At 53.9% G+C, this 71,279-nt stretch overlaps 3 protein-coding genes across 6 annotated transcripts in view; 1 reads left to right on the top strand and 2 right to left on the bottom strand.

Moving 5' to 3' along the window:
• SLC10A7 (solute carrier family 10 member 7) overlaps nt 1-6,737 on the top strand; it is a 34,869-nt gene extending 28,132 nt beyond the window's left edge. The window contains exon 12 of the mRNA XM_061563818.1: nt 5,253-6,737. Within this exon, the coding sequence (XP_061419802.1) occupies nt 5,253-5,288 (36 nt within the window). The 3' untranslated portion in view covers nt 5,289-6,737. The remainder of the gene's footprint in view (nt 1-5,252) is intronic.
• A 141-nt stretch (nt 6,738-6,878) lies between these two features.
• Nucleotides 6,879-32,011, bottom strand: LOC133349932 (RNA-binding protein 26-like). 3 transcript variants are annotated; one of them, XM_061563815.1, is made up of 22 exons: nt 31,539-32,011; nt 30,149-30,267; nt 27,897-28,069; nt 27,006-27,109; nt 23,057-23,340; nt 20,712-20,981; nt 19,639-19,902; nt 18,115-18,258; nt 17,404-17,553; nt 16,903-17,035; nt 16,032-16,188; nt 15,317-15,517; nt 15,087-15,218; nt 14,544-14,621; nt 12,976-13,107; nt 12,584-12,661; nt 11,677-11,853; nt 10,891-10,995; nt 9,550-9,780; nt 8,984-9,070; nt 8,177-8,290; nt 6,879-7,744 (listed from the first exon to the last, which is right to left on the bottom strand). In XM_061563815.1, exons 1-22 carry the CDS (start codon nt 31,595-31,597, stop codon nt 7,661-7,663), a joined length of 3,276 nt encoding a protein of 1,091 aa, XP_061419799.1. In that variant the 5' UTR covers nt 31,598-32,011; the 3' UTR covers nt 6,879-7,660. The 3 variants fall into 3 exon arrangements, with proteins under 3 accessions (XP_061419799.1, XP_061419800.1, XP_061419801.1); XM_061563816.1 differs by having other exon boundaries at nt 10,891-10,989; XM_061563817.1 differs by lacking the exon at nt 14,544-14,621.
• Nucleotides 32,012-39,462: 7,451 nt separating this feature from the next.
• On the bottom strand, nt 39,463-69,984 carry LOC133349931 (protein sprouty homolog 4-like). Of its 2 annotated transcripts, none has more exons than XM_061563813.1 (2): nt 69,899-69,984; nt 39,463-41,568 (listed from the first exon to the last, which is right to left on the bottom strand). In XM_061563813.1, exon 2 carries the CDS (start codon nt 41,537-41,539, stop codon nt 40,364-40,366), a length of 1,176 nt encoding a protein of 391 aa, XP_061419797.1. In that variant the 5' UTR covers nt 41,540-41,568; nt 69,899-69,984; the 3' UTR covers nt 39,463-40,363. The 2 variants fall into 2 exon arrangements, with proteins under 2 accessions (XP_061419797.1, XP_061419798.1); XM_061563814.1 differs by lacking the exon at nt 69,899-69,984 and adding an exon at nt 44,212-44,921.
• Between the last annotated feature and the right edge of the window lie 1,295 nt (nt 69,985-71,279).

The raw sequence follows: 71,279 nt of genomic DNA, 5'->3' as shown, positions 1-71,279 counted from the left end.
GTGTAAACATCACCACTGGGGAGACAAAGGGGGCTGGGGGTGATGATGGCCACCCATCACCCCCTCGTGTGCCATGCCACCTTCATAGGTGCTCGCTAACAGCACTTGCCTCAACAGTCTGTTCAGGCTCTCACACACACACAGACTCCCACACTCGCTCACACACAGACACTCACACTCGCACACACACACACAGACACTCACACTCGCTCACACACACACAGACTCTCACACTCGCTCACACACACACAGACTCAAACACTCGCTCACACACACACAGACACTCACACTCACTCACTCACACACAGACTCCCACACTCGTTCACACCCACACAGACTCACACACTCGCTCACACACACACAGACACTCACACTCGCTCACACACACACGGACCCTCACACTTGCTCATACACACACAGACTCACACACACAGACTCACACATTCGCTCACACTCACACAGACTCTCACACTCGCTCACACTTACACACTCGCTCATACACTCGCTCACACACACACAGACTCTCACACTCGCTCGCACTCACACAGACTCACACACTCGCTCACACACACACAGACACTCACACTCGCTCACACACACACAGACTCACACATTCGCTCACACTCACACAGACACTCACACTCGCTCACACTCACACACTCGCTCACACACACACAGACTCTCACACTCGCTCACACTCACACAGACTCACACACTCGCTCACACACACACTCGCTCACACACACACAGACACTCACACTCGCTCACACACACACATACAGACTCACACATTCGCTCACACTCACACAGACTCTCACACTCGCTCACACTCACACACTCGCTCACACACACACAGACTCTCACACTCGCTCACACACACACGGGCACTCATACTCGCTCACACACACACAGACTCTCACACTCACACACACACACAGACTCTCACACTCGCTCACACACACACGGACACTCACACTCGCTCACACACACACAGACTCTCACACTATCACACAGACACTCACACTCGCTCACACACACACACACACAGACTCACACATTCTCTCACACTCACGCAGACTCTCACACTCGCCCACACACACACAGACTCTCACACTCTCACACAGACTCTCACACTCGCTCACACACACAGACACTCACACTCGCTCACACACACACACACAGACTCACACAATCTCTCACACTCACGCAGACTCTCACACTCGCTCACACTCACACACTCGCTCACACACACACAGACCCTCACACTCGCTCACACACACACAGACTCTCACACTCACACACACACACACGGACTTTCACACTCTCACACACACACGGACACTCACACTCGCCCACACACACACAGACTCTCAGACTCTCACACTCTCACACACACACGGACACTCACAGTCGCCCACACACACACAGACTCTCACACTCTCACATAGACTCTCACACGCTCACACACACACACGGACCCTCACACTCGCTCCGCTCGCCCACGGCGGAGGAAACTGAATGGCCCTCCAGACGGGGTGGCAGCGTGAGAGCGTCTCCCGCGCGGAGCCTCGTCCCTCGCCGGTGAGCGCGGGCGGCGTTGCCCCCCGGCGCCCGATACAAATCAAGTTTCCCCGCACTGACTCTCACTCTCTCACTCACTCACTCTCTCGCGAGTGCCGGGCGGGGGGCGGGGGGTGGGGGTAGGTGGGCGTTGGGGGGGGGGTCACGGGCACTATCGTACGGGGCCCCCCCCCACCGCCTCTGGCCGCGCTCCAGCCCCCCCCCCCCCCCCCCCATGCATTAATGATGACGCCGGCAAATATATTAACGGCGTCTCGGGTAATTTGACATTCCGTTTGGAGTGCCCCGCGTCGGCGCGCGAGCACACGCGCTGACCGGTGTTAAACGAGGGAGGCGGGGGCACGGCGGCACCCACGCCTCCCCTGTAGGGGGCAGGCTGCCCTCTCTCCCTCCCGCCTAGGGGTAGCTGCCCCTCCTGCCCCTGTGCCCCCCTTCCTTCGACTCGCTCGGGGCGGCCACCGGTTCCGCCGCGGACAGACGTGGGAACGCCGGCGTGGCGATCGCGCGTCCTGATCTCTGAAGTGGGGATCGCTTTACGGTCCCTTTTCGGCTCAACGGATGACGGAATTCGTCGGCCGACGTTTACGTTGGAAACCCGTCACGGGTTTGGGCTCCCCGCGCTCATCGGCGTGCCGGGGCCGGTTGCGCTGCCGCCAGCTTTTCAAGGGGTTCAGGTCGGTTCCGTGCGACCAGGTGGGGACTCGCGAGAGAGACCGCGAGTGTCACTTGCGAGAGCGACCTGTTGTCACAGAGTGAAAGCAAAACAAATAATTACATTTGAGAGCGGCGAAGCAAATCGAAATCGGAAACGAGAACAAGCCGTCACTCGAGATACCAAAAATATCGGCAAAGTGTGACCGACATTGGCGATAGCTGTGTGTACGGCGCGAAAGCAGTTCAACACACATACACACGATAGCTTGTGCAACAGCTGTGTACAATAGCTGTGAACGCGCACACGCTACTGCATATGCGTACACGCACGATTGTGTGTGTGCGTGGGGAGCGGTAGTGTAGATTTTAGTGCACTGCGCCATGAACCTGACGAATATCTGACCAGTCAAAGGCCACCCCTAAGTTGCATCAGGCTCAAATGAGAAACTAGTACGATGTGTAAACATCGCCACTAGGGAGACAAAGGCAGCCAGGCGTGGTGCTTGCCACCCACCCCCTCGTGTGCCATGCCGGCCTTCATAGGTGCTCGCTAACGGCACTTACCCTAACAGTGTTAAGGCTATACGGGTGACCTTTGGTGTCTCTGTGTGTGCTGCGGTGGATGTGTGCATGCGAGTGTATGCATGGTGTATGTGAGCGTGCGGTTGATGTGCGTGTGTGCGCGTCCCCCACCCCACCCCTCTCTTTATCGCACGCGCGCCGCCGGACAGGAGAAAGTTTACTTTCCGCGCATCCCATGGGCGCGACCCGGGGAGCGTGCGTGGGACGGACCGAGACCCCCCCCCCCCCCCCTTGGGGAAATCCGGAAACCCACTTTAGACGACAGAAATCTCCAGGCCGCGAAGGAGCCGCGTGTTTGGCCGCGACTCGGGGCTGTGTTTGTAGAAGCGCGATGTATAATTCAGCGTTTTCATTTGCTCCGCGTCGCGGCCGCGGTCTCCGCGTCTGGTCGCATCTCATCACTCGCCATTCACGACTAATGCCTCGCGAGGCCTGAATCTTTTATGGACGCCACCAAATTCCCACGGCTGAGCAGGGAGGAGGAGGCGGACCGAGTGCGCACGCGCTCCCTGTCTGGTCCCCCCTTACCGCTTGCCGCGCGGAAAGGGATCCCAGATGCAGAAAAGGGGTCGGCGGGGGAATTCTAATCACGAATCCAAGAGGGGGGGGGAGTGGGGTCACCTTGGGGCAGGGGTGAGGGGGGCGGCTTTGATAACGGCGCGCGCTGCGGCCTCCGTAAAATCTCGGGACGGTGACGTGGGTCAGGTGGTCTTGGGTTTGGTAGTGAGGTCATGGGGGGGGGGCGGGGGGGGGGGAGCGCCACGGTGGCGAGATGTTGACGACCTCGTCCGGTATGCAGCAAGTTCGTGGGTTCGATCCCAACCCTGACGCCTTCTATTGTGTGGAGTTTGCGTGTTCTCCCCGTGGTCGCGTGGATTTTTCTCCGGTTCCTCAGCTTTTATCCATCCACATTTAGAGTATTTGGCTGCTGTACATTTCCACGCGAGAATCCACTTGGTTGAGCTATCATTTGTGGCCCTGGTCGCTTCCGAAAAAGAGTTACATAGCTCAGTGGGCCTTACATGGTCCAGCAACAACAAAAAGTTTACTTTAATGTGAATGGTGGTGGGGTCGTGGCTTCGGTCGTGAGATCGCATCTCAAATACGGAGGACACACACGAGTGTCACTGTACTGTTGGTGTCGTGTTTTTTTACGAAACTGTGTCCTCCACTTTCCGTTCATCACCATGAATGCGTACGATGCCTCCTCGCTCATTAGCATAACGAGGCACTTTCCTGCGTACACAACGAGCAGCACACGCGGCCTTCTGGGACGATGTGCAGTGGGACGACTCCACGCTCACCACTCAACCCACACCACACTCGTCACCGCACACTCACCAACCACTCGCGCGACACTCCCAATCACCACCTCGCACCCTTCGCCCCGCACTCAACACTCACCCAACACTCACCATTCACACCACACCGCTCACCAACCACTCACCCTACACCACTCACCACTCGCCCTTTACACTCCTCACCACACACCTGATACAACACTCGCCACTCGCCCTCTTCCTGCGCTCAATCTACCCCCTTCAACTCACGCGCCACGCACTCTCCACGCGCCTCCTCACCCCACACTCGCCCGCACTCTTCACCACTCCTAACTGCTCCTTACCACTCCTCACCCCACACTCGCCCGCACTCCTCACCACTCCTCGCCCCGCAGCTGCCGCCGCCGCTGCCCCGGGGCCGTGCGGCTGCGCTAGCGTCTCGTAGCCCGAGGCGGCCGCATGCCTCCGCTTTGTGATTGTAATGAGCGCGGCGGTGACGACGGCGGCCGCCGTTGCCGCCGCCGTCGTCGCAACGGTCGTCTCGACGAGCATCAAAGGCGAAGCCGTGTTTGTGTGTTTGTATGTTGGTATGTTGTGTTTGTCTCGGGTGAAGTTTCACGCCGGGAACACAGAATCGCGCGCATCAATATGCAGCAGCCGCGCGGCGGTGCTGCGTGCCGGCTGTGGGTCGTTCTTCACGATGGATCCTCTGATCACAGTCATTAAGGACCTTCATGATGGTGGGCAGGCTTGGGAAAAAGCCACGCGGCCGGGAGACGGAGCCATTTCCTATTCACCTTGGGGGTGTGCGTGACAGGGATGTCCTCTGGCCCATTTAACTTCACAGGCGCTCCGCAGGGAGCACCTCCACGAAGTCACTGTTGTGGCTTTATTATTTACGATGCTTGTTCACGCGGGAAGCCCCACCGAGTCTCATGAATCTTCTTCAGGAGGATCCTGTCAAGTTTAACCAGGCTGGATTAGTGTGAGCTCGCAGATCTTTGAAAGATCTGGACACGCTCCCATTGGGTGAGCTCCTCCGGCAGGCGAGGCCACGTTGCCTGCGTGCCCAGCATTTGCTGCCAACAGTCGGAATTGTCGACAGAGGGGGTTGTCGTTCTCATGAGTGACCACCGTGTCTGCATCTTCCCGCAGGGCCAGTCTCTGCGGCTACCCAGGCTGCTCCCGTGACGGTGCCACGGAGGCTCCGGTAGTGCCAGGCCGCGTTTTGGCCTGCGCCCGTTGCCATCTCCGCTTGCCGGTGGCGCAAACACACGAGAGGGACTCGTGGGCGATGCCACTGCGGCTCCTCCCGTCCTCCAATGTGACTTTGGCACCAGCTCTGCTCTCCTGCTGAGCGGGTGGCACGGAGTTTGGGGGCAGGGCCCCGTGACCAGGGCCCCGTGACCAGGGCCCCGTGACCAGGGCCCCGTGACCAGGGCCTGGTGACCCACGCCTCACAAACACCGCACGCACGTGAGGGCGAGAGCAACCCCATTGTGGTGAAGGTGTGGACTTTTGGTGGTGTTGGTGGTCTGGGTTTCGTAGCTGTACCTTGGCCGTTATGGGTGTTATTTGAAGGTTGTTTTACCCGTGGTCGTTATGCAGGGAGGTGGATGACTCGGAGACGAGAATGCGATTAAACCGACACGGAGAGAGGTTTCCTTGACCCTGCGAATCACTCATTACCAGGGTCTTGTCATCCGGGGTGGGCCGGGAAGGGAATAGATACGTGGTTAGAGCGTTTTTCGTGTTGGAGTGGTTTAGCCTTCAGAGCCATCTCTCATCCCAAAAATCACTCCCACCACCACACCCCCCAACTTCACCACCACTCGCATCACTCCAAATCCATGGCTCCCCCCAACTTCACCACCACTCGCATCACTCCCCCCAACTGCACCACCACTCACACCCATCACTTCCCTGACTGCACCACAGCGGCGCGGCTCCAAGACGCGTCTCCCGTTACCACCCTGAGAGCTGTAAATGTGGTAATGGGGGCGACGTCCGCTGCCCTGCGCTTGCGAGGGGGGCCCCGGCGACCCCGCAAATCAGGTTACCGTGGGGTAACCACATTACTCCCGGGCGCGACAATTGACACCACTCACACCCTGCCCATGTGTTACGCATACAGAAGACCGTATAGCCTTAGCAGACTTGGGGCAAGTGCTGTTAGCAAGCACCAAGGCCGGAAGAAGAGTTGGGTGGTCAGCACCACACCCGGCCAGCATATACTCGTGATAAATTCGGACAAACTCGGGTTTGTTTCGCAGTCCGCCAGCAACGACACCAACACCCACCCACTTTGTCTTAGCACAAATATCCCGTCTCGCCATTACAGACTGAAGAAAGTGCTTTTAGCGAGCACCTTAAAGGCCGGCATGGCACACGAGGTGGTGGGTGGCCAGCCTTTTGTCTCCCCAATGGCAATGTTTACACACCGCACCAGGTACTCATTTTAGGCAGAGTCAACCTAGGGGAGGCCAATGACCGGTTCAGATAATCGTCACCGGTGTTGAGCGGGAAACGAACTCTGGTCGCCGGGTTTGTAGCACACTTGTACACACACTCATACACATGTACACAGAGCCCATGTGAAAAATGCCTTGACACTTGGTAAAAGTTCTTTTGGAAAAACTTGGGGGAGTTCAATCGGAATGGTTTCATTTGCTTTGTCCAATTTCACTTCCAATCGAAGGTGTTTACATTTTAGTTTTTTTTTTAATTCCAGCTCATTTAGGATTTCACTTGATATTCTTTTTTTTTCTTTTTCCCCCCAAAACCATTCCACATTTTATTTCCTTTCAATGCCAAAAACAAAATCAACGAGAGTAAAAATTCACAACGATGCCGCCGCCACCGTGCGGACGCAGGGCGGCGAGCGAAGGGGAAGGTGGGCCGGGGGTGGGTGGGGGGGGTGGAATCCGACGCAAGTTTCGGCTCGAGCCGGTCGACTTCACCGGCCGTCCACAGCGAGCGCGCAGTACACGGGGAGGGCAGCCACCCGGATACGGGGGCACGGGGGGCAGGGGGGGGGTTGTGAGCGCGGGCATTTCGGCCGTGTCGCGTGACGGCGCTGCTGGAGCTGCCGCTGCCGCCACCCCCCCCCCCTCGTGGCGCCGCATCCGTCCCGCGTGTAAAGCAATTGAGACAATCAAAACGACACAAAAAAATATACGCCACCATGTCCTAGTCATAAAATACTAAGCATAAAAACTATGACCTGTCCAAATGCATACCGTGACTATAACACAGCGCGCAAGATTCATATTTTTTACAAACTAAGAGTTATATTACAAGTTGTTTAAATCCAATTTTAGAGATCTGTGTACAGCTCGTAACATCTTATCTAACCCGAGCGAACATCCCTCCGCTCTGCTCGCTGCCAAATTACCGTAAATATAGCAATATCAAAACAACAACGCGGCCGCCTGACAATCCCGATCGCTTCCAAGCCACGGGTCAAATTGAACGCAGGCAGACGGCCGTCGGCGGGGTGGGGGTCCCCAGCCAGAGGGGGCGGGCCGTGGTGACGAGGTCGTGACGAGGTCGTGACGAGGTCGCTATCGCCTCCAGGAGCGCGACTCGTCCTCTTCCTCCTCCTCGTCATCGTCCTGCAGCAGCGTGTCGTCGGTGGCCTCACCCTCCTGGCGCACACGCACGGTCACACGCACCGTCACACGCAAGGTCAAGGTCACACGCAAGGTCAAGGTCACAGTGACACACACGGTCAGTCACAGTCACAGTCACACATACGGTTACACGTATGCAGATACACACACGGGGTTACACACACCATACACGATTCCACAGATGTTTACGCTCATACGTGCACACGCAGTTACGCACGCACGTACAGACGCTAAAGCAGACGGTTACACACTCAATAGGCTCATGGTTGTGCCGAGCCAGGCGCCTGGCACGAGAGCCCACGATGCGTCCCTAACCGCGTCGCTCGCAGCAGCGCCACCACACGCTCCGCCACGACCGCCTCTCATCGCAGCAGCGCCACCATACGCTCCGTGACGACTGCCTCTAGCAGCAGCGCCACCACACGCTCCGCCACGACCGTCTCGTACCTCCTCCTCCTCCACGTCCTCGTCCTCGGGTTCCGCCGACGTGGACGCCATCTTTGGCTTGTGCCAGGAGAGCACGAGGTCTCGGCCTTTAAAGCGCGCGCCCTGTGTCGCGGCCTGAGACAGCACGCGCACAGCGGGAGACGCGGACGGGGAGACACGGAGAGAAGGACACGGGGGGTCATCGACTTGCAGGGAATTCGCGAGTGGAAACGCGGACTTGACGATCAGTGCGAGACCCAAGAGAGAGCCCTCTCGGACACTGGGCAAGCGACGTCAGACTCGCTTCTGGAATGCCACGATGTAAGACTCTCTAACGTGCTTTGCTCATGTTGCATCGAGGATAACGACAGACAAAAGACAAACGATACTCTTTGCTTCTTTCGGTAAAGTCACGTAGGTATAAAATAAATCACGACGTTTCGATCGCAACACAAGCGGTCATCCTCAGGCGAAAAAAATATAATCCAGCAGTTAAACTGCTACGCGACTTTACCTTAACCAAAGAGTATGGATTCCTGCAGTCACGAAAGCTTCAAATGAAGATTAAAAGACCAACGAGACAAAAAAACGAGGCGAGAAATAATTGATTGCTAAATTGAAACGTGACACCTGAATCGCGACACTTGGAATCGCCAAGTGAATCGATCCAGGCCTCGTACAACGCGTGCCCCGTGTGGCCAACACCGGCCTTCCCGTTTACCGATGAAAACGGATGCGCGAGCGAGCGACCGGCGCCGGCAGCACGGGGAAGCGCCGGGGCCTTGCAGGCAACGCTGGAGTCTCGCGCGGGGAGAGGGCGACACTCACGTGCTCAGCCTCCAGTCGCGTCTTGAAGGTGACGACGGCCGACGAGGACCCCTCTTCGCTGCGGAAATCCTCCACCTCCCCTAGACTCTACTCACGCCCACACGACCAAAGCACCATGTCACTGTTGCTCTTGCACGCAGATTGCACACGCACGCACATATACACACGCACGTGCTAAAATCGCCGATGCATAAAAGGTGGTCGGGCGTGGTGCTGGCCATCCACCGCCTCGTGTGCCATGCCAGCCTGCATGGGTGCTCGCGAACAGCACTTGCTGCGAGAGTCTTAAGGCTGTACACCTGCAATGCACCTCGTCTCATCAGGTCTCGTGACCCAAACAGGTTTGAGCCTCGACAAATGGCTGTGCAGTGCGTGGCAGAGGGCAGTGCAGCAAAATCCAGTTGTACTCTACTTTGAACTCCCACATCTATGCTCCCCACCGCTTTTTATCAACCTGAAGGGTGGAGTGAAGCCATCATTCAGCAGCAAAGGGGCTGTGCGTGAACACGCAGATGTACGCACAAGCACGCGTACACAACACACCCATGAGTAAACACGCGACGCACCTTGAAGTGCAGCAGGACGTCGTCCTTGTCCTCGGCGGCGAGGCCGCACACCTGCAGCGCACGCGGCCGGTAATCCAGCGCCGTGTGCGACATCAGCGGGTGACGGCCGCCCCGTGAGCCCCGGTAACCACCCCGGCCGCCCCGACCCCGCGACCCCCGCCCCCTCCCGGAGGAGCCTGGACCCCCCCGCCCGCCGCGGCCTCCGGCTCCCAGGATGCCCAAGTGAGCGGCCTGCACACGCGAACACAGGGGCGCACCGCTTAAGACGTCGGCGCTGAAACGTGCGATGACCGACGTTACGGTGCCTGTGCCAGGCTAGGTGCACGCACGCACACAGCCAAGCTCCGTAGCGTTGGACGCAAACTGCGGGAAAACAAACCGGAAAAGTCGCGACACAGGAAAACGCGAGCGAAGGCTGTAAACGGAGAGGAACGGCACGGCGACTCTCATGGAGCCGGCGTCCAGCAGCGTGACGAGCGGTGGTGATGGGAAGGGGGTGGTGGCGATGGGAAGGCGGTGGTGGCGATGGGAAGGCGGTGGTGGCGATGGGAAGGGGGTGGTGGTGATGGGAAGGCGGTGGTGGCGATGGGAAGGCGGTGGTGGCGATGGGAAGGGGGTGGTGGTGATGGGAAGGCGGTGGTGGCGATGGGAAGGCGGTGGTGGCGATGGGAAGGCGGTGGTGGCGATGGGAAGGCGATGGTGGCGATGGGAAGGCGGTGGTGGCGATGGGAAGGGGGTGGTGGCGATGGGAAGGCGGTGGTGGCGATGGGAAGGCGGTGGTGGCGATGGGAAGGGGGTGGTGGTGATGGGAAGGCGGTGGTGGCGATGGGAAGGCGGTGGTGGCGATGGGAAGGCGGTGGTGGCGATGGGAAGGGGGTGGTGGTGATGGGAAGGCGGTGGTGGCGATGGGAAGGCGGTGGTGGCGATGGGAAGGCGGTGGTGGCGATGGGAAGGGGGTGGTGGTGATGGGAAGGCGGTGGTGGCGATGGGAAGGCGGTGGTGGCGATGGGAAGGCGGTGGTGGCGATGGGAAGGCGATGGTGGCGATGGGAAGGCGGTGGTGGTGCTGGGAGGGGGGGGGTGGCGATGGGAAGGCGGTGGTGGCGATGGGAAGGCGGTGGTGGCGATGGGAAGGGGGTGGTGGTGATGGGAAGGCGGTGGTGGCGATGGGAAGGCGGTGGTGGCGATGGGAAGGCGGTGGTGGCGATGGGAAGGCGGTGGTGGCGATGGGAAGGCGGTGGTGGTGATGGGAAGGCGGTGGTGGCGATGGGAATGCGGTGGTGGCGATGGGAAGGCGGTGGGTGGTCAGGGGACGGCGGTTTGGGCCGGGGAGGGGCGGCACCTCAAACTGCAGCGTGTAGAGCCTCTTGCGCAGGTCGGACACGTCCTCGCCCGCCTGCATCTTGTTGTGCAGGTCCAGCTCCATGTCGAGCAGCTCCTTCTGGGCCTGGCAGCACAGAGAGCGGCCGCCTTAACCGACCCGTAAAACTAAGAGCTCCATGAACTTAAGAGGCAGGGGGAGGGCCCTCATCCAGCAGCGGAGAGACAAGTACCGTCAATGTGAACACTCAGCGATGACCTCCAAGCCACATCGGGCGCAAAGGGCGGCGCAGTTTCCCTCCCCTCAGCCATCCGTGCTGTAGGCTCCCTGCCAAGTCGAGGCTCAAGTCCTTTGTTTTTACTGATCGTGTGTCTGCCTCTGCAATAAATAACTACGCCAAACCGCTTCTTCCACACAGCATCTCGAGATGTGGTCACGTTGAGACGATCTAATTCTGCATTTGCCTTGCATAGACTTGGACAGAGATACAGACTGGCATAAATGCCCAAAGGCTCAGAGACCCAGAGAGTCCCCTAACACGTATGTACTCTATGTTGAACTTCTTACACTGTCCATTGCCAACCGTGCTAATCGGTTGACTACAACGGAACCATCAGCCTCACAGAGACACCCGAGGAATCGCAGAGACATTTGACCATCTCTCTCTCTCTCCAAATAAACTCCCGTTTCTTCTCAACAGCACCCGCGAGACTCCGCCACACCTCCCGGACGCGAACCCACGACGCGTTGCTACCGCGTCGACGGCACGCAAGCCCGGGGGGGCAGCGGCGCCGCCGCTCTCCGCACCTCGGACTTGGAGCGGCGGCGCGTGGCGACCGGCGCGGGGGCCCCGGCGGGGGCGGCGGTCTTCAGCTCGTCCTGCAGGCGCGAGATGTTCTGCGACAGTTCCTTGAGCGTGCGCATGATCTCGGTGTCCTCCTCCCCCTTGGAGGCCTTGCTCTTCTCCAGCTTGGAGATCAGCATCTGCGGGACACCGCCAATGGACACGAGCGTCACGAGCGGCGACGGCGGCACCAACATCCGCATCCGCGCGCGCGTGGCCGTAGCGTCGGGAAAGCACAAACACGCTGGTTAAAAATGTTCCCAGGAAATCCCCACCGAGTCTCAAGGCTGTTGCTCAGGAGGGCATTGACAAGTTATTTTCAGAATGGGGCGATGGTGCTGCTGCTGTGTGAACCCAGTTGAGTAATTTTCAGGTCGTTTTTGAGCATTGGGATGTTTGGCCAATACGGTGTGTGTGTGTTATAGCTTTGGGAGGAAACCAGAGAAACCCAGAGGGAACCCATGCAGAACAGGGGGAGAGAACACACCAACTCCACACAGAGGGGTTACCCAAGTCGGGAATCAAACCAAGGTCCTGAACCGCGGTTAACGCTCAGGTCGTCTAAGTGTTTGACTAAACCCCCCACCCTGGCTGAGAACAATAAATGTATAAATCACCTGGATAATTTCTCGGGATGAAACTTCTAATTTGCAAGGGTGCCCAAGTGACACAAGAGTCAGGCCGTCTTTCCCAGGGTTTATTGCGACCTCGTTCAAATGGCACTCACCGCTAACGGACACCTCCAACCACTATGATGGCTTGGAGTTTGGAACAATGACCCCAACTGAATGGGGGGGGGGGGGGGGGGGTCGATCAACGGATAGCATCCTGACCCCGGCGTCACAGTTCGACAGCAGTCCTGCACCGCACCTTCTGTGTCTCGATCTGCTTCTCCAGGATCTCTTGCTTCATCTTCCTCATGTCCTGCTGCATCTTTATCGCCTCCTGCTGCGAGACGCGACAAACGGCACAATCACTCCGCGGTTTCCACCCAACGAGGGCTCCGTGCCGAACCGCACCGGAGCATTGCACGGCAGATGCGGCCGTCCCCTCCGCCGCCGCCGGGGGACCATTCGGAATCACAACAGCGCGACTGCGTTCACCAAACCGCGGACCACACAGCAACACCGTTGCCCACTTTCATTGTGCTCCGCCGGCGTTTCAGGCGTTCGCCCGCCAACGTCGGCATCAACGCATCGACAGATAAACGGCGCTTGCCGGTTCCCCGGGTATTGGCGGCACCACCACGGGCGTGAGCCCACCTGCTTCTTGCGCATCGCCTCCTTGTTCTCCAGCGCCTTCTGGGCCGAGTGCGAGGAGGAGGAGCGCTGGGCGGCGCGCAGGACGGCCACGTTGTACACCGTCTTGGTGAGTCCCACCGTGGTGGAGAGGACCTGCACGGGGTGGGCGGGGGGGAGACGGGGAGGACGGGCACACGGACCGTCAGGGCCACGACCGCCGCGACCGTCACGACCGCCGTGACCGCTCACCTCCAGCTGCACGTGCGACGCAAACATGCGGAGACACGGCCGGACCATCGGTGGCCTCCCGGTTCGTGGCGTGCGGCCTCCCCCTCGCCTACGCATGTCAGCTGCACGTTTAAGAATCAAAGCGCTTTCATCAATACCAAAGCAGAGCCCAAGGCCGACAGCTGTGGATGCTGGTTTTATGATTCGTCCACGGCACAGCTCCCACCGATAGCGACCAGCGCGAGCACCGCGAAAGGCGACGGGGCCCCAACTGATCACACAGGCTCCACGTCAACGCTGCACAAGCCAGGATCACTCCGCAGTCAATATCACCCAGGCCCCAGAGTGCTCCGATTCTCACGATTCGGGGTCACGAGTTTGTCTGGTTTGCACAAGTGCTATTGTCTTGTTCTTATGGGTGAGCTGACTCTGTTACCCCGAGCAGAAGATTGGCGCCATCATTTGTTGAATTTTCATGAATAGTCAATAATCGATGCGCGCGTGCACAATTTGACGCGGGTGTCACGAGCATCAGAATGAATTTCATCGGCGAGTCGACAAATCGTCACACGCCCGATCGACTGTCATTCGCACGTGTGCTCTTGGATGACAGGCCATGGGCCAGAGCACACATCAGCGCCACCAAAGGTAGCAAAACCGTGTAGCACCGATTTATTTACACGACCAACGAGAGTGGATTTCTTGGTAACCCCACTAATTTCATCTGGCAATCAAATAATTCACAGCTACTGGTCATACAAAGAAACTGAAAGCACTCAAGTGCCACCGCCTAAAGTAGAAGTGACGAGTAATAGGTTTTTACCCTTTCAACTGGTACAAAAACTGACACCCTTATACAAGGGATCATGTACGCCTTTTGGCGTCATCTGGTCCAACACCAATGGAGACTAGGCTCTAAGAAAAGGTGTCTCGGGTATGGACCAATCAACTTCAATGACAGTGCATATTATTATCAGAGTTGTTTCTTTTTGTTTGCATTTTGACTGCTTGTGTTGTGGTTATTACAAATATGATCCCTTGTATAAAGGTGTCAGTTTTTGTACCAGTTGAAAGGGTAAAAACCTATTACTATATTTTGTCACTGGTAAAGGAGGTCTCATAGTGGAAGTGACGAGTTAAATGTCTGGTCCAAGCTCGCCCCGAGGCCGCAACGGATCACATTAGCAGCACCAGCACTAGCAGCACTGTGCTCCCAGCAAACACGGACTCCAACCCCTCCTCCACTTCCCCGTCACCTCAAACTATAGGAGCGTCACGTCGAGGGAAGCAGGGGCGGAAGGTGGGGGGGGGGTATCGCGGTATGGAGCTGGAGGAGGAAGAGGAGGGAGCCGACCCCTTACCTTCCCGGCTGTGAGGGGCGGCTCATTCCGCGCGGGGGGAAATCCCAGCCGCTCCCGCACGGGAGGCTTAGCTCCAGCCTTGCGTGGCCACGACAGACGCACACACAGCGGAGAGCAGATTCACTACGTGGCTCGCGGCCTCCCAACGAGTCACCCACACAGTCGCCCAGTCACTCGCAGTCATTCACACGCAGCAAGAGTTGCACTCACAGCGTCGCCTGGTCACCCCCATACCGTCACTTACCGAGTCGCTCACGCACAGTCGCTCACAAGTCTACGCCGGAGGCACAGCGTTCACACGGCTGGCAGTGGCCGTGCCACGCCGGCGCCCCCCTCTGGCAGCGTGCGGGGAGGGATCGCAAACCCCACCACTAACTCCTGCTCACTCCACGAAGGACCTCAACGGGCGTGGAGGGACTGGAGCCCTCATCGCGAGCGCAGGCCGCACGGGGTCACAGCGCTGCCCTCACCTTCTCACAAACCCTGGCGGCCGCCTGCACTTAACGCGGAATCGGCACGCGGGCGCCGGTGCGCGGGCCGTACCTGCGCGCTGCCGTCGGGAGACTCGCTGGGCTGCGGCTGCGGCGGCGGCGGCTCCCCGCCCGCCACTGGGCCCAGCCGCTCCTTCACCGACGGCTTTCCCGGCACAAAGCCACACGCCTGCCCCATCGGAACCTGCGGGGCAAGGGGGAAGACGCGCTCGGGTCAGCGGCGACGTCCCAGGGACGGGAGGAACGCACGGCGGGGGGAACGCGACTGGTGGGCGCGCTCACCTGTGTCGGGATTCCGCCGCCCATCGGCGGGAGTTGCGGTGGCGGGGCGCCGGGGCCCATCTGGCCGTTGGCGTCGCGGTGCCAGTAGACGCGGATGAAGCGGTTGTTGAGCACGGCCTCGGTGCTGGAGATGGCGCGGCGCGCCTGGTCGTGGTTTGAGAACTGCACCAGCGCCCCCTCGGGGTCGCCGCCAAACGCCACCTGAGACGGCCAAAGTGTCAGGACCCTCGCGCAGGCCGCAAGCGGCGCCGCCCGGTGCCGCTCGGTGCCGCGCCGCCACGATACCGCACCGCAACACCACACCGCCACTCCACGACAATGCCCGGTCGCAACCCGGTGGTAGCGCGTTCGCCGCTCGGCATCATTCAAAACGACCGGACGGTCACGGTGCGCTGGGGTCATCGTCCAAATTTTTTTAAATGACACTGCAAATTACTCAATTGGGATTACACGCGGCAACATCACCCCTACCGCTGTGCGTCTACGAAACAAAACAGCGCCTCCCCCCGTAACAGTCGCCGACACCAAACGTACTCAATTGTCACTATCACTCCGGCGCAGGAGAATGTGTTCGGCAGACGTCGTCCCCATCTCCCTCCTCTCTCCAAAAACCCCTCCTCCCTGTGCCAAACAAAAGCACGGGGAAATCGTACGACCGTCGGCAAAGCCTTGGCGACAATCCCCACGCTGGCCGAAGCCCCCCCCCTCTCCCCACCTGGATATTGACGATGGTCCCAAACTTGCAGAAATGGTCGTTGAGCTTGGTGATGTTGTTGAGCTCCTTGGGCACCTTGCGGATCTCCAGCCGCGTGCTGTCGTACTGCTTCCGAGCAAACGGCGGCTTGCCCTGGCTGTTGTACGGCGGTCTGTTACTGCGCACACACAGATCCCCCCCCCCATGTAGCTTTAACAAGACTGTTGGGACAAGTGCTGTTCGCAAGCACCTATGAAGGCCGGCATAGCACACAAGGTCGATGGGTGGTCGGCACCACGCCCGGCCGCCTTTGTCTCCCCGAGTGCAGATGTTTACACACCATACTAGGAACTCATTTGAGGCTAAGTCAACCGAGGGGAAGGCCCAGGACCGGTTCATATTAATCGTCACCGGTGTTGGCCATGAGCAGAAATCAAACAAACACATCACACATATACAGACGCACGTGCACACGCACAAACACAATAGATGTGTACACTCAAGTAAACATATGCACACACACACAAAGACATGTAAATACAAGTGCCAGTGCACAAATATAAGCACAAAGGCACATGCATGAACGCACACACGCAGCAGCAGGTGCATGTCAACCCATGTGCTCATGCACGCAAACACAACAGATGCATGCACAATCACACACACGACCATGTAGACACACACTCAAGACACACGGGGCGACGTCACGGTGCATCACGAGTCAGAGAGTCCAGCAGTACTGGCGAGAGGAACTCCGATGCCAGGTACGGTGCATGCAAGGACCACTGCTGCAGCTGCCACTGCCTGGTGCCGCTGGGGCTTTGGCTCACTTTTATTTTATTATTTCCATTCTACGTGACTTTACCGAAAGAACCAAGAAGATTTTGCTCACTTTTCGAACCAGGGCTTCTTGACGAGCGGCCCGTCCAGGAGGCCGCCCGGCCGCTTGCGAGGGTCCGGCTCCACCACGATGCGCGCAGCGCCAGGGCCCGGCCCGTCGCGCACACCCGGGGGTGGCGGCCCTCCTGCGCCGCACACCACACAAGGCTCTGGGGTCAGCTCGTACGGTGGAGGCTATCGGGTCGAAGCTCAGCAGCAAGGATAGGACATCAGGCGGGCAAACACGCACCGCGAACGCACCACACTCGCACGGGGCTGGGCGAGTGAAGCCAGCAGGGCTCAGGAAGCTCACGATTAAGGAGTTGGCTGAGCAACAGGGCACGTGGGAGTCGGGCCTAACTTCTCACCGAATATTTGCTCGGTCACTGGTAAACTGGAGTAGCTGGCACGTGGCTGGCAGTAGCCACAACCATGGCAAGATGTATACTGGGTGTGGTGTGCTGGGTGCAGATAGAGCGTGCCAGATGGCGGAGCGGGAATAGAGTGCGGGTACCTCTGGGGCCGCTGTGGGGCTCTCCGGACGTGAGGCCTATGAGGTTGGGCCGCAGGTTCTGGTGTCTCGGGGGGAACGGCCGGAAGGAGGAGCGAGCGGGGCCCGTGAGGCTCGGAGACTCGGGGTTGTAGCCGTCCGGTTCATAGGGGTCTGGCATGCCACACCGTCACACACACAACCCACATGGGATACCCCACAAGCCACAACACACACTGTTATACAACACATGCAACAACCGCCATGCCCCACCATGTCATACGACATCACACACCACACCGTCGCAACACACCATACACCGTCAGACCACACCATACACCGCAAAACAAACCACCCTAGGTATGCAAAGACACCCCGTGATGCTATCACGGGGCGTGTGGGTGCTGTGTGTGCAGTACGCGCAGTAAGTGTTTTGTGTGCCGTGTGTGTTGTAAGTGGTGTGTGTGCTGTATGTGCAGTGAGTGTCGTGTGTGTGCTGTATGTGCAGTAAGTTTTTGTGTGCTGTATGTGCAGTAAGTGCTGTGCGTGCAGTATGCGCAGTAAGTGTTTTGTGTGCCGTGTGTGTTGTAAGTGGTGTGTGTGCTGTATGTGCAGTGAGTGTCGTGTGTGTGCTGTATGTGCAGTAAGTTTTGTGTGTGCTGTATGTGCAGTAAGTGCTGTGCGTGCTGCCCATGTTTCTGTGTGCGCTGCCCACATGCTGCCCTACGCACGCACCCATGTTGTACTGAGATGCCTGGGGCAGCAGTGGAGGCGGTGGGATGTGGATGCCGGGTGGAGGAGGAGGGGGGATGGTGGGCACCGGTTTGGACACGGGCGGGGGAGGCCCGTCGATGCGGGACCCCGGTAGGGGCGGGGGTCCTGGGCACAGCAAAGGGGCACACAGCAAGGTTAGTGGTGGGGGGGGGGGCGACACACTCGGGGACAATGCACTGCTGTCACGCCGCACAAGGTGTGTTTGAGGTAACGGTGCGTATGGAGCAGAAGCTTGTGGTTAGCGCAGCACGCCATGATTCCAGCGACTCAAGGTCAATTCCTGCTCGCGGCCAACATTACTGACAAATATCTGAACCAGTCCCGTCCCTTCTTTAGGTCAACTCGGCCTTACAGGACTAGTCGGTGCGATGTATATATATATATATATCACCATCCGGGAAGACAAAGGCGACGTGGCGTGTTGCTAGGCACACCACCCCCTCGTGTGCCGTGTCGGCTTTCACAGGTCCTTGCTAACAGCACTTGCCCCAACAGCCTATAAGACTTTACACCATTGGAACCTCATTTGCCAGTAAAAAATATGATAATTGGTTTTTTACCCTTCTATCTGGCAACAAAACTGACACCTTTTTTACAAGGAGTCATGTTTGCATAGACCACAATACCTCCAGTCATAATGCAAACAAAAAACATAACTCTGTATGCACTGTCCTTGAAGTTGATTGGTCCACACCCGAGACAGCTTTCCATGTGAGACTAGGCTCTAAGGAAAGCTGTCTCGGGTGTGGACCAATCAACTTCAAGGACAATGCATACAGAGTTATGTTTTTTGTTTGCATTATGGCTGCAGGTATTGTGGTCTATGCAAACATGACTCCTTGTAAAAAAGGTGTCAGTTTTGTTGCCAGATAGAAGGGTAAAAAAACAATTATCAACCTATAAGACTGTTGAGGAATCTTTGCCTTTAGTGTACGCGTTCGCGCGAGTAATAGAACATGCGTGTGTGCATGCTGATGCGTGTCTGCATGCAGATGCGTGTGTGCATGCAGATGCGTGTGTGCATGCACATGCGTGTGTGCATGCACATGCGTGTGTGGATGCAGATGCGTGTGTGCATGCAGATGCGTGCGTGCATGCAGATGCGTGCATGCAGATGCGTGCGTGCATGCAGATGCGTGCGTGCATGCAGATGCGTGCGTGCATGCAGATGCGTGCGTGCATGCAGATGCGTGCGTGCATGCAGATACGTGTGTGCATGCAGATGCGTGTGTGCATGCAGATGCGTGCATGCAGATGCGTGTGTGCATGCAGATGCGTGTGTGCATGCAGATGCGTGTGTGCATGCAGATGCGTGTGTGCATGCAGATGCGTGTGTGCATGCACGTGCGTGCGTGAATCAGATGCGTGTGTGCATGCAGATGCGTGTGTGCATGCACATGCGTGTGTGAATACAGATGCGTGTGTGCATGCACATGCGTGTGTGCATGCAGATGTGTGTGTGCATGCACGTGCGTGCGTGCCCACCAGACACGGGTGGCAGAACGGGGGGCATCGAGCCTGGCCGTGGAGGAAGAGGAGGTGGAGGCCCCAGGAGCGATGGTGGGGGTCCGAGGAGGGAGGGTGGTGGGGGCAGGTTGGGAGGGGGCCCCCCCTGGGGTGGGGGGTCCAGCAAGGGCGTGGGGGGCGGGGGAAAGGGGATGATCCCCGGCAGATTCACGTCCTCCACCACCAGCGGGTCGGCGCCGTGGTCAAAGGGACACATGTCCCCTCGCATGCAGAACCCCTTCTCTGCATCGCGCACACAGATACACACACACACCATTAACACACCTACACAACAACACACGCACCCGTATACACACACACTTTGTTATACATGAACAACAACACCAACACAAGCACACAAAAACAAGACAAACCAAGCGATACACGCTGCTACTCACGCTATTGGTACAGCTGACGCTGCTTCTGCAACTCCGAATAGGACTACTGCTGCGGCTACAACTGCTGCTGTGACTATTGCTACTGTTACGACTGTTTGTGCCTCACGTGTGAGGGGGAAACACTACCCCATACAGACAGAACAGGTAGACTTTACATTTTTGCTGTACCGTCTTCTCCTGGCGAGCTATGTCCCCTGCTCGACGCCCACGGCAAGGGAGTTTCACAACATTTGTGCGATGAGCCACTAACCCTCGAGTCCACTGCTGGACTACAGACGTGGATAGTCATCTCCATCCGGCTACTAATGCGGATGCTACTAATGCTGATGCTACTACTGCTGATGCTACTTACTGCTGATGCTACTACTGCTGATGCTACTACTGCTGTTATTATTACTGCTGCTACTACTTCTGTAGCTGCTACGACTAATGCTCTTACTACTGCTGGTGCTACTAATGCTGATGCTACTACTGCTGTTATTATTACTGCTGCTACTGCTGGTGCTACTACTGCTGATGCTACTACTGCTGTTATTATTACTGCTGCTACTACTTCTGTAGCTGCTGCTACTGCTGGTGCTAATGCTGCTATTGCTGCAGCTACTGCTGCTACTACCACTGCTGCTGCTACAGCTGCACCGTCGAGGCCCTCACCGTCGTAGTCCCGGCAGCGCGCCTTGTTCGGCACCACGGGAGGTCCGGGCGGTCCTTTACCAAAGGTTGGTGGGGGCCCGGTGATGTGGTTGTTGCCACGGTAACCAGGGCGCGTCTCCGTGGCGATGGTCGCAGGGAGACCCGGCACGGGGGCCGCCGGGGGGAACTGCGTGGAAGGAGCGGGCCCCCCGGGGACGACGGTGCTGGGCACGTACCCCTCCGCCGGTACGTCGCCTCGCTCCCCTTCAAACTTTTTGTCACGCTCGCGGTCTGGGGAGACACGGCGCTGCTCTCTCACCACGCTGCTCTCTCACCACGCTCGCTCTCCCTCTCATGGGACACGGAGACAGGAGACACGGCGCTTCTCTCTCACCACAGTCAAATTACTGCCTGTTTTAAAGGCAAGATATGCGCCACTTTAATGACTTGCCCAGCAGGCCCACCCATCCCTTAATACGGTCAATTAAAACGGAGCGATCCACTTATGAAAAACTGCATGAAGGTCCAGTAGAACCAAAATGAATGGAGCATTGCAAGTGCGCTGATCAATAAATCCTTGGTCGCTCTTCAACCATGGCAGTTTTTGTGCTGCGATTGAAAAAAAAAAACATTGTCAATATTATTCGTTTTCAGGAATCAATTAAGTTGCTTAAATACTACTTCAATCACTGTTCCCAGTCTGGATGGAATAACTCAGGTCTGAGCCACAGGCTGGGGAATTGTTAAACAAGTCTTCATTTTGTTTTGAGAGGAATTGAGAAATACTTCACACGTCGAAGATGCCGCTGTAAGGTTAATAACCGGTGAAGATTAAGGATTACCCAATTAATCTATAGTTAAAAAAAAACACCCTGCAGTCATTTTTATTTAACTCCATGAGATTAGAGAAGCACTTCTTGCCGATCTTATAGCCTCATTGTTCCCCCGTAAGTGTTTTTTTTATATCATACGCGATATGTAATTCTGTAGCGCTCCATTAAGGCTCCATCTTACTAAAGTCTCTTTTAATTTGCCAGAAGGAACTGTTAATCCAAGGAGCAATGCACTCATGTGTAGCTAATTCTCATCTTAACTGGGGTGACAGTACCAGGAGTTAGTCATACAAAGACGCTAATATCTGTCAACTCATCACAAGTAATGCAAAAAGAGTGGATGGAGCTCAGCGTATTATTTCAGAGAAGCTCTTCATAGTTGCAGGATGAATTGCACAACTTTTAAAAGAGTGCCCTACTCGTATTAGTCACAGGTTGTAAAGCTTCAAGTAACATACAATAGAGATATTCGGATCCATTATGAACGAGATATGAACTCGACTTCCAGAGATGACTTGACCAAAAGCGTGCTCATGATTATGGGTGGGCCCTGAAACGTGCCGAATAAATCAGAATATAAGAGCTCGAAAAAGTCACGAGCCTTCGAATCCACGTCATTATCATAACGTGCATTAAGCAGATATTAATTCGAAGCATCTTATCATAATTAGGTGATAAAATAACACGGGTATTTGGCAAATTCTGAACAGACAGACGAGGCTTAGGTGGGCGATAGAGGATTACAGTGAGGGCAGGTAGTTGGCTCGTGAGTATGAATGAGAAAGACTCAAAGGTAGGAAAGTCCCCAGAATGTTTCTCTTTACGTTGTGATCACGACAACAAATACCCCCTCGCCCCTCAGTAGCTGCTTCATAAACTGACGTATCATTTAAAGGAGAGGCATAAATCAAGGAGGTATTATCATTTGCACTGAGAAAAGTCTCAGGTCAAAAATAGAAAATCAAAGTGTGTAACGCATTATATGATCCCGACGTGTTAAAATGCATTCTATGATCATTGCTTTAGAAGATTATGTTCCATGATGAGTGAACATTATGTAACACAAGGCGCGAGTTTACACTTAACTATGGGAGGTGTAACTGTGATAATGGGAACCTTAATAATAATCAATCCTTATTTTATGTGCCAATATATCTCCTTCAATAAAGTAGGCATCAGTGCACATTACACAAGAACGGGAACAGTACAGGGAGTATAGAGCAACAAAAATAAAATAAGAAAACCATCACGACCTCATCGTCTAACACAGATTACCAGCATTCTTAGGGTTCACGGGGGTGACATGGGGACAATAAGATGAGGAAATGGGAGGCAAGAGGTACAACACAGGGGTGGGTGAGAGACCGAGACTGGAGACACGGGGAGGGAAATGCGGAGGTAGGCACACGGGGGACAGGAGACATGGCAATGGAAGACACGGGGACAAGAGACACAGGGACAAGAGACAAGGGGACGAGAGACAGAGTGACACGGGGACGACAGACGGAGTGACGCGGAGACGGGAGAGCTCACCCTTGCTATGACTGCGCGGGGGGTGAGCGTCGCGCGACCGCTCCCAGCTGCGGCTTCGGCTGCGGCTGTGTCCCCTCCTGCGCTCGCGCTCGTAGCGATCGCGGTACGAGTCGCGCCCGCCTCGCCCGTCCCTGCCCTCGCGCACGTCGGCCCCTCTCCCGTCCCGCGCGTCCCGCCCGTCGCGCGCCTCCCTCCCGTCGCGCCCGTCGCGTCCGTCGCGGGACGAGAAGCGCTCGTACTCGCGTCGGCGGGGCCGCTCGTCCCTCCGCTTGTCATCACGGTTCCTGCGATGGCAAAAAAAAAACGGCGCCGTGAGCGCCGGTCGCTGCCAACTCGCCGAGCCTTTCTCCGTCGCTTACAATGTCGTCGCGTGGACTAGGAAGGGTGCGTGCGCCGTTAGCCTGTGTGTGTGATATTAAATATTTGGGAGCGCGCCACAGTGGTTAGTGCGCTGCGCGACAAACCTGGTGACCCGAGTTCGAGTTCCTGCTCATGGCGATTATCTGAACTGGTCCTGGGCCTCCTCTAGGTCGACAAATGAGTACCTAGTGCGGTGTGTATACATCGCCACTAGGGAGACAAAAGGCAGCTAGGCGTGGTGCTGGCCACCCATCCCCTCGTGCCGTGCCGGCCTTAATAGGTGCTCGCTCACCGCACTTACCCCAAAAGTCTGTTACGGCTATATGGGGGAAGCTTTGGTGTTAAAAATGTGTGGGTTGTACAGTGAGTTAATTGTATAAAGCTTACATGTCATATACAGCATGTACGCTATATACTGTAAACAAGTGTACGTTATAGGCAATGTGTGTGCGCTGGAGACAGCATGTACATTCTGTATAGCAGGTATATTAATAAGCTGGCTTATCCAGGAAAGCCCCAGTAAGTCTAACGACTCTTTTTCAGGAGGGTCATGATGAGTTTTCACAGTTTGGGGTGATGGTCGCTACATACAATTTGTCGTGTTAGTTTTCAAATTAAGAAAATTTGGACCACGAGGCCGGCACATGATAGAATATTCTTCCGAATGTTGTCAAAATATATTTAACTAGCTTCTTTGCTCGTCCTAGGACGGAAGCTGTAATTTTGATTTAAAGCTTTTGTGACTGCTGGAATTCATATTATTTTGGTCTTTCAGTAAAGTCAAGTAGATAGAAAAATAATAAAAATCACGACGTTTCGATCGCAACACGAGCAATCGTCTTCAGGTGAAAAAATACAGCAGGCGGACTGCTGAGGCAGGAGAAATATAGCGAGAGAACTACTGCAGCAAGAGGTTATATCACTTTGAAATGGGTACAACCCAAGGGTTAAGTGGGCAGGGCTAGTAATGAAATTTACAAGTACAGTAGAACCTCTGGTCACGAACGCTTCTGACCACGACCAAATCGGGTTCCGACCAAAAAATTCACAAAAATTTTGAACCTGGTCACGAACACAAACTCGGGTGGCAATCAAACACGGCTGCGGCCGATTTCCCCTTCCACGCCATTTTTTTTGTAAGCGCCAAATTTCCTGTTGTTTGTTTACAAACAACAGTGACCCATGTGTGGCCGCTTGCTCACTCAGTCTCGCTTAGTAATGGTCTCGGTCAGACGTGCGCTCATATTAATTTTGTGAGTGTAGTCATACCCCTCCCCCCTCATTCAAGCCGTAATTTAGAGAGCGAAAGCGCTGAGTACAGTACGTAAATCGCTAACATAAGAACCCGTTAATCTCTTCTCGCATCATTCATACGATGATGCGGTGAAGTAAACGTTCATACGATATTATGGTGAATGCTTCCAAAAACAATACTGTATATAACAATATTACTGTTAACTTACTTTCAATAGAAACATGAATTGCTCGTACAAATATTCTCTCTCAGAATCGACCGACTGATGTAGCAGACGAAACAATCATCTTGTTGAACGATTCTAAACCTTGACGCGGCAATGTTAGTTTTCTCTGTTCAAGGTTTTCTCAGTGTTATTCAATGTTTTTACATTTAGTTTACTATTACACTCTGAATTCTATGGCCTAATTAACTATTTTTGTGCTTAAAAATCTTTAAAAAACAATATTTATATACACTTCGTAGGAGTCTGGAACGGATTAATCATATTTACATACAATCCAATAAGGAAATTAGGTTCGAGTCACGACCAAATCGGGTTGCGACCAAAGTCATGGAACGAATTATGGTCGTGACCAGAGGTTCTACTGTAATAATGTATACCTCGGCCATTGTATTGCAGGAGATTAGCGTGTCAATCTGTTAATGTAACCCCACGACGACGGTGCTGAAGAAGCCATTGTATTTCTAGAGATTAAAGATTAGCATGTCAATGTGAGATGGTTCCCGCAGTAGTGGCTATGTTAATGAGACACATTCAGCCGATTAAACAACGAAAGCCACCGCTACATCGAGGAAAAGGGAAGCAGCGGCTATGTTAGTGAGACATTTAGCCTGTTAGTGTAATTACATTTAACAAGGTAATGTAACTCAGAGAGTCAGAAATAACTGTTAACATCGGCAGGTAGGATGGAAGCATCACAGCCAGTTATGCCTTTGCCTGGTTAATAACATCCTTCCAATGATTGCTCGGTTTGTACCCATCATCTCGGTTGAAATTGTGTCTGTGTTTATATATCTGGATGGCTTCATGAACAAATCTTTGTCGATTGCCAGTTGGTTTGCATAGTACCTTCGTCTTGGAGAAATAAATTTAATGTGTGCCCACAGCATTAAAACAATGACCAGCCACGGCAGAAGTATTAGTCCTACCGTTTCAGATCCGCTTTGTGTTCACGAACACGGCCTGAGACATGTCGCTTGGTTTCTCCAATGCAACTACTGCCGCAGGCACAGCTTAGTTTGTAGACACCGGGGTATTGCATGTCAGGGATCACATCCTTCACAGATGGGACGTTGAATCGAACCTGGATCTTGTGTTTGCTCATGATTTTGGAAATATTTTTGGTGACCCCTGCTGTGTATGGCAAGGTGATGGTTTTGATTGGGTCCTCAGGTGGTTCTCTCCCAACGGTTGGGGTGACAGCTTTACGGATTGTGCAATCCGAATATCCATTCATCTTGAGGGCTTGGTGTACGTGCTCCAGTTCACTGGCTAGGTGGTGATGGTCGGAAATGCAAGTGAATCTTGCACAAAAGTATGTGATCAAACACTTCACTTCATGTCACTGTAGCACTGTATTAATGGCAGTGATTCTTGCACAAAACTATACGTCATAAAACACCTCACTTCATGTTACTGTAGCACTGTATATAACTGTTCAAATTCACTGCTCTGATACTTTATTCTCTTCTGCCTTCGATAGCTGGGGTTGAAATAAATTTGAAATCGATATAATATTTGGGAAATCACCTAGAAATGTCTATTTTACCATGATGTAGAAGCATAAATTAGACTTACCTTTTGTCTCGAGTGCTGAAGAAATACATATACACCAAATCCACTGTGTTGCTGCGTATAATTATTTATTAGATTCACTTTCAATAAAGAAACGTCAAACTTGAAGTGAATTTGCGGAGAAAAAAAATTCCGCTCGACTTTCTTCTGCGTGAGTGTTAACAACATCCACCCGCTCATGAATATTACTGAGGGGGGGGGGGTGCGGCATGTGGAGTGACTTCACGCGCATTACACACAAACAGACATTCTTGGCTCATAGTACTAATGTCCACTGTGAAGCGGAGAGCGCATATGATTAATATGATTAATACACCCCCAGTATTAATCAGGGAGGCCATTGCAATCGAACCATGAACCTTTACAAGCAGCAGCAAACGTTCTTAACCGCTGGGTCACGTCACCACCCGTGTGTTGCGCGTGTTGTCGTGCGTGTTGTCGTGTGTGTTGTCGTGCGTGTTGTCGTGCGTGTTGTCGTGTGTGTTGTCGTGCGCGTGTTGTCGTGTGCGTGCTGTAGCATGCATCCTGCCACTTGCCTGTTATCCCTAGACCCAGCGCTCAGCTGCTTGGGGCTGTGACTTTTCCTCCGCCCCGGCTTGCGGCTGTCGCGATCCTCCTCAGCAGAAGGAGGTGGCGCGTGCTAATCACACGCACGTGCAACACGGGGTCACGCACAACAACGGCCGCCATTCACCACTGAGTGTAGGTGACATCACCACAACACGTGTGCCAGGCAGGGTGCATACTCTTAGGTTTTTTCGGTAAAGTCACGTAGGTAAAAAATATAATTAAAATTAATAAAAGTAATAATAGAAATAAAATAATAATAAAATCACGACGTTTCGGAGGCAACACAAGTCTCCGAAATCAGATGGGACCGTCACAGCTAGATTTGCTGCATCAACACTTGATACAGCAAATCTAGCTGTAGCTGTGACGGTCCCACCTGATGACGGAGACTTGTGCTGCCTCCGAAACGTCATGATTTTTATTATTATTTTATTTCTATTATTACTTTTATTAATTTTAATTTAATTTTTTTACCTACGTGACTTTACCGAAAAAACCTAAGAGTATGAATCCTTGCAGTCTTGAAAGCTTCAAATCTAGAATAGGCAGGGTTCACTTTAAGGCTATGATATGAAGTGTGGAAGACTTGCTGGCAGGTGGTCCCGGGACAAACTCAGGTGTTATGGGTTGACTTCTTGAGATGACCGAAAAGATACACCACCCATGCCCTCCACCATGCCATGCTTCTGCGTTTTATCCTCCCGGCTGCTCTGCTTGTCGTTGCGAGTGCACTCCACCACTCTCCAACTGCCTAGTAGCATCCTTCACGAACCTCCCCCACAGGATAACCACGATAATGCACACACACGCGGCCCGCACCACAATGAGGTGAAACGCAACAGTCCAGGAAATCTCACCTCGTCCTTACGCTCGGGGCGCTCCTGCCAGCCGGACTCGGGCTTGGCCGGCTCGCCCTTGGGGGCCTCGGCAGGCCCTCCAGCCGTGGGCGTTATAGAGGCCGGTGCGTGTGTGGGGAGGTACGACTTGTTGTTGAGGACCTCGAAGAGCTTGTCGACGAAGCCGGCCGTATCTGCGGCACGCGATTAAGAAAGGTTGGCGGATCGTGTAGAGATTTGTGAAAATGCCAATCCCACAGGGCTGCACGGTGGTGGTATAGCAAGCAGACTCCTTTACAAACTCATCTGTGCAGACCTCTGAGTGTTCGCCACTTTATACACGTGGGATTTCCTCTAGGGGAACTCCAATTTAAATCCCACAACTAACAAAATTATATTTTAAAAATTTGCCTAAAATGTTTCTCCATTTTGAACCCGACCGTGCTATCAATGTCACAGCAAGAGACAAATAATCCATTCGCGACTCTCACAGAGCAGTGCGACCCTTTGCCCTTGAGAATAGTCCATGGAGATGGACATCACGAAACTTTCTGAAACCCTTTAAAGTGACCTGGACCACACACTAAAAGCAGTACCCGCAATGCCATATGAGAGTAATGTTCATTACATTACAGTTAAACCAATATTTTTTTAATATCAAGGATGGAATTTATCCAAATTAACTGCAAAAACAAATGTAATTTGATGGTTTTGCGTTTGTGCAGCCATTGGTGACTGGGCTGATGCACTAACTTACTGCACGTATTTACACTGGTCAATCCGAATTAAGGCAGCTGCCTGGCCTCGAACCCGGGGTCTCAGCTCTGTCAGGTCCCAAATACACAAGCTACTGCTCTGCACCACCAACGCTGCTGCTGCAAGGAAAGTTGTACAGTGAAGCTGCGACACTTATTCGCTGGCGTGCGGAGGAATCACAACTGACAGGAGCGCAGTCCCTGCCCCTGTAGCCTCACCTGGCCCCCCCACCACCAGTCTGGCGAATGTTCCAGAGACTAATGCATCTCCTGTCCTCTCGACCTGCCCATGAACTACCTGTCAACAGTCTCCTACATCAATCAATCACATTTCTCCCACCCCATTCACTCTTATCATCCATACCATTCACTCACCTTTCTCCCACCGCATTCACTCTTATCATCCACACCACTCACTCACCTGTCTTGCATACCATTCACTCAGCTTTCTCCCTCTAAATTAACTCACCTATCATCCACACCATTTACTCACCTGTCTCCCTCACCATTCACTAAATTTTCTACAAAACCCATTAACTCACCCATCTCCTTAACCATTCACTTGCCTGTCTCACATACAATTCACTCACTTGCCCACTGGACCTGTCATTTACCTGTCAACTGGACTGGTCCCTCACCTGTCCCCTGAACCCATCCCTCAGCTGTCCCCCTAACACCAGTCCCTCAGCTGTTCCCCTGACTAGCCAACTAAATCACCTGTCAACTGGAGTCCTTCACACTATTCCCAAAGGAACCCCTTCACCGGTCCCACAGTCCTGCCAGCCAACTGCTCCGTACACATAGGGTAGCCACCCGTACATAATTGGTATGGACAGTACACATTTTAATTGGGTTTCCTCAAAACCGTTTTTACTCTTTAATTTGCTAGTTTCACACCATTACTCCAAATCGTATTTACAGGATATATGATGGCTATAAAGTACAGGAAGATTTCATGTAATGCATGTTCATGCTTTACTCAAACACATGCCAGTTCCGTACATAGCCCCAAAACCAGCCCTTTGCATTTCCTACAGACCAGTTCCTTCACTGTCCATGGACTGGTAAATCAGCTGTACCAAAGACCAAGAAAATCAACCGTCACCCAGACTAGTCCCTCAAATATCCAGCAAGTGAGCCACTTTCCATTCAACAGTCCTGTCATGGACCTGTCATCTGAACTGTCCCATCACCTGTCACTAAGACTGGCCGCATTCACCGCCCCTCAAACATTCAGCTGCAAACTAGACCGGTCTCTCACCTGCCCCGCATACCACTTCCTCACTTCTCTTTGAGACTAGTGTCTCAATTATTTTCCAGGAAGATCCCTCACATATCCCAGTCCATCCATTCACCCGTCAGCTCCAACAAATCATTCATCCGTCAAATAAGACTGGTCTCCCACCTGTTCCCACGGTTACCCGTCCCACCAACCACCATCCCTCTAGCAAGTTTGTTTGGTGTCTCCAAGTCTAGGTCCTTGCCTATCTCGCCCTTCACGTCACCTCCCCCCCCTACCTTTCTGCAGGAAGACATCGAGCTGATCCACGCACAGCGCCTTGAGCTCCTTGTCGGGTTTGTCCTTCTTCACCAGCGCAATCACGTACTTCGCCAGGGCCGACGGGTCCGCATCGCAACTGCAGGAGGGACACCAATGCGGGGAGGGGGCACTTAGTAGGGACGGGGACCAAAGGACTTCTCTGGGGGACATCAATCCCCTATAAATCCCGTTTCACCCCTCTGGGTGCTCACTGCACGCCTCTAGGCCTCCCCACTCGTCTGAGAATCTTCCGATCGCCTGAGGAGAACTCGCACCCACTACATCGCCAATCACCGTCAGCCATTCTCTATCCCACTGCTGGATGAATGCCTCCCCAAACCATCGCCATCCCTCACTGTCCGGTGCTGCTACCATTAACGTCTCACTGCTGACACCATCACGGCGGGTCTAAGTCCTCCGTCTGCTCCGCGGTGGTCGTTCTCTTGGGCATCTTCTCCACTCGGGGCTGTCTTTCCGTCACCATTCTCGTGCGTCGGCCCCACACCTCATCCCGCGAGGATGCATCCCTGCACATCTACACGACTGTCCACGGTTACATTTCTATTTAAAGCTTTCGTGACTGCAAAGATTCGTATTCTTGGTTCTTTCGGTAAAGTCACGCAGAAGGGAAATAATAAAATATTATTTTTATTATTTTATTGTTTCCCTTCTACGTGACTTTACCGAAAGAACCAAGAATATGACTGTCCACGGCTCGAAAGGATCTCTCCGGGCCCCAAGTGACGCTTGCAGGCCCCACTAAGCGCATCTGTTATTACGTTTAGGCAAAAAAGCCTCACCGAATCTCGCGAATCTTCTCCAGAAGGGTCCTGGCAAGTTTTTTTTTGCAGTATGGGCCGGGCGATGTCGCTGCTGTGTGTGTACAATCCCAATTGACGAATTTTCGGGTGATTTTTCTGCACTGGAGATACTTTGGGCCAAAACCACGCACTCTGTATTTTTTTTTTATTGAAAGAAACCGGAAAACCCGAAGAAAAAAAACCACACGCAGACCAGAAAATACAAACAACTCCACACGTAAAACGAGGCCCGAGTGTGTAATCTAACGAGGGTAATTGTTTTTGTTTCTGCGAGACACCAGTGCCACCACCCACGGGCCTGTTTACCTCTCAAAAGCCACGAAACAGACCCCTGGTGGGCTTTGCTGCCTTCATCTTAGAGGCCTACACAGGCCTCGACAGACCCTCTGGCCATCTACAGACCTCCCCAAGGCCCCCTCTAGGCCCACACAGGCCTCACGAGACCCCTGCAGGGCCCGTCTCGCCACCACCAAGATGCCCACTGCCTCCACCCTCCCGGGGGTCGCTACTAGTGTGGCGGTGCGTGTGTGTGTGTGGGGGGCCTCACATGGGGTCGAGTGTCTTGGTGAGCCAGGCCTTGAGCGACTCCAGGTTCTCTATGAGCATCCTGCACGCAGGGCTCCGCGTCCCGCGCCGCGGGGCACGGGGGCTGGAGCGGGGGCTGGAGGAGCGGACGAGAAGGCGGGCAGCTACGGCGGGAGGGCTGGCGGACGACTGGCTGGCGTCCCTGTAGACTCGAGGTGGACGTCCCCCGGGGGTGAGTGGCTCTCGATTTGAGCTACTGTACTGCACTGTAGTAGCAGGATGCGCCTGCGTCTGAGGCTGGGTCCCCGCTATCGGCTTCTTGCGCCGGTGTCGCCGGACGAGCAGCCGCTGCGAGGTGTGTCGGCTGCTGTATCCACTGCTGGACGAGTGAGGAGGAGGGAGGCAGGAGGATGAGGAGGAGGAGGAATGAGGAGCGGTGTCAGCTTCACGCGGCAAGGGGCTCAGGGCCTCTCAGGTCGCATGGCTCCAGCGACAACATGGCGGCCGCGATCTCGCGAGAGCCGGCGAGTGTGAGGGCCCCCCCCTCCCCACCCCCCGCGAGATCTCAGCCACTCGGAGTGGACGTGGGGGGAGGGAGGGGCTGGGAGGAGTTTAAAGGGGGGGAGGAGGAGGGGCTACAGGGGAAGCGAATTAGGGGGAGGGGCTATGAGGGGGCTTAGATGGGGAGGGGGTATGGGGGGCTAATAGAGGGGCTATGGGGGACTAAGGGGGGGGGCTATGGGGAGGCTAAAAGACGGAGGGGGTATAGGGGGGGGCTAATAAAGGGGCAATGAGGGGCTATGGGGGGCTAAGGGGGGAGGGGCTATGGGGGGCTAATAGAGGGGCTATGGGGGAGGGGCTATTGTGGGAGGGGCTATGGGGGGGCTAAGAGAGGGAGGGGGTATACGAGGGGCTAATAAAGGGGCTATGAGGGGGCTATGGGGGGGGTAAGGGGGGGGCTAAGGGGAGGGGCTATGGGGGGCTAAGGGGGGAGGGGCTACGAGGGGGAGGGGCTATGGGGGGGGTTCCCCGTGGTGACGCAAGAGTCACCATTCTGGCAAATCGCCTGATGAAGCTGGTGGTGGTGGTTGTTGTTGTTGTACTGACCAGCGAAACGTCGTACTACTCAAGTTGTAAATGCAGTGGGTTTACTCTCGAGCGCACCCGTGTGCTGAAGTAGTTTACTAATTGGCACGTGTTGTTTACGCGACAAACCTTATTAATTGGCTGTGTCGGGTGGTGGTGGGTAAACTACACATTTATATTTACGCGATATTAAAAAATTAAACCTTTTTTAAAAACACGCTTTTATGAAATGTACTAGTAATGGCAGAACTCCACGACTCCAGGAAGTGGCCCCGAAGGTTGCCGTAACGTAAGGGACCGTGGCCAATTACAGCCAACGTCAGTTGAGCGTGGACAATTAGACCCAAGCCGAAACATAACATACAAAAAAGAATGTTTAAAAATAATTGTTTTGTTTTTTATGATAGAATATAGTATTATCATCAGTATGACATAAGTATACCAAGTTTGCAGTCGATACCACATTGGGAAGTGGGTTAAAATTGAGTTACAAGATTTGAGGATGCAAAAACGACAACAACAAAGTGATTTACACTATGAGACCTCCTTTACCAGTGGCAAAATATAGTAGTAGATTTTTACCCTTTAAACTGGTACAAAACTGACACCTTTATACAGTTTAAAGGGTAAAAACCTACTTCTATTTTTTGCCACTGGTAAAGGAGGTCTCATAGTGTAAATGCTTACCCCGAGTTCTCAATACTCTGATAGTGCGCTGTTTTTGAGTTGTACGCCTTTTGGCGTCATCTGGTCCAACACCAATGGAGACTAGGCTCTAAGGAAAGCTGTCTCGGGTGTGGACCAATCAACTTCAAGGACAATGCATATCATTATCAGAGTTGTTTCTTTTTGTTTGCATTTTGACTGCTTGTGTTGTGGTTATTGTAAACATGATGCCTTGTATAAAGGTGTCAGTTTTGTACTAGTTTAAATGGTAAAAACCTACTGCAACAAAGTGAGTTAAAAGAAAGCGTGTAATAATAAAAAAATATCTTTATTACAGAAGAGTCGGCTTTACAGGGGCCTCTCCCGGGGAGTCGAGCTAGGGGGCGACCTCGCCTCGCCTGACCCCGATTACTGAGGCAGCGAGAGCGGCTTCAGGTGTGTTCGCATGGTGCAGTGAAAGGCGTGAGACGGGGGTCAGTGAGGGGGGTGAGGGGGGTGAGTGAGAGGGGTCAGTGTGATGGGGATGAGTGTGCTGGGGTGAAAGGGGGTGAGGATGACGGGTGAGTGACATCAATCAACGTCGATCAGCAGTGATGGTGTTTGACGTCACCCTACTCATCACCCTTGTATCGCTACGACCACGGTCACTCTTCACGTGAACTTCACTCATGGATTCCTCCCCCGTAGTTAGGACTCGGTCCACCAGACAATCTGTGTTCAACCACCGCACTTCAGGTCAACAACAACAACAAGGCACTCTCACACCCACTCATCCACTCATCCACCAAATGATCCTTTATATGGCGGTACCCCGTAGTAACCAAATAATACAAAATGCCCGAGGCAATGAAATATTTTATTTCTGGGACACGAATTTTTTCTAGGGGTGTACTTAACTCCGCGACTGGGGTACCAATCAATCCGCGATGTCGAAACGCAGCGAGGACGATTGCGCCGAAACCCTGAACGCTCGCGGCACGCACCGTAGTGGTGGGGCATCGTGTACAGCTCGTCGAGATGAGTCGATTGCCGCATCGCCGACCATCAACAGACTAACCCCGGGGTACCGCCATGAGGTTCAATTCATCCACTCACTAACACCCCCACACACTCACCGCACTGCTGCCCACAACTCTGTTCCCTTTCCGCCTCTCCCCCTTGCACGGCTTCGCTTTGGATCCCCCTCCTCCCATCATCGTCGTCTCTTGCTCGTTTCAAGAAAGGTGTCAAATAAATAACTGTTGTTCATTACAACTTAAATGGTGCTGTTTGTTGCTGGTCGTTTTGAGTTGTGGGCCTCTGCTAATAAAATGTGATTTAAAAATAATATATCCACATTATTTGGTCATCAATGACAGAAATGATCAAATATCATCATTATCAAAATCATTCATCATTGATCATCCCTATGGCCGGGAGTCGGTCCTCCCCTGGATCACTGCAGATCGCCGCCACGTGGTGGCGCCACAGCGCTTGGGATGCATCTTGGGGGCTCGCTGGAGTCACGTGGTGCTGCCCGCCCCCCTCCGCCTCACTCCCTCCCCAGGGCAAAACCCTTACGATGCTAACATTTGATGGAACTTAAACAAACTCTAAGCTCGTTAATTAAAATGCGATTAATCGTTTAAAAAAGTTACGAATGGACGAGGTGTGGCGGCTGAAGTTTGCGCCCCGTGATGTGTTCTTTGCACACCGCAATTCCGGGGATGTTTCTGGATCCGCTGCACAATTCTTCGGCGGGGGGTCCCAAATCTGTGCAAGGGGTTTATGTCCGGTTTAACATCCGTGTGTGTGTGTGTACATTGCGATCTTTTGGTTATGGTTTTAGAATATGGATGGAGTCATTTCCAGATGTTGGGGACTATCGGATTTGAAAACGCGACTGTGGGATGTGTTTAACCCATCTGGGACCTTTGTGAGACCCTTTTGTGTAAAAAATAAAGGGGATCTTTCAAAACCTGTGAAATCTGTAGCTCATATAATTTCGAGATATTTTAATATTTACAAAATCGATGCTGACATTCTGGACATATTGAATGGTTGTACCGTCCCGTTCATTCCTGCATGTGATGGTAGCAGCAGTGTGTTCAGGAGCTCGCCTGCCGGAAGAGCTCACCGATAGATAAAAAAAAAACTGTGCCCCATATCTTTTAAGGATCCGTGAGCTGCCCACACAATCCAGTCTGGTTAAACCCAGGAAGGATCGTAGGCAGGCCAACCTAATTGTCTCAAGCCGGCGCGAGCGTTCCTGTTAAGGACCCCACGTGCCGCAAACACAGAGCAGTTGTTGTATCTGATAAGACCCGGAGCTTCGTGTGGAGCGACAAGCTAGTCAGCTTCTACACAACGTTACTCACTTAGTTGATGATGAAAAGATAACTCGGCTAGACTGATTCGCTGCCAAACTGGAGCTTGTCGTGACACACTTCCCAAGTATGGGCACTCCTCCAACTTCTTCACTCCCGCTCTCGACTCAGAGAGAGAGAAAGTTGAAGGGGTGGAATGCTCAGGTGCTTGGTTTTGGTGGAGCTGATAGCTCTTTGTAGCACGCTCCAGATTCAGCCTCCCATTGTATCGACAACAGACAGGAGTTTCCTTGGTTTGGCCATGTTTGTTTGATGTAGTACGGAGTTCGACTGATGGCCTTAATCTAAGTTGTCTTGTAGTTGTTGTTGTTTGACTTGCATCCCACTGGGATTTTTGCACACAGCGTTGGTGTACGGTGCCTTTTTTCTGGAATTTTTGCAGTTTTTTCCCCTGGATTTTCAGTTTGCACATAGTCACTTTAAGATGTTTTCTTGTTTTTGTTTTTTGTTTGTTGCGGTTGCACCCGATTCAAGAGCCGAATGGCTCACAGGGCTATACCTAATAAATGAACTTGAAACTTGAAGCAATGGAAAGTTCCTCAAATTACGTGGCCAAAGAAGATATTAAATGGTGTAGGGGTCAGAGGAAATCCCTGTCGCACGCCAAGGTGAACAGGGATGGCTCGGACTCCTGCCCACCCTCGTGAATGTGTGAGCATTGCTGGGCTTGCCTCCCCAGGAAAGCCACACCGGGTTTCAAGAGCAATTGGCAGATACTATTTCAGCATTTGGCCAATACCAGTGATACTGTGTGTTTAACGACGTCGTTAATGAAGGATCCTTAAAGATCGTAAACTACGGGCCAGTGACACCAAAAGCCAAAGCATTCGGTCCTTGATGGTGTCGTCGGTCATGACTTGGCCAATAATACATTGGGGTGGGCCCTGTGGACATTTCCTACACACGCGCGCCTGTGCAAGTGCTGGGAGCGAGTGGCACTACAACAGGCGGAACGCGATGTTTGTACACCGTACTACGTACTCATTTGAGACCGAGACGACCTAGGCGGGACCCAGGATGGGCTCATATAAGTGTTGGCCACAGGCAGGAATCGAGAATTTAAGGCGCAGGGTTCATAAGCGCAATACCACTGCGCACTGCTGTAGACACACAAAGATAAAGATCCCCCATATAGCCTTAACGGACTGTAGGGGCAAGTGCTGTTAGCGAGCACCTGAAGGCCGGAACGGTATACGAAGGGGCGAGTGGCCAGCACCACGTCCGACCGCCTTTGTCTCCCCAGTGGCGATGTTTACACACCGCAACAGATACTCATTTGAGGCTGAGTCGACCTAGGGGAGGCCCAGGACCAGTTCAGATAATCGTCACTAATGTTGGCCGTGAGCGGGAATCAAACCCGGATCGCCGGGTTCATAGCGCAGTGCGCTAACCGCTACACTACCGCTCCCCACTTGCACCTGCAGACACACGCACCTGCACACAATGCATGCGACAATCAGCGAGGAAAAGACGCGGCGGCAGAGGGAGGCGGCTGGGAGGGAGGCGCTCGGGATGGATAGACGTGAATGGCGGGACGGGGGTGATTGAAAGTGCGTTGCCAGCATCTGTGGAACGAATTTCCACGCGACCCAGAATTCGAGTTCAAGGGCCATTTCTGGGTTGGTTGAAACGAGGGAGTGGCGTTTTCACGACATGCCGAGTGACTCGGTATTCCAGGTGAGCAGAGCCCCTCTCTCACAGCAGTCCTTCCGAGTGAGACTTCTCCAGGAATACTTGCCGAAGGTCAGGACCCGAATGCGGACAGTAAATGTAAAAATTGTGTTGAGAGCCGCTTTTGATTAGGAGCTTGGATAATTCCTCTTGTTAGTCCCTTGGAATTGACACCATTGGGGGCACGAGTGGTGCCTTCACCAACATCTCCACCTCACTGTCTGTCGCTTCGTCTATCATCGAAGGCAGCTTCTTTCCCGTTCAGCGTTTGATGTTGGACATCCACTCAGATCCAGATCTCCCCCTTCTTCGAGCACCTTCCAGCGTTCCCTCCGTGGCCGTCTTCTGCAGCCGGTCACCATTCACTCTGGTCACGTGTCCGAATCACTGCAGTGCCCCGTTGTCCATCCGCCGCACGTCTGATGCTGTGTACCAACAAAAGTATTATTTTATTGTTCCTGGGTAGTAAGTGTTATTTCCTAATTGCTTATGCCTCAAAAGTACAGAATATGGCTCCTATTCCCCACAAACTTTGCTTTTGTGACCAGGACAGTGATATTTTGAAATTGATCTATTTTCAATGAGAAAACGTGTGCATTTGTGTCATTCCTTCACATAAAGTCCTGGTCACAAAAGCAAAGTTTGTGGGGAATAGCCATTTTCTGTACTTGTGGCATAAGCAATTAAAAAATAACACTTAGTACCCAGAAAAAATTGTGTTACATAGTGAATTAGCACGGTCGGCTACGTACAGTGCGAAAGAAGTTCAACACACTGTACCCGACCTGGCCGAGAAGAAGCGAGTCTCCCGTCTGTGCCCCCCAGGGCTCCCTTGCTCGTCTCACGCTCTTTGTAAGACATGTCAGGATTCTCTGGCAGGCTTTCATTTCGAAGGCAGCAATTCTCCTCTCCGCGCGGTCAGAGTTCCTACCCAGGAAATCGAGGACAGAGAATTGGGGGGGGGGGGGGCTGCATTACGAATTCACCGCCAAACTCGAGGCGACGGGACCCCCCAAATCCGCGTTGCGAAGAGTGAAAAACCTCGGAGGTTCAACTCCCCCGAGTTTTTAGCGGCTCTCGGAAAACTCGGGAAACGGAGGGGAGGCGGGTGGGGCGACAGACGACATGAAAAGTCAGGGAGACGGGGAGGGAGCGAGGGAGGGAGAAGACGGGGAGGGAGAAGACGGGGAGGGAGGGAGACACGTGCCGTGGAGCGGGGATGGGTTGCGGTGGCCGGAAAGGGCCGTTTCCTCCCTGTGGGAACGGAGCCGCGGGTCGTGGGGGGGGGGGGGGAGGCCCGGTGTCGAGGGGGGGCGGCGGGCGGGGACTCCGGCCCAGATTCAGCCATCGAGTGTTGCTGCCATAGCCATGCTCCCTACCCTCCTCTTTGTGCAATGACCCCCGACACGTAACCCTGCCCTGTTACCCGTTCCACAATCCTGCCCTCGGCTCAACAACCATGCTCTTGGTGCCCTGTCCTCCTGCTCAATGCCCCATGCCCTCTCCTCGCCCACAGCAGCAGCAGCAGCAGCACCGCACGTTGTCCACCAGGTCACACAGGTGACCTTACGCTGTGGGCGGGGGGGGGGGTGTGGAAGTTTGACCTCACGTGGAGGAACATGCGAGAGTGGGAGTGGCGAGACGCACGACACGGAAATGCAGGGAGATTGAGGGAGATGACGGAGACGCGAGCATTGAGTGGAGATGAGCAAGGCAGACGAGACAGCCTCGAGGGAGACGCAGAGACCCAGGGGAACATGTTGACTCCGAGTAGGGGGGGGGGGGTATGAGAGAGACTAAGACTCCTGGAGAGAGGAGGAAGAGAAACATGGCACTTGAGGGAGAGCAGATGAGGGCGGCGCGGAGGAGAATGGCCGAGGGAGACACGGACACGAGACGGAAACCTCGAGAGACAGACCCACGCGGGAGATGAAGACATTGGAAGATGCCGGGAGAGACTCGAGGACATCTTAAAGAAGACAGAGACGCAAGGGAGAGGATGGAGACAAGTCCGGAGGGAACATCAGCGCACAACTAAGACGATCCGGAGACGCTACCAGAGATACAAAGACGTTGGAGAGAGAGAGACAAAGACTCTGAGCGACGCGGAAACGGGAGACCCCGAGACGCCAGGAGAGACGCGCGCAGGAAGACTCGGGGACGCGCATTGCACGGGTATAATCATTTATTTATTTATTTCTATAGGAAGCAACCCCCCGCCCGGGGCCCCTCCCTCCTCAAGCACAGAGCGCAGGGCCCCCGGGGAGCGGGGGGGGGGGGGTCTGCCTCTCGCATACATCTGTAAAATAAATATTATAAAACTTTGGAATAAATATTTCTCTTTACACAGGAAAACGACGACGAGAGGGGGGGGGGGGGCCCGCCCGGGACCCACGGAGGGGCCCCTACCCGGGGGGCCCAAGACCCTGGATAGCGCGGCCAAGGGCCCTGTACCCTGAATAGTGGGGGCCCACCGGGGTGGAGGAGGCTCCTCTAGTGGTATGGGGGGCCGCACCGCATCCAGTGGAGCCGTGTGGGGGGCTACACAGGGAGGTGTGTGTGGGGGGCACCCTGTAGTGGTCGAGGGGGGAAGGGGGCGATGGGACCCCTGTAAAGGTGCGGGGGTCCTTGCGGCGGGGGTCGCTACGGGGCTCATCGACCCCCGTCGAGGTGTGGGGGGATGTGGGGGCTCTAGAGGTAAGGGGCCCCCCCCCCAGGGCCCCCCCCCCACCCCCTGGAGGACCCCTGCAGTGGTCGGGTGAGCTCTGCCGCGGGGGTGAAAGAGGGGACACGAGTCACGTGCCGCCAATATATACTGTGTATACTGTAATATAGACTGTATATGGCACCGACTGCAGCGTCGTGCATGCGCACAACGCGCGGCGGTCACGGGCGTCGCATGCGCCCACGCCGCGCGGCGCTTCCCGTCACAGTTTGCGAGCGCCCGTTCCTCGTCCGCCCGTCGAGCTCGCCGGCTCGTCGCCGCGCCCTCCCCTCCCTCGGGGTCCCCGCGTCTCTCGGCGGGCCCGGCGGGCCGGCGGGGGGCCGGGGCGGTCGCTCAAGCGGGCTTCTCGGCGGCGGGAGACTGCGCCGGCGCGGCCCGATCGGAATCGGCGTCGTTTCGCCGGCGCCGACATCGGCAGCCGGGCCTCTGCAGGCGGTCGTACGCGGCGCGCGCCAGCTTGAGCGCGGCGCGGCCCGGCGGGTAGCACAGCAGGCAGGGCAGCGCCAGCGAGAGGGCGCCCAGGCAGGCCCAGCGCGGCACGCAACCCGCGCGCCGGCACGAGCACGGGTTGTCGGCCCACGAGTCCCCCGAGTCGCCCACGTCGGTCTGCGGCGAGCAGTGGTAGAAGAGCGCCTTGACGCAGCACAGGCACGTGCACGACTCGAGCAGCGCGCCCGCCGAGCACAGGCAGCGCTTCTCGCACAGCCAGCACGCGGGCAGCGAGCGCCTCGTGGAGCCGCACTCGCCGCACGCGCACTTCCCGCACCGCTCGCACGCCGCGTGGCCACGCGCGCCGCCCTCGCCGCCCTCGCCGTTCGTTGGAGACCCCGGCTTCTCGGCCGGCGCCGGCGCCGCCCGCTCGTCCGTCGGACGGGACGGCGCCGCGCCGCCCTCTCCCGCGCCGTCGTCGCCGTCGTCGTCGCCGGCACCGCCTCCGCCACCCCCCTCGCCGCCCTGCGGCTGCCGCTTCACCACGAGCGCCGCCGGCGCCGCGTCCGGAGTAGCCGGGGGGTCCGTTGGGGCGCCGGCGGGGGACGGCGCGGGGCCCAGGTGCGGAGGTGACGGCGGTGCCGGGGGCAGCAGGCGCTGCTCGGAGCACGTGCTGCCGGTGCTCGTGCGAGCGCTGCTGCTCTTGGAGCACGTGCTGCCGGTGCTGGTGGACCGTGCCACGCGCCCCGCCAGCGCGACCGGCTTGTGCGGCGGGGAGCCGGCGCGGTGCTGGTGTTGTTGCTGCTGCTGCTGGTGGAGGGGCAGCGGGCCCCGTGGAGCGCCTGCCCTGGCCGCCGCAGGCCCCGTGGCGGGCCCCGTGGCGGGTCCCGTGGCGGGCCCCGTGGCGGGTCCCGTGGCGGGCCCCGTGGCCGTTGTCGTCCCCGGGGGCCCGTCCGTGTAGTCGTTGCTCGCATTCGCGGGTCTAATCTGGCCGAGGGAGAGCACGGGGGCCGGGGCGCCATCGGTGGTGGTGCCATCCAGCAGCGGGGAAGCCTCTCCTCGCTGACTCCTGGGATCCATGGCGGCCCCGGATCATTGGCGCTGCGCTCCTGCAGCCACACGTCGACAGCTGTGAGCGAGCGCCTGTCACGGCACAGCGGAGCGCGCGAGAGAGGGTGGTGTGGCACAATGGTTAGCGCTCTGCACTATGAACCCAGTGACCCGAGTTCGAATCCTGCTCACGGCCAACACCAGCAACGATTATCTGAACTGGTCCTGGGCCTCCTCTAGGTCGACTCGGTCTCAAACGAGTAGATGGTACGGTGTGTAAACATCGCCATTCGGTAGACAAAGGCGGCCCTCGTGAGCTGTGTTGGCCTTCATGGGTGCTCGCAAACAGCACTTGCCCCAACAGTCTGTTAAGACTACATGTGGGAGCCAGTACCACATTGTCTTACAAACGCATGGGGAAGAAGATCAGGTTGAGATGCCACATTCCACTCACGTCGTCTCCAATTACATTTGTTGCTCATATAAATGCAAAACAACTAATTCCAGTATTCTCAATTCACAGCTGGATGAAGGCCTTCCCCCACACACCGTGCCGGGGATGACGCGAGTTTTTTTTTAGCGTACCTCACCGCGCTGGTTCTTGCTGGTTGGTATCAGCGGTGGGGGGGGGGGGGGGGGGGGGAGGTCAGGACCAGTTCTGATATCACTTCGCCATAGCTGTGAGCGGGAATTGAACTCTGATCGCTCGGTTCACGGCACCGCGCGCTCACCACCGCACCCACCCGTCTATCCAAGTCGACATGATTTTGACAAAATCTGAGCAACACAAAAACAGCCATGTTGTACGGCTCAGCCTCCATAGGACGCGGCGGTGGCAACAACAAGAGACAAGTTATATAAAACAACAAGCCCCGCAGAGATGCGACGCAACAGTGGCCACACGTTAGGTCCCGTTATCTCCAACTTCATAGCCGCACGATTCGAGACCAGCATCGACGGGCCAGGTCTGGAGAACCACGTGCATGCGCCGTCGCACCATCCCACAGGCACATTTAGCATTTTACATTTAACGAGCGGAGCGCACGGAGCAGTCGTCGGGGAGCCAAATGCCTTCGGATATTTGATGTTAGCCATGGCCGGGAATCGAACTCGGGTCGCCGTGTTCACAGTGCAGTGTGCGAACGACCGCGTCACCACGCCGTCCCCCTGTCCCAGATAATGATTGCACCATGTGAACGATGTACTTGTCAGACCAGGACGTTTCCAAACACACAGCCGCCGCTATGTTCATCATATCTGTGGTTACATTCAGGGCTGTGCGCATTTGCAGGGCCACTGTGGTATTTGTGCGAGTTGCGGTCATTCTCATAGACGATCTCTCCACCCTAGGGTCTTTCTACTCTTAATTCATACGGAACGTTATCCTCTATTCATGCTATTCGGATTTAGTTTGTGCCCATGTGACATTTCTTAAGAGCAGTGCTTTTCTGCCTAAGCGCCCTCCTAACGGCACGGGCGTTACTACTGCGCCACCCTGCCAGGGTCGAGAGATGTGGGAAGAGCTCTTCCCACAGCTCCGCTATGCAAAGCCCACATCCCTCCATCTGTGCAACATCTCCCACATCTGATATTCCCTACCCCGGCTGTTGCCAAGACCCCATCCACGCCTTCATCATATCCCGACTCGACCGTCGCAGCTCTCTCCACGATGCCCCCCACATCCCTCAACTCCCCAAGTCCCCACGTCCCTCACCCCCCATCCCTCAACTCCCCACGTGCCCACGTCCCTCACCCCCCATCCCTCACCGCTAAACCTCAAATGACTCGCAATGCCACCGCCAGGCGTCCGAGCCCATTCTTCAAATCCCTCGATTGGCTGCCAATCCTGTCCTTCACCGATTACAAAATCACCCTCGCCATCTTCAAGATCGTCCATGGATCCACTCCCACCTCCGTCTCCGATCTCATACCACTTCACACTCCCTCCTCGCTAAAGCCATGACAGTCTTCTGCTGAAACCCTCAACGTCCACTCCAAGGGAGGGAGGTCGCTCCTCCTCCTCTGCCCCTGAGGGTCTGTCTGTGCACGTTCGGGTCATCTTCTTCTGGCCATCCACGGCTCCGGTTGCCTCCCGACTCGCGAGTCGAGGCTCTAGACCAGGAGTGGGGAACGTCCGGCCCGCGGGCCTCATACGGCCCGCGGGCCGTATGAGACCCCGCGAAGTCATTTGGTCTGGCACTGCCAAGGCAACCGCAGGCGGGACTCGAAATTCAATAAATCTAGGAGCAAACCTGGAAAAGCAGTTGCGAGTAGCAGCATCATCAATACCAGCTAACATCACACGCCTCGCCCAAAGAGAAGCAGTTCCAGCCATCGCATTAGGGGTGAGTTAGTTAAATGTTTGTCCAAATGTAACAGGCAAATTTTTAAGTTGATCATTTTGTATGGCCCGTGAATGATGTTGTAAATATCCAAATGGCCCTTGGCAGAATAAAGATTCCCCACCCCTGCTCGAGACACTGGCGCTACACTGGCAATGCTAACCTACCGCGGCAAGAACGTGCCCAGGTTCAATTCCCGTCTCGGGCACCTTTCTGTGTAGAGTTTGAATGTTCTTACCCCGTTCTAAATGCGTTTCCTCTGGGTTCTCCGGTTTCATCTCACAGCAAAAAAAATTCTAAATTGACAATAATCACCCTGCTCTTCCCGCCTGCCTCCGACAACCAGGACGCCGCCCTTACCCAGCGTCATCGCGGACATCTCACGGAGCTTGACCTCTGCCTGGCTCGCTGCGGCCTTCAAAGCCCCTCGACGCCTCTGGCGAAATCTCCCCCGAGATGCAGGCGCACGTAGCCCACGTGCAACGGTTAACCCCCGGACACATCGCCTTCTCACTCGGATCGCAGACCCAGGGCTTGCCCCACACACGGACACACACCACACACAAAGATTCCCCGTATGGCCTTAACAGGCTATTGGGGCAAAGTGCTGATAGCAAGCACCTATTAAGACCGACACAGCACAAACAAGTGGGGGGTGGTGTGGCCAGCACCACGCTCTCCGGCCGCATTCGTTTCCCGAGTGGCGATGTTCACACAACACGCACCAGGTACTCATTTGACGCAAGAGTCGACGGAAGAGAGGCGTAGGACCGGTTCAGATATTCGCGTCAGTGGCGTTGGCCTTGAGCGAGAATCGAACTCGGGTCGCCGGGCACGGTGCGCACACAGAGTTGCAGCGTTGGGTATGAAGAAGACGCACGGAGGGGGGCACGGGAGACAAGGCGGGACATCGAGGCGAGTTACAGATGGAGGCGCGTGGAACCCGCTGCGGTGATGGAGCCCCCATCCCCTGTGCTCAGCCCGGCAGCTGCGTGTGCACGCTTGAGTGAGTTTGCACGTGTGTGTGTGTGCACCGAGTGTGTATACGTGCCAGTGCACGTGTTTGTGTGCACTGAGTGTGTGCACTGAGTGAATGCACGTGTGTGTGTGCACTGAGTGTGTGCACCGAGTGTATACACGTGTGTGTGTGTGCTGAGTGTGTACACGCGTGTGTGCACTGAGTGTGTGCACTGAGTGAGTGCACGTGTGTGTGTGTGCACTGAGTGTATACACGTGTGTGTGCACTGAGTGTGTGCACTGAGTGAGTGCACGTGTGTGTGCGCACTGAGTGTATACACGTGTGTGTACACGTCTGTGTGTGTGCACTGAGTGTATATACGTGTGTGTGCACTGAGTGTGTGCACTGAGTGAGTGCACGTGTGTGTGTGAGTGTGTGCACTGAGTGTGTGCACTGAGTGTGTGCACCGAGTGTGTACACCCAGTGTGTACACTGAGTGAGTGTGTGTGCACGTGTGTGTGTGTGCACCGAGTGTGTACACCGAGTGTGTGTGCACGTGTGTGTGCACCAAGTGTGTACACTGAGTGTGTGTGTGTGCACCAAGTGAGTGCACGTGTCGTCGTGGCGAGCAGTGGTGCAGCGATTAGCGCGCTGCGCATCAAACCTCGATTCCCACTCACGGTCAACACCAGCGACGTTAATCTGAACCGGTACTGGGCCTCACTATGTCGACGTAGCCTCAAATGAGTACCTGGTGCGGTGTGTCAACATCGTATACTGGGAAGACAAAGGCGGCCGGGCGTGGTGCTGGCCACCGACCCCCTTGTGTATCGTAATTGTATCATAGGTGCTCGTTAAATACACTTACCCCAAATCTGTAAAAGAGACTTGCCCTTATTTTGTGTGTGCGTACAGGGTGTGTGGATGCTAGGGTATGTGGTGCGGGTGTACTGTATGTGGCTATGCATGTGTGTGTACCTAACGCGTGTGTGTGTGGTGTGTGTCTGTGTCTATGCACGTGGGGTGTGTACCGGGTATTGGTGCGTGTGTACGTGTCTGTGCCGGAGTTCGCCTGTTTGGGGTCCGTATGTGGGAGAATAATGATCGCGTGTGTACGCTTGGTGAGTATTTATGTGTGTATGTGTAAGGGTGTATTCATGTGTGTGTGTGTGTACGTGCGCGGAGTGTGTGATTCCGTGTGTGCGTGTCTGTTGTGTATTTGTGGGTGTGCATATTCATGAGATGTGTGGGGGGTGTCGTTGTGAGATGTACGTGACGGGTATGCTGATGTGCATCTGTGCGCGCACGTGTGTGGGTGCTCGTGTTGCGTGTGTGTTGTCTTTAGGTCAACTCGGCCTGAAATGAGGATGCTAGTGCGCTCTGTAAACATCAGCCTGGGGGAGACAAAGGCGGCCGGGCGTGGGGCTGGCCACATTACTGCGTATGGTTGTGTGTGTGTGTCCGTGGGGGGCGGTAGTGGAGCGATTCGTGCACTGCGCTGTGAACCTGACGACTATCCGAACCAGTCAAGGGCCACCCCCAAGTCGAATCAGCCTCAAGCGAGTACCCAGTACGACGCGTAACCATCGCCGCTAGGGAGACAAAGGCGGCCGGGTGTGGTGCTGGCCCTACACACCCCCTCGTGTGCTGTGCAGACCTTAGTAGGTGCTTGCTAACAGCGCCTGCCCCAAGTCTACAGAGGGGGGGGGGGGAGATTTGTGCGCTTAGGAATATGTGTGCGTGTGTGTGGGTCTATGTATATGACCGCCTGCATGTGCGTGTGTGTGGGTCTATGTATATGACCGCCTGCATGCGCGTGTGTGTGGGTCTAAGTATATGACGCCTGCATGTGTGTGTGTATGTCTATGACGTCTACATGTGTGTGTGTGTCTATGTATATGACGACTACATGTGCGTGTGTGTGACAGCGTTACCGAGAATCTCGCCAAAAGTACGTGCCCCCTCTCCTAACAGCCTGTGTGCTTATGCTCAGTATATTTATGAATTGATGCAAATGCGTTAATACGTAGGTATTCTATACACGTGCGCGTGTGTGTGTGTACACACGTGTTCACGTGTGTGTACACACGTGTTCACGTGTGCGTCGGTGTATCCCGCGTGTATGTCCGTACTACATTTGCACACACTGCGGGCGTATACACAATGCGTGTGCACGTGTAGAGAGTAGAAGGTGTAATAGCGTGAGAGCACTTGACCCCAACAGTCTGCCAAGGCTATACGGGAGATCTTTGTATTTGGTGTGCATGCGGGTATAGGCGAGTACTGCTATATGGGCAAGCGTGTTATGTCGTATATATGGGCACTGTGTGTGTATATGGGCACTATGTGTGTGTATATGGGCACTGTGTGTGTATATGGGCACTGTGTGTGTATGTATATGGGCACTGTGTGTGTGTGTATATGGGCACTGTGTGTGTGTGTATATGGGCACTGTGTGTGTGTATATGGGCACTGTGTGTGTGTATATGGTCACTGTGTGTGTATATGGCACTGTGTGTGTGTGTATATGGTCTCTGTGTGTGTGTATGGGCACTGTGTGTGTGTATATGGGCACTGTGTGTGTGTGTGTGTATGGGCACTGTGTGTATATGGGCACTCTGTGTGTATATGGGCACTCTGTGTAGTTGGGCACTGTGTGTGTGTATGGACACTGTGTGTGTGTATGGACACTGTGTTGTATATGGGCACTGTGTGTGTATATATGGGCACTGTGTGTGTATATATGGGCACTGTGGTGGTGTCTATAGGGCACTGTGTGTGTGGTACTGGGCACTGTTGTGTGTGTGTATGGGCACTGTGGTGTGTATGGGCACTGTGTGGTGTGTATGGGCACCTGTGTGTGTTTTATGGGCACTGTGTGTGTGGTATATGGGCACTGTGTGTGTGTATATGGGCACTGTGTGTGTGTATATGGGCACTGTGTGTGTGTATATGGGCACTGTGTGTGTGTATATGGGGCACTGGTGTGTGTGTATATGGGCACCTGTTGTGTGTGTATATGGGCCTGTATGTGGTATATGGGCACTGTGTGTGTATATGGGTACTGTGTGTGTGGATATGGGCTACTGTGTGTGTGTGATATGGGCACTGTGTGTGTGTATGGGTACGGGGTGTTGTATATATGGGCACTGTTGTGTATTGGCCTGTGTGTGTATATAGGGCACTGCGTGTGTGTCTCTGGGTACTGGTGGTGTAATGGGCACTGTGTGTGTATATGGGCACGTGTGATGTGTATATGGGCCCTTGTGTGTGTTATGGGTGGTATATGGGCACTGTGTGTGTGTGTATGGGCACTGTGTGTGTGTATATGGGCACTGTGTGTGTGCCTGATGGGTACTGTGTGTGTGTGTATGGGCACTGTGTGTGTGTGTATGGGCACTGTGTGTGTGTGTATGGGTACTGTGTGTGTGTATATGGGCCACTGTGTGTGTATGGGCACTGTGTGTGTGTATATGGGCACTGTGTGTGTGTATATGGGTACTGTGTGTGTGTAAGGTCCTGGCAAGGATTATTCAACATCGCCTTGCTAGGCATGCTGAGGAGAGGCTTGCGGAGCCCCAATGCGGTTTCAGGAAAGGGGCGGGTCCTGCACAGGATGCCATATTTTCTGTCCGTCTGCTACAGCAGAGGTGTAGGGAATTCCAAAAAGACCTACATCCTCTGCTTTATTGACTGGTCAAGGCCTATGATACCATCAGTAGGCCTGGGCTCTGGGTTTGTTCTTCGTGCTTTTCGGAGTCCCTGACCCTCTGCTCACGATCATTAAGGACCTTCATGATGGTGAGCGGGGCCCGGGTTAAAATACGTGGCCGGGAGTCGGAGCCTTTCCCTGTACACCTTGGGGTGCGACAGGGATGTTCCTCGGCTCCCACGTTATTTAACATCTATTTTGACCGCGTAGTTCGTGAAGCCTTCAATAGCTGTACCGGAAGAATTTCCCTTTGGTACAGATATAATGGGAGGCTGATCGACGCCCGGGTGCGATCAAGGGATGGCTCCCTATTGGTCAACCACGTTATGTATGCCGATGATTTGGTAATTGCTGCTCACTCAGAGGAGGAGTTGGAGACGCTGCTGCTGAAACTGGAGCGTGCCACTAAGAGGTGGGGCCTTACCATCAGCCCCACCAAAACTAAGCACCTGCCTGGGTATTTTGTACCATCGGACACTCCACCCCCACAACTCCCAATTGGTGATGGGGCAGTTGTGGAGAGAGTGGAGAGTTTCCCATACCTGGGCAGTGTGCTTATGACCGGCTCCAGTCTATCAGCAGAGTCTCACTCCGAATCAGTCGAGCGGCAATATCTTTTCATCGGTTGCGTAACGCTGTGTGGAAGCTACCTGGTCTGTCGCTCCGCACGAAGCTTCAGGTCTTCTCGGCCACGGTCATTCCCTCCCTTCTCTACGCTTGCGAGAACGTGGACCCCCCCTGGTGGAGCAATCTTCGCCGGTTGGAAACATTTAGGCTGGCCTGCCTACGATCCATCCTGGGTTTAACCAGGCTGGATTGTGTGAGGAGCTCACAAATCCTTGAAAGATCTGGGCAAAGTCCCATCAGTGAGCTCCTCCGGCAGGCAAGGGCTGCGTTGGCTGGGTCATGTAGCCCGCATGCCAGCCACCGCATGCCTAAACAGCTTTTGTTCGGCCGGATCGAGGGGGCTAGACGGGCGCGGCACGGGCTGGAGAAGAGATGGAGTGATGTGGTACAGGAGGACGTGGAGCTGAGTGGACTGCCGATGACTGGTACCAGCGGTGTCAAGATCGGCCTCAGTGGAGGAGGCTCGTGAAGGACGCTACTGGCAGTTGGAGGCAGGCCCTCCAACAACAACGGAGGGCGGAGGAGCGACGCTCAAACAACGAGCGGAGCGCCGGTGGCTAAAGCACAGCAAGTTGGCACACAGTAGGGGGCACAGGTGGTGCATCAGCCAGTCATCTCGGTCTCTCGGTCAGTCGACCCGTGGCACCGGTGGGTCTGCCCCGTGACCTCCTGCCAGCGGGCTTTTGACACTTCACGTGGCCTCAAGTGGCACTGGCCTGGCACAAGCATCGTGGTGACGTCACCGCCACTTAGTGGCGAATGGCGGTTGTTGTTGTTGTGTGTGTGTGTGTATGGGCACTGTGTGTGTGTGTATGGGGCACTGTGTGTGTGTGTATGGGCACTGTGTGTGTGTATATGGGCACTGTGTGTGTGTGTATGGGCACTGTGTGTGTGTGTATGGGCACTGTGTGTGTGTAGGGCCACTGTGTGTGTGTATATGGGTACTGTGTGTGTGTATATGGGCACTGTGTGTGTGTCAGGGCACTGGTGTGTGTGCATGGGCACTGTGTGTGTGTACATGGGAACTGTGTGTGTGTGTATGGGCACTGTTGTGGTGCATGGGCACTGTGTGTGTGTGCATGGGCACTGTGTGTGTGTGATGGGCACTGTGGTGTGTGCATGGGCACTGTGTGTGTGTACATGGGCACTGTGTGGGTGTACATGGGCACTGTTGTATATAGGGCACTGTGTGTGTGTATATGGGCACTGTGTGTGTATATGGGCACTGTGTGTGTATATGGGCACTGTGTGTGTGTGTGTGTATGGGCACTGTGTGTGTACATGGGCACTGTGTGTGTATGGGCACTGTGTGTGTGTATGGGCACTGTGTGTGTGTATGGGCACTGTGTGTGTGTATAAGTACTGTGTGTATATGGGCACTGTGGTGTATATGGGCACTGTGTGTGTATATGGGTACTGTGTGTGGTATGGGTACTGTGTGTGTGTATGGGTACTGTGGTGTGTGTATGGGTAATGTGTGTGTATGGGTAGTGTGTGTGTGGTATATGGGCACTGTGTGTGTGTGTATGGGCACTGTGTGTATAGGGCACGTGTGTATGGGCACTGTGGTGTGTGTATGGGTACTGTGTGTGTGTATATGGGCACTGTGTGTGTATGGGTACTGTGTGTGTATATGGGCACTGCGTTGTGTGTGTATGGGCACTGTGTGTGTATATGGGCACTATGTGGGTGTGTAGGGCACTGTGTGTGTGTATGGGTACTGTGTGTGTATATGGGCACTGTGTGTGTTGGGCACTGTGTGTGTATGGGCACTGTGTGTGTATATGGGCACTGCGTGTGTATATGGGCAACTGCGTGGTGTGTGTATGGGCACTGTGTGTGTATGGGTAATGTGTGTGTATATGGGTAGTGTGTGTGTGTATATGGGCACTGTGTGTGTGTGTATGGGCAGTGTGTGTGTGTATGGGCACTGTGTGTATATGGGCCACTGTGTGTGTATGGGCACTGTGTGTGTGTATGGGTACTGTGTGTGTATATGGGTACTGTGTGTGTATGGGCACTGTGTGTGTGTATGGGTACTGTGTGTATATGGGCACTGTGTGTATAGGGCACTGTGTGTGTATGGGCACTGTGTGTGTGTATGGGCACTGTGTGTGTATGGGTACTGTGTGTGTATATGGGCACTGGTGGTGTATATGGGCACTGCGTGTGTGTATATGGGCACTGTGTGTGTATGGGTACTGTGTGTATATGGGCACTGCGTGTGTGTGTATGGGCACTGTTGTGTCTATGGGCACTATGGTGTGTGTATGGGCACTGTGTGTGGTGTGTATCTGTGGCACTGGTGTGCTGTATATGGGCCACTGCGTGTGTGTGTGTATATGGGCACTGGTGGTGTGTATATGGTTACTGGTGTGTGAATTATGGGCACTGTTGTGTGTGTGTATGGGCACTGTGTGTGTGTGTACGGGCACTGTGTGTGTGTCTGGGCCCTGTGTTGTGTGTATATGGGCTCTGTGTGTATATATGGGGTACTGTGTGTGTATGGGCACTGTGTGTGTATATGGGCACTGTGTGTGTATATGGGCACTGTGGTATATGGGTACTGTGTGTGTGTATATGGGTACTGGTGTGTGTATATGGGTACTGTGTGTGTGTATATGGGTACTGTGTATATATGGGTAAGTGGTGTGTGTATGGGGGCGCTGTGGTGTGTGTATATGGGCACTGTGTGTGTGTATATGGGCACTGTGTGTGTATATATGGGCACTGTGTATATATGGGCACTGTGTGTGTGTATGGGCACTGTGGTGTGTATGGGCACTGGTGTGTGTATGGGCACTGTGGTGTGTATGGGCACTGTGTGTGTGTATGGGCATGTGTTGTGTGTATGGGCACTGTGTGTGTGTATATGGGCACTGTGTGTATATGGGCACTGTGTGTGTATATGGCACTGTGTGTGTATATGGGCACTGTGTGTGTGTATATGGGCACTGTGTGTGGTATATGGGCACCTGTATGTGTGTATATGGGTACTGTGTGTGTGTATTATGGGCACTGTGTGTGTGTATATGGGCACTGTGTGTGCGTATGGGTACTGTGTGTGTGTGTGTATGGGCACTGTGTGTGTATATGGGCACTGTGTGTGTATATATGGGCACTGCGGTGTGTATATGGGTACTGTGTGTGTATGGCACTGTGTGTGTGTATATGGGCACTGTGTGTGTATATGGGCACTGTGTGTGTGTATATGGGCACTGTGTGTGTATATGGGCACTGTGTGTGTGTGTGTATGGGCACTGTGTGTGTGTATATGGGCACTGTGGTGTGTATATGGGTACTGTGTGTGTGTGTATGGGCAATGTGTGTGTGTGTATGGGCACTGTGTGTGTGTGTATGGTACTGTGTGTGTGTAATATGGGCACTGTGGTGTATGGGCACTGGTGTGTGTGATATGGGCACTGTGTGTGTGTATATGGGTACTGTGTGTGTGTTGTATGGGCACTGTGTGTGTGTATGGGCACTGGTGTGGTGGTATGGGCACTGTGTGTGTGTGTATGGGCACTGTGTGTGTGTATATGGGTACTGTGTGTGTATATGGGCACTGTGTGTGTGTGCATGGCATGTGTGTGTGTGCATGGGCACTGTGTGTGTGTGCACATGGGCACGTGTGTGTGTGCACATGGGCACTGTGTGTGTGTGTATGGGCACTGTGTGTGTGTGCATGGGCACTGTGTGTGTGTGCATGGGCACTGTGTGTGTGTGCATGGCACTGTGTGTGTGTATGGGCACTGTGTGTGTGTACATGGGCACTGTGTGTGTGTACATGGGCACTGTGTGTATATGGGCACTGTGTGTGTGTATATGGGCACTGTGGTGTGTATATGGCACTGTGGTGTGTGTGTATGGGCACTGTGTGTGTACATGGGCACTGTGTGTGTATGGGCACTGTGTGTGTGTATGGGCACTGTGTGTGTGGTATGGGTACTGTGTGTGTGTATGGGTACTGTGTGTGTGTATGGGTAAGTGTGTGTATATGGGTAGTGTGTGTGTGTGGTATATGGGCACTGTGGTGTGTGTATGGGCACTGTGTGTATATGGGCACTGTGTGTATGGGCACTGTGTGTGTGTATGGGTACTGTGTGTGTGTATATGGGCACTGTGTGTATGGGTACTGTGTGTGTATATGGGCACTGCGTGTGTGTGTATGGGCACTGTGTGTGTATATGGGCACTAGTGTGTGTGTATGGGCACTGTTGTGTGTGTATGGGTACTGTGTGTGTATATGGGCACTGTGTGTGTATGGGCACTGTGTGTGTATATGGGCAACTGCGTGTGTATATGGGCACTGCGTGTGTGTGATGGGCACTGTGTGTATGGGTAATGTGTGTGTATATGGGTAGTGTGTGTGTATATGGGCACTGTGTGTGTGTGTGTATGGGCAGTGTGTGTGTGTATGGGCACTGTGTGTATATGGGCACTGTGTGTGTATGGGCAATGTGTGTGTGTAGGGTACTGTGTGTGTATATGGGTACTGTGTGTGTATGGGCCACTGTGGTGTGTATGGGTACTGTGTGTGTATATGGGCACTGTGTGTATATGGGCACTGTGTGTGTATGGGCACTGTGTGTGTGTATATGGGCACTGCGTGTGTGTGATGGGCACTGTGTGTGTATGGGTACTGTGGTGTATATGGGCACTGTGTGTGTATATGGGCACTGCGTGTGTGTATATGGGCACTGTGTGTGTATGGGTACTGTGTGTATATGGGCATGCGTGTGGTGTATGGGCACTGTGTGTGTATATGGGCCACTATGTGTGTGTGTTCCGTATGGGCACTGTGGTGTGTGGTGTATATGGGGCACTGGTGATTGTGTGTATATGGCAACTTGCGTGTGTGTGTGTATATGGGCACTGTGTCGTGTGTATATGGGTACTGTGTGGGAATATGGGCCACTGTGTGTGGTGTATATGGGCACTGTGTGTGTGTGTATGGGCACTGGTGTGGTGTATGGGCACTGTGTGTGTGATATGGGTACTGTGTGTATATATGGGTACTGTGTGTGTATGGGCACTGTGTGTGTAGTGGGCCACTGTGTGTGTATATGGGCACTGTGTGTATATGGGTACTGTGTGTGTATATGGGTTACTGTGTGTGTGTATATGGGTACTGTGTGTGTGTATATGGGTACTGTGTGTATATATGGGTAATGTGTGTGTGTATGGGCGCTGTGTGTGTGTGTATATGGGCACTGTGTGTGTGTATAGGGCACTGTGTGTGTATATATGGGCACTGTGTGGGTATATATGGGCACTGTGTGTGTGTATGGGCACTGTGTGTGTGTATGGGCACTGTGTGTGTGTATGGGCACTGTGTGTGTGATATGGGCACTGTGTGTGTATATGGGCACTGTGGTGTGTGTATATGGGCACTGTGTGTGTATATGGGCACTGTGTGTGTGTATATGGGCAATGTTGTGTGTGTATATGGGCACTGTATGTGTGTATATGGGTACTGTGTGTGTGTATATGGGCACTGTGTGTGTGTATATGGGCACTGTGTGTGCGTATGGGTACTGGTGTGTGTGTGTATGGGCACTGTGTGTGTATATGGGCACTGTGTGTGTATATATGGGCACTGCGTGTGTGTATATGGGTACTGTGTGTGTATGGGCACTGTGTGTGTATATGGGCACTGTGTGTGTATATGGGCACTGTGTGTGTGTATATGGGCACTGTGTGTGTATATGGGCACTGTGTGTGTGTGTGTATGGGCACTGTGTGTGTGTATATGGGCACTGTGTGTGTGTATATGGGTACTGTGTGTGTGTGTATGGCACTGTGTGTGTGTGTATGGGCACTGTGTGTGGTGTATGGGTACTGTGTGTGTGTATATGGGCACTGTGTGTGTATGGGCACTGTGTGTGTGTATATGGGCACTGTGTGTGTGTATATGGGTACTGTGTGTGTGTGTATGGGCACTGTGTGTGTGTGTATGGGCACTGTGTGTGTGTGTATGGGCACTGTGTGTGTGTGTATGGGCACTGTGTGTGTGTATGGGCACTGTGTGTGTGTATATGGGTAACTGTGTGTGTATATGGGCACTGTGTGTGTGTGCATGGCACTGTGTGTGTGTGCATGGGCAATGTGTGTGTGTGCACATGGGCACTGTGTGTGTGTGTATGGGCACTGGTGTGTGTGCATGGGCACTGTGTGTGTGCATGGGCACTGTGTGTGTGTGCATGGGCACTGTGTGTGTGTGTATGGGCACTGTGTGTGTGTACATGGGCCACTGTGTGTCGTTGTACATGGGCACTGTGTGTATATATGGGCACTGTTGTGTGTGTATATGGGCACTGTGTGTGTATATGGGCACTGTGTGTGTGTATATGGGCACTGTGTGTGTGTGTGTATGGGCACTGTGTGTGTACATGGGCACTGTGTGTGTATGGGCACTGTGTGTGTGTAGGGCACTGTGTGTGTGTATGGGCACTGTGTGTGTGTATAAGTACTGTGTGTGTGTATAACGTACTGTGTGTATATGGGCACTGTGTGTGTATATGGGCACTGTGTGTGTATATGGGTTACTGTGTGTGTGTATGGGTACTGTGTGTGTGTATGGGTACTGTGTGTGTGTATGGGTAATGTGTGTGTATATGGGTTAGTGTGTGTGTGTGTATATGGGCACTGTGTGTGTGTGTATGGGCACTGGTGTATATGGGCACTGTGTGTATGGGCACTGTGTGTGTGTATGGGTACTGTGTGTGTGTATATGGGCACGTGTGTGTATGGGTACTGTGTGTGTATATGGGCACTGCGTGTGTGTGTATGGGCACTGTGTGTGTATATGGGCACTATGTGTGTGTGTATGGGCACTGTGTGTGTGTATGGGTACTGTGTGTGTATATGGGCACTGTGTGTATATGGGCAACTGTGTGTGTATGGGCACTGTGTGTGTATATGGGCACTGCGTGTGTATATGGGCACTGCGTGTGTGTGTATGGGCACTGTGTGTGTATGGGTACTGTGTGTGTATATGGGTAGTGTGTGTGTATATGGGCACTGTGTGTGTGTGTGTATGGGCAGTGTGTGTGTGTGTATGGGCACTGTGTGTATATGGGCACTGTGTGTGTATGGGCACTGTGTGTGTGTATGGGTACTGTGTGTGTATATGGGTACTGTGTGTGTAACGGGCACTGTGTGTGTGTATGGGTACTGTGTGTGTATATGGGCACTGTGTGTATATGGGCACTGTGTGTGTATGGGCACTGGTGTGTGTATATGGGCACTGCGTGTGTGTGTATGGGCACTGTGTGTGTATGGGTACTGTGTGTGTATATGGGCACTGTGTGTGTATATGGGCACTGCGTGTTGTGTATATGGGCACTGTGTGTGTATGGGTACTGTGTGTGTATATGGGCACTGCGTGTGTGTGTATGGGCACTGTGTGTGTATATGGGCACTATGTGTGTGTGTATGGGCCACTGTGTGTGTGTGTGTATATGGGCACTGTGTGTGTGTATATGGGCACTGCGTGTGTGTGTGTATATGGGCCACTGTGTGTGTGTATATGGGTACTGTGTGTGAATATGGGCACTGTGTGTGTGTTAGGCACTGTGTGGTGTGTATGGGCACTGTGTGTGTGTATGGGCACTGTGTGTGTGTATGGGCACTGTGTGGTGTATATGGGTACTGTGTGTATATAGGGTACTGTGTGTGTATGGGCACTGTGTGTGTATATGGGCACTGTGTGTGTATATGGGCACTGTGTGTATATGGGTACTGTGTGTGTGTATATGGGTACTGTGTGTGTGTATATGGTACTGTGTGTGTGTATCTGGGTACTGTGTGTATATATGGGTAATGTGTGTGTGTATGGGCGCTGTGTGTGTGTGTATGGGCACTGTGTGTGTGTGTATGGGCACTGTTGTGTGTGTGTATATGGGTACTGTGTGTGTGTATATGGGCACTGTGTGTGTATGGGCACTGTGTGTGTGGTATGGGCACTGTGTGTGTGTATATGGGCACTGTGTGTGTTGTGTATGGGCACTGTGTGTGTGTGTATGGGCACTGTGTGTGTGTATATGGGCACTGTGTGTTGTATATGGGCACTGTGTGTGTATATTATGGGCACTGTGTGTGTGTATATGGGCACTGTGTGTGTATGGGCACTGTGTGTGTAGGGGCACTGTGTGTGTCTGGTACTGTGTGGTATGGGTACTGTGTGTGTGTATGAGTACTGTGTGTGTGTGGTATATAATGGGTAGTGTGTGTGTGTACATGGGTTACTGTGTGTGTGTATATGGGTACTGTGTGTGTGTATATGGGTACTGTGTGTGTGTATGGGTACTGTGTGTGTGTATATGGGTACTGTGTTGTGTGTATGGGTACTGTGTGTGTATATGGGTACTGTGTTGTGTATGAGTACTGTGGTGTGTATATGGGCACTGCGTGTGTGTTGTGTATATGGGTAGTGTGTGTGTGTACATGGGTTACTGTGTGTGTATATGGGTACTGTGTGTGTATATGGGCACTGTGTGTGTGTGTATGGGCCACTGTGTGTGTGTACATGGGTACTGTGTGTGTGTACATGGGTACTGTGGGTGTGTATATGGGTTACTGTGTGTATATGGGTACTGTGTGTCTATGGGCACTGTGTGTGTATATGGGCACTGTGTGTATATGGGCACTGTGTGTGTGTGTATGGGCACTGTGTGTGTGTGTATGGGCACTGTGTGTGTGTGTATGGGTTCTGTGTGTGTGTGTATGGGCACTGTGTGTGTGTGTATGGGCACTGTGTGTGTATGGGCACTGTGTGTGTGTATGGGCACTGTGTGTATATGGGCACTGTGTGTGTGTATGGGCACTGTGTGTGTGTATGGGCACTGTGTGTGTGTATGGGCACTGTGTGTGTGTATGGGCACTGTGTGTGTGTATGGGCACTGTGTGTGTGTATATGGGCACTGTGTGTGTATATGGGCACTGTGTGTGTGTATATGGGCACTGTGTGTGTATATGGGCACTGTGTGTGTGTATATGGCACTGTGTGTGTGTATATGGGCAACTGTATGTGTGTATATGGGTACTGTGTGTGTGTATATGGGCCCTGTGTGTGTGTATATGGGCACTGTGTGTGCGTATGGGTACTGTGTGTGTGTGTGTATGGGCACTGTGTGTGTATATGGGCACTGTGTGGTATATATGGGCACTGCGTGTGTGTATATGGGTACTGTGTGTGTATGGGCACTGGTGTGTGTGTATATGGGGCACTGTGTGTGTATATGGGCACTGTGTGTGTGTATATGGGCACTGTGTGTGTATATGGGCACTGTGTGTGTGTGTGTATGGGCACTGTGTGTGTGTATATGGGCACTGTGTGTGTGGTATATGGGTACTGTGTGTGTGTGTATGGGCACTGTGTGTGTGTGTATGGGCACTGTGTGTGTGTGTATGGGTACTTGTGTGTGTGTATATGGGCACTGTGTGTGTATGGGCACTGTGTGTGTGTATATGGGCACTGTGTGTGTGTATATGGGTACTGTGTGTGTGTGTATGGGCACTGTGTGTGTGTGTATGGGCACTGTGTGTGTGTGTATGGGCACTGTTGTGTGTGTGTATGGGCACTGTGTGTGTGTATATGGGTACTGTGTGTGTGTATATGGGCACTGTGTGTGTGCATGGGCACTGTGTGTGTGTGCATGGGCACTGTGTGTGTGTGCACATGGGGCACGTGTGTGTGTATGGGCACTGTGGTGTGTGCATGGGCACTGTGTGTGTGTGCATGGGCACTGTGTGTGTGGCATGGGCACTGTGTGTGTGTGTAGGGCACTGTGTGTGTGTACATGGGCACTGTGTGTGTGTACATGGGCACTGTGTGTATATATGGGCACTGTGTGTGTGTATATGGGCACTGTGTGTGTATATGGGCACTGTGTGTGTGTATATGGGCACTGTGTGTGTGTGTGTATGGCACTGTGTGTGTACATGGGCACTGTGTGTGTATGGGCACTGTGTGTGTGTATGGGCACGTGTGTGTGTGTTATGGGCACTGTGTGTGTGGTATAATTACTGTGTGTGTGTATAAGTACTGTGTGTATATGGGCACTGTGTGTGTATATGGGCACTGTGTGTGTATATGGGTACTGTGTGTGTGTATGGGTACTGTGTGTGTGTATGGGTACTGTGTGTGTGTGTATGGGTAATGTGTGTGTATATGGTAGTGTGTGTGTTTGTATATGGGCACTGTGTGTGTGTGTATGGGCACTGTGTGTATATGGGCACTGTGTGTATGGGCACTGTGTGTGTGTATGGGTACTGTGTGTGTGTATATGGGCACTGTGTGTGTATGGGTACTGTGTGTGTATATGGGCACTGCGTGTGTGCGTATGGGCACTGTGTGTGTATATGGGCACTATGTGTGTGTGTATGGGCACTGTGTGTGTGTATGGGTACTGTGTGTGTATATGGGCACTGTGTGTGTATGGGCACTGTGTGTGTATATGGGCACTGCGTGTGTATATGGGCACTGCGTGTGTGTGTATGGGCACTGTGTGTGTATGGGTAATGTGTGTGTATATGGGTAGTGTGTGTGTATATGGGCACTGTGTGTGTGTGTGTATGGGCAGTGTGTGTGTGTGTATGGGCACTGTGTGTATATGGGCACTGTGTGTGTATGGGCACTGTGTGTGTGTATGGGTACTGTGTGTGTATATGGGTACTGTGTGTGTATGGGCACTGTGTGTGTGTATGGGTACTGTGTGTGTATATGGGCACTGTGTGTATATGGGCACTGTGTGTGTATGGGCACTGTGTGTGTATATGGGCACTGCGTGTGTGTGTATGGGCACTGTGTGTGTATGGGTACTGTGTGTGTATATGGGCACTGTGTGTGTATATGGGCACTGCGTGTGTGTAATATGGGCACTGTGTGTGTATGGGTACTGTGTGTGTATATGGGCACTGCGTGTGTGTGTATGGGCACTGTGTGTGTATATGGGCACTATGTGTGTGTGTATGGGCACTGTGTGTGGTGTGTATATGGGCACTGTGTGTGTGTATATGGGCACTGCGTGTGTGTGTGTATATGGGCACTGTGTGTGTGTATATGGGTACTGTGTGTGAATATGGGCAGTGTGTGTGTGTGTATGGGCACTGTGTGTGTGTGTATGGGCACTGTGTGTGTGTATGGGCACTGTGTGTGTGTATATGGGTACTGTGTGTATATGGGTACTGTGTGTGTATGGGCACTGTGTGTGTATGTGGGCACTGTGTGTATAATGGGCACTGTGTGTATATGGGTACTGTGTGTGGTATATGGGTACTGTGTGTGTGTATATGGGTACTGTGTGTGTGTATAGGGTACTGTGTGTATATTGGGTAATGTGTGTGTGTATGGGCGCTGTGTGTGTGTATATGGGCACTGTGTGTGTGTATATGGGCACTGTGTGTGTATATATGGGCACTGTGGTGTATATATGGGCACTGTGTGTGTGTATGGGCACTGTGTGTGTGTATGGGCACTGTGTGTGTGTATGGGCACTGTGTGTGTGTATGGGCACTGTGTGTGTGTATGGGCACTGTGTGTGTATATGGGCACTGTGTGTGGTATATGGGCACTGTGTGTGTATATGGGCACTGTGTGTGTGTATAGGGCACTGTGTGTGTATATGGGCACTGTGTGTGTGTATATGGGCACTGTGGTGTGTATATGGGCACTGTAGTGTGTATAGGGTACTGTGTGTGTATATGGGCACTGTGGTGTGTATATGGGCACTGTGTGTGCGTATGGGTACTGTGTGTGTGTGATATGGGCACTGCGTGTGTGTATTGGGTACTGTGTGTGTATGGGCACTGTGTGTGTGTATATGGGCACTGTGTGTGTATATGGGCACTGTGTGTTGTGTATATGGGCACTGTGTGTGTATATGGGCACTGTGTGTGTGTGTATGGGCACTGTGTGTGTGTATATGGGCACTGTGTGTGTGTATATGGGTACTGTGTGTGTGTGTATGGGCACTGTGTGTGTGTATGGGCACTGTGTGTGTGTGTATGGGTACTGTGTGTGTGTATATGGGCACTGTGTGTGTATGGGCACTGTGTGTGTATATGGGCACTGTGTGTGTGTATATGGGTACGTGTGTGTGTGTATGGGCACTGTGTGTGTGTGTATGGGCACTGTGGTGTGTGTATGGCACTGTGTGTGTGTATGGGCATGTGTGTGTGTATGGGCACTGTGTGTGTGTATATGGGTACTGGTGTGTGTTATGGGCACGTGTGTGTGTGCATGGGCACTGTGTGTGTGCATGGGCACTGTGTGTGTGTGCACATGGGCACTGTGTGTGTGTATGGGCACTGTGTGTGTGTGCATGGGCACTGTGTGTGTGCATGGGCACTGTGTGTGTGTGCATGGGCACTGTGTGTTGTGTATGGGCACTGTGTGTGTGTACATGGGCACTGTGTGTGTGTACATGGGCACTGTGTATATATGGGCACGTGTGTGTGTATATGGGCACTTGTGTGTGTATATGGGCACTGTGTGTGTGTATATGGGCACTGTGTGGTGTGTGTATGGGCACTGTGGTGTACATGGGCACTGTGTGTGTATGGGGCACTGTGTGTGTGTATGGGCACTGTGTGTGTGTATGGGCACTGTGTGTGTGTATAAGTACTGTGTGTGTGTATAAGTACGTGTGTATATGGGCACTGTGTGTGTATATGGGCACTGTGTGTGTATATGGGTACTGTGTGTGTGTATGGGTACTGTGTGTGTGTATGGGTACTGTGTGTGTGTATGGGTAATGTGTGTGTATATGGGTAGTGTGTGTGTGTGTATATGGGCACTGTGTGTGTGTGTATGGGCACTGTGTGTATATGGGCACTGTGTGTATGGGCATGTGTGTGGTATGGGTACGTGTGTGTGTATATGGGCACTGTGGTGTATGGGTACTGTGGTGTATATGGCACTGCGTGTGTGTGTATGGGCACTGTGTGTGTATATGGCACTATGTGTGTGTGTATGGGCACTGTGTGTGTGTATGGGTAGTGTGTGTATTGGGCACTGTGTGTATATGGGCACTGTGTGTGTATGGGCACTGTGTGTGTATATGGGCACTGCGTGTGTATATGGGCACTGCGTGTGTGTGTATGGGCACTGTGTGTGTAGGGTAATGTGTGTGTATATGGGTAGTGTGTGTGTATATGGGCACTGTGTGTGTGTGTGTATGGGCAGTGTGTGTGTGTGTATGGGCACTGTGTGTATATGGGCACTGTGTGTGTATGGGCACTGTGTGTGTGTATGGGTACTGTGTGGTATATGGGTACTGTGTGTTACGGGCACTGTGTGTGTGTAGGGTACTGGTGTGTATATGGGCACTGTGTGTATGGGCACTGTGTGTATGGGCACTGTGTGTGTATATGGGCACTGTGTGTGTGTGTATGGGCACTGTGTGTGTATGGGTACTGTGTGTGTATATGGGCACTGTGTGTGTATATGGGCACTGCGTGTGTGTATATGGGCACTGTGTGTATGGGTACTGTGTGTGTATATGGGCACTGCGTGTGTGTGTATGGGCACTGTTGTGTATATGGGCACTATGTGTGTGTATGGGCACTGTGTGTGTGTGTGTATATGGGCACTGTGTGTGGATATGGGCACTGCGTGTGTGTGTGTATATGGGCACTGTGTGTGTGTATATGGGTACTGTGTGTGAATATGGGCACTGTGTGTGTGTATGGGCACTGGTGTGTGTGTATGGGCACTGTGTGTGTGTATGGGCACTGTGTGTGTGTATATGGGTACTGTGTGTATATATGGGTACTGTGTGTGTATGGGCACTGTGTGTGTATATGGGCACTGTGTGTGTATATGGGCACTGTGTGTATATGGGTACTGTGTGTGTGTATATGGGTACTGTGTTTGTGTATAGGGTACTGTGTGTGTGTATATGGGTACTGTGTGTATATATGGGTAATGTGTGTGTGTATGGGCGCTGTGTGGTGTGTATGGGCACTGTGGTGTGTGTGATGGGCACTGTGTGTGTGTGTATATGGGTACTGTGTGTGTGTATATGGGCACTGTGTGTGTATGGGCACTGTGTGTGTGTATGGGCACTGTGTGTGTGTATATGGGCACTGTGTGTGTGTGTATGGGCACTGTGTGTGTGTGTATGGGCACTGTGTGTGTGTATATGGGCACTGTGTGTATATGGGCACTGTGTGTGATATATGGGCACTGTGTTGTAGGGTAATGTGTGTGTAATGGGTAGTGTGTGTGTATGGCACGGTGTGTGTATGGGCACTGTGTGTGTATATGGGCACTGCGTGGTGTATATGGGCACTGCGGTGTGTGTATGGGCACTGTGTGTGGTATGGGTAATTGTTGTGTTGTGTAGGTAGTGTGTAGTGTATATGGGCACTGTGTGTGTGTGTGATGGGCAGTGGTGTGTGTGTATGGGCACTGTGTGTATATGGGCACTGTGTGTGTATGGGCACTGTGTGTGTGTATGGGTACTGTGTGTGTATATGGGTACTGTGTGTATGGGCACTGTGTGTGTGTATGGGTACTGTGTGTGTATATGGGCACTGTGTGTATATGGGCACTGTGTGTGTATGGGCACTGTGTGTGATATGGCACTGCGTGTGTGTGTATGGGCACTGTGTGTATGGGTACTGTGTGTGTATATGGGCACTGTGTGGTATATGGGCACGTGTGCGTGTGTATATGGGCACTGTGTGTGTATGGGTACTGTTGTGTATATGGGCACTGCGGTGTGTGTATGGGCACTGTGTGTGTATATGGGCACTATGTGTGTGTGTATGGGCACTGTGTGTGTGTGTGTATAGGGCACTGTGTGTGTGTATATGGGCACTGCGTGTGTGTGTGTATATGGGCACTGTGTGTGTGTATGGGTACTGTGTGTGAAATGGGCACTGTGTGTGTGTATGGGCACTGTGTGTGTGTGTATGGCACTGTGTGTGTGTATGGGCACTGTGTGTGTGTATATGGGTACTGTGTGTATATGGGTACTGTGTGTGTATGGGCACTGTGGTGTATGTGGGCACTGTGTGTGTATATGGGCACTGTGTGTATATGGGTACTGTGTGGCTGTGTATATGGGTATGTGTGTGTGTATATGGGTATGTGTGTGTGTATATGGGTACTGTGTGTATATATGGGTAATGTGTGTGTGTATGGGCGCTGTTAGTGTGTGTGTATATGGGCACTGTGTGTGTGTATATGGGCACTGTGTGTGTATATAGTGCACTGTGTGGGTATATATGGGCACTGTGTGTGTGTATGGGCACTGTGTGTGTGTATGGGCACTGTGTGTGTATGGGCACTGTGTGTGTGTATGGGCACTGTGTGTGTGTATGGGCACTGTGTGTTGTATGGGCACTGTGTGTGTGTATGGGCACGTGTGTGTGATAGGGGCACTGTGTGTGTAATGGGCACTGTGTGTGTATATGGGCACTGTGTGGTGTATATGGGCACTGTGTGTGTATATGGGCACTGTGTGTGTGTATATGGGCACTGTGTGTGTGTATAGGGCACTGTATGTGTGTATATGGGTAGTGGTGTGTATATGGGCACTGTGTGTGTGTATATGGGCACTGTGTGTGCGTATGGTACTGTGTGTGTGTGTGTATGGGCACTGTGTGTGTATGGGCACTGTGTGTGTATATATGGGCACTGCGTGTGTGTATATGGGTACTGTGTGTGTATGGGCACTGTGTGTGTATATGGGCACTGTGGTGTATATGGGCACTGTGTGTGTATATGGGCACTGTGTGGTATATGGGCACTGTGTGTGTGTGTGTATGGGCACTGTGTGTGTGTATATGGGCACTGTGTGTGTGTATATGGGTACTGTGTGTGTGTGTATGGGCACTGTGTGTGTGTGTATGGGCACTGTGTGTGTTGTATGGGTACTGTGTGTGTGTATATGGGCACTGTGTGTGTAGGGCACTGTGTGTGTATATGGGTGTGTGTGTATATGGGTACTGTGTGTGTGTGTATGGGCACTGTGTGTGTGTATGGGCACTGTGTGTGTGTGTATGGGCACTGTGTGTGTGTATGGGCACTGTGTGTGTATGGGCACTGTGGTGTGTATATGGGTGACTGTGTGTGTATATGGGCACTGTGTGTGTGTGCATGGGCACTGTGTGTGTGCATGGGCACTGTGTGTGTGTGCACATGGGCACTGTGTGTGTGTATGGGCACTGTGTGTGTGTGCATGGGCACTGGTGTGTGCATGGGCACTGTGTGTGTGCATGGGCACTGTGTGGTGTGTATGGGCACTGTGTGTGTGTACATGGGCACTGTGTGTGTGTACATGGGCACTGTGTGTATATATGGGCACTGTGTGTGTGTATATGGGCCTGTGTGTGTATAGGGCACTGTGTGTGTGATATGGGCACTGTGTGTGTGTGTGTATGGGCACTGTGTGTGTACATGGGCACTGTGTGTGTATGGGCACTGTGTGTGTGTATGGGCACTGTGTGTGTATGGGCACTGTGTGTGTGTATAAGTACTGTGTGGTGTATAAGTACTGTGTGTATGGGCACTGTGTGTGTATAGGGCACTGTGTGTGTATATGGGTACTGTGTGTGTGTATGGGTACTGTGTGTGTGTATGGGTACTGTGTGTGTATGGGTAATGTGTGGTATGGGTAGTGTGGTGTGTGTATATGGGCACTGTGTGTGTGTGTATGGGCACTGTGTGTATATGGGCACTGTGTGTATGGGCACTGTGTGTGTGTATGGGTACTGTGTGTGTGTATATGGGCACTGTGTGTGTATGGGTACTGTGTGTGTATATGGGCACTGCGTGTGTGTGTATGGGCACTGTGTGTGTATATGGGCACTATGTGTGTGTATGGGCACTGTGTGTGTGTAGGGTACTGTGTGTGTATATGGGCACTGTGTGTATATGGGCACTGTGTGTGTATGGGCACTGTGTGTGTATATGGGCACTGCGTGTGTATATGGGCACTGCGTGTGTGTGTATGGGCACTGTGTGTGTATGGGTAATGTGTGTGTATATGGGTGTGTGTGTGTATATGGCACTGTGTGTGTGTGTATGGGCAGTGTGTGTGGGTGTATGGGCACTGTGTGTATATGGGCACTGTGTGTGTATGGGCACTGTGTGTGTGTATGGTACTGTGTGTATATGGGTACTGTGTGTGTACGGGCACTGTGTGTGTGTATGGGTACTGTGTGTGATATGGCACTGTGTGTATATGGGCACTGTGTGTGTATGGGCACTGTGTGTGTATATGGGCACTGCGTGTGTGTGTATGGGCACTGTGTGTGTATGGGTACTGTGTGTGTATATGGGCACTGTGTGTGTATATGGGCACTGCGTGTGTGTATATGGGCACTGTGTGTGTATGGGTACTGTGTGTGTATATGGGCACTGCGTGTGTGTGTATGGGCACTGTGTGTGTATATGGGCACTATGGTGTGTGTATGGGCACTGTGTGTGTGTGTGTATATGGGCACTGTGTGTGTGTATATGGGCACTGCGTGTGTGTGTGTATATGGGCACTGTGTGTGTATATGGGTACTGTGTGTGAATATGGGCACTGTGTGGTGTGTATGGGCACTGTGTGTGTGTGTATGGGCACTGTGTGTGTGTAGGGCACTGTGTGTGTGTATAGTACTGTGTGTATATGGGTACTGTGTGTGTATGGGCACTGTGTGGTATATGGGCACTGTGGTGTATATGGGCACTGTGTGTATATGGGTACTGTGTGTGTATATGGGTACTGTGTGTGTGTAATGGGTACTGTGTGTGTATATGGTACTGTGTGATATATGGTAATTGTGTGTGTATGGGCGCTGTGTGTGTGTGTATGGGCACTGTGTGTGTGTGTAGGGCACTGTGTGTGTGTGTATATGGGTACTGTGTGTGTATATGGGCACTGTGTGTGTATGGGCACTGTGTGTGTGTATGGGCACTGGGTGTGTATATGGGCACTGTGTGTGTGTGTAGGGCACTGTGTGTGTGTGTATGGGCACTGTGTGTGTGTATATGGGCACTGTGTGTGTATATGGGCACTGTGGTTATATGGGCACTGTGTGTGTGTATATGGGCACTGTGGTGTATGGGCACTGTGTGTGTATGGGTTACTGTGTGTGTATGGGTACTGTGTGTGTATGAGTACTGTGTGTGTGGTATATATGGGTAGTGTGTGTGTGTACATGGGTACTGTGTGTGTGTATATGGGTACTGTGTGTGTGTATATGGGTACTGTGTGTGTATGGGTACTGTGTGTGTGTTATGGGTACTGTGTGTGTGTATGGGTACTGTGTGTATATGGGTACTGTGTGTGTGTATGATACTGTTGTGTGTATATGGCACTGCGTGTGTGTGTGTATATGGGTATGTGTGTGTGTACATGGGTACTGTGTGTGTATATGGGTACTGTGTGTGTATATGGCACTGTGTGTGTGTATGGGCACTGTGTGTGTGTACATGGGTACTGTGTGTGTTTACATGGGTACTGTGTGTGTGTATAGGGTACTGTGTGTATATGGGTACTGTGTGTATATGGGCACTGTGTGTGTATATGGGCACTGTGTGTATAGGCACTGTGTGTGTGTATGGGCACTGTGTGTGTGTGTATGGGCACTGTGTGTGTGTGTATGGGCACTGTGTGTGTGTGTATGGGCACTGTGTGTGTGTGTATGGCACTGTGTGTGTATGGGCACTGTGTGTGTGTATGGGCACTGTGTGTTATGGGCACTGTGTGTATATGGGTACTGTGTGTATATGGGCACTGTGTGTGTATATGGGCACTGTGTGTGTATATGGGCACTGTGTGTATATGGGCACTGTGTGTGTATATGGGCACTGTGTGTAGATGGGCACTGTGTATATATGGGTACTGTGTATATATGGGCACTGTGTGTGTGGGTACACGGGCGAGATCTGAGCCGGTCCCTGACCCTCCCCCCCGTGTGACCTCGACTCAAATCGGTCCCCGGTGCGGTGTGTGAACATCGCCACGAGGGAGACAAAGGCGGCCGCGGGAGTGGCCCTGGTCACCCCACGACCTCGCGTGCCGTGCCGGCCGTCACAGGGTGGCTCGCGAACACCAATAGCCCCCAAAATAGTCTGTCAAGGGCCGTTCGACTGACATGGGCACTCACTGTGAATTAGTGATTTGATAGAAGGGTGGTGCTGCTGTTGTTGTTGCTGTGTGTGTGTGTCTATACGGGCACAGTGTAGTAATACATGGCAGTGTGTATGTGTATGATCACGTCTCATTATATCACGTGTCAACAAGGGTCACAACACGTGGGGGGGGGGGCACACGTGTCAACAAGGGTCACAACGCAGGGGGGGGCACACTTGTCAACAAGGGTACACAACGCAGGGGGGGGGCACACGTGTCAACAAGGGTCACAACACGCAGAGGGGGGGGCACAGTGTCAACAAGGGTCACAACACGCAGGGGGGGGCACAGTGTCAACAGGGTCACAACACGTGGGGGGGGGGCACACGTGTCAACAAGGGTCACAACACGTGGAGGGGGGGGCACACGTGTCAACAAGGGTCACAACAGCAGAGGGGGGGGCACACGTGTCAACAAGGGTCACAACACGCGGGGGGGGCACACGTGTCAACAAGGGTCACAACACGCGGGGGGGGCACACGTGTCAACAAGGGTCACACACGCGGGAGGGGGGCACGTGTCAAATAGGGTCACAACACGGGGGGGGGGCACACGTGTCAACAAGGGTCACAACACGCGGGGGGGGGCACACGTGTCACAAGGTCACAACACGCGGGGGGGGGCACGTGTCAACAAGGGTCACAAACACGGGGGGGGGGCACACGTGTCAACAAGGGTCACAACACGGGGGGGGCACACGTGTCAACAAGGGTCACACACGCGGGGGGGGGGGCACACGTGTCAACAAGGGTCACAACACGCGGGGGGGGGCACACGTGTCAACAAGGGTCACAACACGGGGGGGGGCACACGTGTCAACAAGGGTCACAACACGCTGGGGGGGGCACACGTGTCAACAAGGTCAAACACGGGGGGGGGCACACGTGTCAACAAGGGTCACAACACGCGGTGGGGGGGGCACACGTGTCAACAAGGGTCACAACACGGGGGGGGGGGCACGTGTCAACAAGGGTCACAACACGGGGGGGGGGCACACGTGTCAACAAGGGTCACAACACGGGGGGGGGGCACACGTGTCAACAAGGGTCACAACACGGGGGGGGGCACACGTGTCAACAAGGGTCACAACACGGGGGGGGCACGTGTCAAAAGAGGTCACAACACGGGGGTGCACACGTGTCAACAAGGGTCACAACACGCGGGGGGGGGGGCACAGCCTTGCGAGGCGCATCGGTGAAGACGCGGTGGAGACACGGGGAGGGGGGGGTTCGCGCTGCCATCCCAGCCCCCCCCGAGCAGAAGCTCCCCAAATGAGAACCCCTTCGTCGCTCTGAACCCCCGAATCTCTCCAAGCCCCGTCCACAAACCCCTTCGCGATGACACTCAACCCTGACGTTCCCCCTGCACACACAACGCGGACCCCCCCCGTACCCCGACCCCACGAGACCCCCACGAGACGGACCCCCCCCCCGCTACCCCTCGCCGCCCGGGGTCCCCGAGAGGGGAGATCCCCTCTTCTGCCCGCGATGGCCGCGACCCCGAGATGGCGGGAGAGAGCGACGCCTCCCCTCCTCCACCTAATCATCATCGTCGTCACTCTCCTCCACTCATTATCATCATTGTCGTCACATTCCTCCTCCTCGGCTTCACCTGAGGCCGCCTCGGCGCGGACGGAGCTGCTCAGGAGGTCCCCATGGCGGAGTCGAGGCGCAGCAGCGGGCAGGAGGGAGACGGGGAGAAGGAAGGGGTCGAGGAGGGGAAGGACGAGTAGGAAGAAGACGGCGAGTGCCGAGCAGAGCGGGTGGAGCTGAAGACGGTGGGGGGTGGGGTGGGAGCACGGGAAGGGATGAGAGCGAGGGAGTGGAAGGAGACAGTCGTGGAGGGTGTCAGGAGTGAAGAGCCCCGCGATCGGTAGAGACAGGGAGGGAGACCAGGGAAGGAGTCACAGGGAGGGACCACAGGAGGGAGACGGGGGGAGGGAGACACAGTGAGGGAGTCACAGGGAGAGACACAGTGAGGGAGACGGAGGGAGACACAGGGAGTCGAGGGAGGGAGACGGGGTCAGAGAGGAGTCACAGGGAGGGACACAGGGAGGGAGTCGGAGAGGGAGACGGATCAGGGAGGGACACGGGGAGAGAGCGTCGAGGGGCCGAGTAGCCAGGCGCTCAGCGCCAGCCGCGCCGCATCGCCGGCCCGGCCCGGGGACAATGAGGGCGAGGAGAGCGCGGGGAGAGTGAAGGGGACGAGGAGGGAGGCAAGGGAGAGGGGAAGGCGAGAGAGCGTGCTTGGTGGTGCTTGGTGGGGGGGGGGCGAGTGGAGGGGAGAGAGAGCGACGGCGGGGAGAGTGAGTGGGGGGGGGGACTGCAGCAGGGGGAGGAGAGCGGTGGAGCGTGCGGGAGAGAGCGCGGGGGTGGGGGGGCGTTGGGGAGCGCCGTGCAGCAGAGTGGCCGCTAAGAGCCGCCCTTGTGCCGCTAATGGCGCTTTCCGGAGCGAGCGCCCACGGAACTCGATCCGCGTGACCCCTCCCCTCACCCCAGCCCCGCCCCTCCAGCAGCCCCTCCCCTCTCCCCCCTCCGCTCCTCCTCCCCCGTGGGCACGCGCTTCCGTCGGGCCGCGCGCGCGCGACGTCATCGCATCCGTGCGCGCTGATTGGTAGAGACGGGCCCCTCCTCCTGCCCTCCCCCCCAGCTCCAACACCCCCTTCGCCCTGCCCCCCAAGTCCCCCGCCCCCCAGCCCCCCACCCCGCCCCCCGGCGCGCGCTCTATTGTCATTCCTGAGCGCGCGAGACAATGCATCCGGTGGGCGCTGATTGGTCCGCGCCGCCGCCCCGTCCCCCCCACTCACGCACCGCAAGGGCCCACCCCCAAACATTCAGCCACGACTCGAACTGCCTTGCACAGAACGCACCACGAAGCGAGGGCCAATCCACTGCTGGATGAAGGCACCCACCACCCACCCTCCCAAACCGTCACCTCTCGCGATCCAGCGAAGTAAAACTATGAACCACACACACACAGCAACTCGCATATC

This window comes from Lethenteron reissneri, chromosome 32 (genome assembly GCF_015708825.2).
Source record: "Lethenteron reissneri isolate LAM-NWPU_2019-01 chromosome 32, ASM1570882v1, whole genome shotgun sequence".
Classification (NCBI taxonomy): domain Eukaryota; kingdom Metazoa; phylum Chordata; class Hyperoartia; order Petromyzontiformes; family Petromyzontidae; genus Lethenteron; species Lethenteron reissneri.
This window is presented reverse-complemented; position numbering and strand designations above follow the sequence as displayed.

Excerpts from the sequence above, each read along its gene's own strand:
- LOC133349932 (XM_061563815.1), bottom strand. The coding sequence starts at position 31,597 with ATGCTCATAGAGAACCTGGAGTCGCTCAAGGCCTGGCTCACCAAGACA. Across the intron at positions 30,268-31,538 it reads ACCAAGACACTCGACCCCAT|TTGCGATGCGGACCCGTCGG; the intron begins GTGAGGCCCCCC and ends TCCCTCCTGCAG. Across the intron at positions 15,518-16,031 it reads GGACCATCGTCAATATCCAG|GTGGCGTTTGGCGGCGACCC; the intron begins GTGGGGAGAGGG and ends TGGCCGTCTCAG.
- LOC133349931 (XM_061563813.1), bottom strand. The coding sequence starts at position 41,539 with ATGGATCCCAGGAGTCAGCGAGGAGAGGCTTCCCCGCTGCTGGATGGC.